At 55.4% G+C, this 68,434-nt stretch overlaps 3 protein-coding genes across 6 annotated transcripts in view; 1 reads left to right on the forward strand and 2 right to left on the reverse strand.

Moving 5' to 3' along the window:
• The first annotated feature begins 5,331 nt into the window (after window positions 1-5,331).
• Window positions 5,332-22,094, forward strand: CCDC61 (coiled-coil domain containing 61). 4 transcript variants are annotated; one of them, XM_044989120.1, is made up of 15 exons: window positions 5,342-5,418; window positions 7,994-8,343; window positions 9,320-9,508; window positions 9,860-9,942; window positions 10,295-10,458; window positions 11,298-11,450; window positions 12,192-12,408; window positions 13,410-13,492; window positions 15,559-15,806; window positions 16,511-16,589; window positions 17,119-17,243; window positions 17,536-17,614; window positions 18,435-18,501; window positions 19,575-19,647; window positions 20,247-22,094. In XM_044989120.1, the coding sequence occupies exons 3-15, from the start codon at window positions 9,361-9,363 to the stop codon at window positions 20,342-20,344; spliced, it is 1,617 nt and encodes a 538-aa protein (XP_044845055.1). In that variant the 5' UTR covers window positions 5,342-5,418; window positions 7,994-8,343; window positions 9,320-9,360; the 3' UTR covers window positions 20,345-22,094. The 4 variants fall into 4 exon arrangements, with proteins under 4 accessions (XP_044845056.1, XP_044845055.1, XP_044845054.1 ...); XM_044989121.1 differs by lacking the exon at window positions 7,994-8,343 and having other exon boundaries at window positions 5,332-5,418; XM_044989119.1 differs by lacking the exon at window positions 5,342-5,418 and having other exon boundaries at window positions 7,085-8,166.
• A 5,158-nt stretch (window positions 22,095-27,252) lies between these two features.
• On the reverse strand, window positions 27,253-46,211 carry LOC123350503 (peptidoglycan recognition protein 3-like). The gene is made up of 10 exons (XM_044989115.1): window positions 46,102-46,211; window positions 44,285-44,356; window positions 43,060-43,290; window positions 41,966-42,084; window positions 41,357-41,529; window positions 32,132-32,201; window positions 30,297-30,368; window positions 29,086-29,287; window positions 28,376-28,494; window positions 27,253-28,039 (listed from the first exon to the last, which is right to left on the reverse strand). The coding sequence occupies exons 1-10, from the start codon at window positions 46,209-46,211 to the stop codon at window positions 27,861-27,863; spliced, it is 1,347 nt and encodes a 448-aa protein (XP_044845050.1). The 3' UTR covers window positions 27,253-27,860.
• Window positions 46,212-67,123: 20,912 nt separating this feature from the next.
• Window positions 67,124-68,434, reverse strand: part of LOC123350440 (peptidoglycan-recognition protein SC2-like) — a 4,685-nt gene continuing 3,374 nt past the window's right edge. The window contains exon 4 of the mRNA XM_044989048.1: window positions 67,124-67,302. Coding sequence (XP_044844983.1) covers window positions 67,124-67,302 — 179 coding nt within the window. The remainder of the gene's footprint in view (window positions 67,303-68,434) is intronic.

Consider the following 68,434-nt stretch of genomic DNA (forward strand, 5'->3'; position numbering starts at 1 on the left):
CTTTTGGGCTGGCAACAGAGGTCGAGGAGCCCCCTGTCTGCCCGCTTTTATTCTGGGCGGCGGCTGGGAGGGACATACCCAGACAGACATGCCTGGCCTCCTGCGAAGCTTTCTCAGCCCTGCACTGCTGGGGACTCCCTTGGTGGGAAGGGATTTCTGTTTCCATGGCCCACTCCCTCTTGGCCATTCTGCTGAGCCTGCCTGTTTCTCTGCCACTGAGGCAGATTTGGGGGGATCTCAACACCCATCCTGCTAGAAACCAGCCTGACTCACTAACCTTCTCCCCCCAAGCAACTGAAGGGACTTGGGCCAGAGGCAGCGTCCCGGCATCCACACACCCAACGCTCTGGCCTGCTGTGGGCCCACTATCCTCTTCCTCATCAAGACCCTCGGCAGTCTTCATGACCGTCCCCCAGCTGTGAGGCTATAAAGCCCGATATGCCCAGAAGACCCCAACAGCAGCCCTGGCTCTGCCTCTCTGATCCCTACCTGTCCCGGCCCTGCCCCCTCTGCCCTGGTGTGACCCCACTGCCCCAAACTGGCTACTGTTTTCCAAGGGGGTCGGAGGAGCGGGGCTGCTCTGGGGCTGGGCAGAGGCGCAGAGGATGGCTGCTGAGGGCGGGCAGAAAGAGGAAGGCAGAGTGGGGAATCTGCTAGGGAACAGGGTCCCTGGATCCTGTGCACCTCCTGGTGTGATGCAGAGAACATGCCCCAGCAGAGGAGCTGACTGTGTCCTGCAGCAGAGAGCCAGATTTGGGGGGGCTGCATGCCTGGGAGGTAAAGATTAAGGGGCGCCGGGGGCTCAGCTGGCTCAATAGCAAGAGAGAGGTGTAAGGAGGGGTGAGTTCTGAGGCGAGGTCTCTCACCGGAGGCTCTTAAGCAAAGTCAGCTGTCATGGGATAAGAGGGAGGGTCCTCTCATGGATCAGTAACTGGTTAAAAGACAGGACCCAAAGGGTAGGAATAAACAGTCAGTTTTCAGACTGGAGAGAGGTAGCTAGTGGTGTCCCCCAGGGGTCTGGACTGGGCCCAGTCCTAGTCAACATATTCATAAATGACCTGGAAAAAGGGGTAAACTGTGAGGTGGCAAAATTTGCAGACAATACAAAACTACTCAAGCTAGCTAAGTCCAAAGCAGAGTGCGAAGAGCTCCAAAAGGATCTCTCAAAACTGGGTAACTGGCAACAAAAGGGCAGATGAAATTCAGTGTTGATCAATGAGAAGTGATGCACATTGGAAACCATAATCCCAACTCTACATACAAAACGATGGGGTCTGAATGAGCCATTCCCGCTCAAGAAAGATCTTGGCGTCATTGTGGGTAGTTCTCTGAAAACATCCGCCCAACGTGCAGCGGCCGCCAAAAAAGCGAACAGAATGTTGCGAATCATTAAAAAAGGGATAGAGACTGAGACGGAAAATATCGTATTGCCTCTATATACATCCAGGGTACGCCCGCATCTTGCATACTGCGTGCAGAGATGGTCGCCCCATCTCAAAGAAAGATCTATTGGAATTGGAAAAGGTTCAGAAAAGGGCAACAAAAATGATTAGGGGGATGGAACAGATACCGTATGAGGAGAGATTAATAAGACTGGGTCTTTTCAGCTGGGAAAAGAGATGACTAAGTGGGGGTAAGACAGAGGTCTATAAAATAATGACTGGGGTGGGAAAAGTAAATCAGGAAGTGTTATTTGCTCCTTCTTGTAACACAAGAACGAGGGGACACCCAATGAAATGAATAGGCAGCAGGTTAAAAACCAAACCCAAGGAAGTAATTCATCACACAACACCCAGTCAACCTGTGGAACTCCTCGCCAGAGGATGTTGTGAAGACCAAGACTATAACAGGGTTCAAAAAGGAACTAGAGAAGTTTATGGAGGACAGGTCCACCAATGGCTATTAGCCAGGATGGGGAGGGATGGTGTCCCTGGCCTCTGTTTGCCAGAAGCCAGGAATGGGTGACAGGGGATGGATCACTTGATGATTCCCTGTTCTGTTCATTACCTCTGGGGCACCTGGCACTGGCCACTGTTGGAAGAGAGGATACTGGGCTAGATGGACCTTTGGTCTGACCCAGTACGGCTGTTCTAATGTTCTTAAGAGGGTGGTGGGGGTTGAGGGGTGACAGGGGTCCCTGCAAAGATGATAGATCCGATCACAATGGGGACAAATCCGAAGCAGCATCTGCCAAGGGTATCACCCTCAAACCTGAGGTATTTCCCTCGCAAATTGCTTAGCTATTGTGCTGGCCACAGCGAAGCCAAGACATTCCTGTGTGTGTCAGAGATGCAGGGAATGGGATGGTGGGGGAGAAAAGTGCTGGCTCCCAAGCTCCGTCTACAAGCTTAAGTTCTGCCCAGTCACTCACACAGCGCTGATGTGCAGGTTTAATCGGCAGCAAAATAGTTAAGAACTGTGACCTTTTTACGTCTCAGTCATTAGGTTTCAGGGTCAACAAACCACACATGATTGCTGGGCTGTTCAGAGCTCTGCCAGAGCTCCTGTTTCAGGCTGGCTGCTGACTCAGGCAGAGGCCACTAGATCCATTACACATTCTGAAGTTGTCTTCTTGTGGCCAGGAAGGTGAGAGGCTTGTTACAGTACAGACCCGTTTACACACGAATCCGCTTAAAGCGCGGCTGCGCCATGCCTCCCAGTGCTACCTATTTAACATGCAAGACTCGTTAACATGAGGTACACGAACTTGCTATGTAGCGCTACAGATTTGCTCACTAACTCACTGACAGAAATCGACAGGAAGTGCAGAGCGGAAATGTGTCGTATGTCTTTACCGATATTGGCAAAGACGTATCACGCACACTTAGTCAATGTCACTCTAGAGAGATATATAATATATACAGTAGTTCTGTAGTTATATAGTAATACAGTATATATACTACATTAGAAAATTTTAACCGTAGGCCTAATATAATAGCAGAAGGCAAGCATCAGCGTTCCTACGCTGGAGAAGAAAAGCTAGCTGCAATAGATCGAGTAAATAGCAGAGAAACCCAGGCCAAAGTTTCAGAAGATATTGGGATTGCCAAATCTACTCTCCGAGGATGGCTAAAAACTAATCTCAACTGAATGGCTTTGTACAAAATATCAATTCTGCCGTGGGGCTTAAGCGAAAACGTGTGCGCTCTGCAGCAAAACCCACAACAGACAAAGCCATGCGCACGTGGTTTGCTCAGGAAAGGCTGAAAGGAATGCGGAATTCTTCAAGCCCAAGCGACAACATTTGGAAATTTAACGGGGGATGAATCATTCCAAGCCAGCAAGGGGTTTATAAGTTGTTTTTAAAAGCGTCATGGCACAGCGCAGGTATCGATTTCTGGAGAAAAGCCGATCAGCCGATGAATCGGCTGTGAAGGTGTTTCCCGCCGAGTTAACATCTATTTTACAAAATGAAGACTACCACAAAGAACAACTTTGTAATTGTGATGCAACAGCTTTATCTGCAAAACTGCTACCTGATAAGACTTTAGCCTTTAATTACGAGACACAGGAAACAGCTGGATTTAAGAAGACAAAAGATCGTGAGACTTTTCTTTTCTGTAGTAATAAGACGGGCAGTCATAAGCTTACCCCTCTCCTCATTGGCCGCTTTCATAACCCTCGCTGCTTTAATCACCTCAATAGAGCCAAACGGCCAGTAATACACGCTAACAGCAAAAATGACGAGACACATTTTCGACGACTGGCTCCACAACAGCTTTGTTCCAGCTGTTTGTAAGCATCTGCAGTCAAAGAAACTCGAAGCCAAAGCACTTTTGCTACTTGACAATTGTCCAGGCCATCCTCCAGCTGAATCACTGGTATCAAGAGATGGCAAAATTCGAGTGCTATACCCACCATTCAACAAAACATCAAAAATTCAACCTTTAGACCAGGGCATTATTCAGAATTTTAAAAACAATTATCGCCGGGAGCTGATTTCGGTGATTGTGTCGTGCACATTTTCAGGCATTTCTGAATTGCTGAAACAGTTAAACATGAAGGAAATTATGTATTTAGTTAAAAAAACTTGAGACAGAGTAAAACAAAAGTCCATTGAAAACTGATGGATGAAGGCTCTCGGTGATGCCTCGGCTCAGACCCAGAAAACTCCAGCAGTGGCGCTGATTCAGAGGCAGACTATGAAGGATTTTCGGAAGAAGACATCCTACAAACACGCATGCAGATAAAAGAGGATAAAGGTAAACTTCTCTTTCAAATGATAAAAATTTTTAGTTTGGATACACTGCCAGAAATCATTATCGAGTGGCTGGAGATGGATGAAGATTGCCCGAATTCAGGATTTCTATCCAAGGAAGAAATATTTACGGGCTGCGAGGCTACGTCAGACCGCGAAAGTGATGGTGAGAATTCTAATAACGCAGGCCTAAATGACAATGACGACGATGACGAGGATGTTGTTGAAAAGGTCAAAATGTCGCCCCCAGAAGCCCTTAGTACTGTAGAAACTGTTGTAAGATTTATGGAGGAGCAAAAAGTGGAAAATATTGAAATCATTCATCTGCGGCGAATGACAGACTTCATAAGAAAGAAAAAAAATGCGAGCATGAAAGAGCAGAAAATAATGGCGTTTTTTTCTAAGTGAATCATAGACACATTTTTCAGCATGGCCCTCTTAACCTGTGGTTGTGACTCCCGACATCTGTGTGTAAATGGGTCTGTACTGTACTAAAGAAAGCTCAGATCTCTGGGCCACGATGGGGTGACAGGGCTGCCTGGCTTAGTCAGCTCTGTGCTGCCCTAGCCATGGGAATTCCCACTGGGAAACCCCTTCCCCCTAGGGTTTGCTAGCTGGGGAGCAGCCTGGCGGGGCATCTCTTACCCTGTCGCGCCGCCGAGGCTGATGCCTTGATCCCGCTTTGCTGCCCAGCCCAGGGCAGGGATTTAGAGGAGAGGCCCTTCGTGGAGCTCGAACTCACGACTCCGCGAACCACAGCGGCCGCCCGCAGCTCCAAGAGCCACGCCGGGTGCAATGCGCCGAGCAGCCACTAGAGGGCCTCGCTCTGCGGCTTCAGGCTTCTTCTATCGAGAAGGCGGGGCTACATGGGGATCGACGGTGAAGAACAGCCAATGATCGAGCTAGGCTGGATGAAAGAGGCGGGTTCTGAGTGGGCGGGACTGTGGGGGATTGGCAGCCAGTGGGGACTCAATGGCAATTCTGAGTGCGGGACGGCGAGGGGCGGGACTAGAGCCCGGCGGTTGATGGACGGCCTCAGAAAACCAGTGGCCGCGCTGGCTTGGGCGGAGGAGGCGGGCCTTACTTGTGACAGACTAAGGCTTCGAGCCAATGGCCCGCCGGCGGCGGTTGGTCGGCAGCCAATGGGAGCGGAGCGCGGCGCTGGGGGGCCGGGCCCTGTCAGGGGAGGCGGCGGTTGGGCTGAGCCGGCGGCCGAGGCGGTGAGTGACCCGGGCCTGCATCGGTCCCTCCCCCATAGCGACCCCCCTGGAGCCCCTCCCCCCACGGGGAGTCCCCTGCCCGTGACCCCCCCGCGGGGCCCCCGGAGCCCCCCCAGCGAGCCCCTCCCCCCATGGGGATCCCCTGGCACGTGACTCTCTGGAGCCCCCTCCCCCCACGGGGACCCCCCTGGCACGTGACCCCCTCCCCGCGGGGCCCCGAGCCCCCCCATAGGGAGCCCCTGGCCCGTGACCTCCCTCCTGGTCTGTGACCCCCGCCCCTCCCCGGAGTTTCCTGCCCTGCCCGGGGGGGGCGTTGCTACTTCCTGACCCCCAGCTAAATCCCTCCCCATGGGGTCCCCCATTCCTGCTCTCTCCCTGTGCCCCCCCCGCCATGGGGGTCCCCTCCCTGTTACCCCCCATCCCACCCCAGAGTCCCTGTTCCCTACCCAGCACTGCTCCGCCCACCGTGGTACTGGGGCTTGGGGCAGCCAGGGGGGTGTTTTTTGGGGGCCTTGGGGACCACCTGCCCCCACATTTGCCATTGTTGGGGTTCCCCAAGAACTCGGTCGGACTCAGGTGCCTTTATTCGCTCTGCTGCAAAGCTCTGCTGAGTGGAGGGGGCGGGTAGCGGGTGCTCCAAAGTTACACCTGATACGACATCGTTACTAACTCTGATCACACCTGCGTTCAGAGCGCTACATGGCATCGCACGCTCCGGGATGAGCATGGTTACTTTTGGGGCGCCGGTCCCCGGACAGCCTGCTCTGTCCAGGTATAACGTTCCCGGTTCATCTCTTCCATGGGCCCTCGCAGCAGGGTGCTCCTGTGTATCTCAGCTAGCACAGACATCCCGACTCCAGCATACCGCTTGTTCAGCCCCTGTTTATACCGTGGCTTTCCATTCACCTTCCCTGTCATGCCTACTATGAGCCAGGCCTCCAGCCACGTGGGTCAGGATGGAGCTGTGTGGGTGTCTGACAGGTGGGGGACGGTGCTGCTGGGGGATCCCCCGTGTGGGCTGGTGGGAGCCAGGAGGCAGCCCCGGAGCAGCAACTCTGCCCTTTCCATGGTGGCATTTGCTTCCCTCTACACCCAGTGGTTTGGCGGCAGCAGCCCTGTTGGCCTCCTCTGCACAAGCACCTCCTGTACCTGGCCTTGAGAGTGGGTGCAGCCATCACGGCTCGACTGGCTTGGATGCAGCTGTGAGAAGCTGCAAACAGCTTCCTCCCTGTGTTGTCCTCCTGGGAGCAAAGGCGGCGTGGGGTTGGGAGCCCTGGCCCTTGCTGTACTGGGAGGGTGGATTCTGGTATGGAAAAAGTTGAGAACCTCTGGCTTAGTCCTGTCAGCGCTGCTGCTCCCCCAGGTGGACAGCGGCCCCAGCAAGCACCCAACCACTCCCTCTGCCCTACAGCAGTGGTTCTCGAACTTTTTTTTCAGGGACCACTTGCAAATTGCTGAGGGTCTCGGTGGAGCACTTAATGATCTTCCCAAATGTTGTTTGTCCCGTTAGCTAACTTTGTAAAGTGCTTTGGATAAAAGTGCTATATTAAAAAAAACTTCATTATTAACGTTTTTTTGTTCTACAAATAAAAGCACACAACTCATATTTTAATATCAGTAGTCTTACCTTTCTAGTGCGATGGATGTGCCCTTTCTCCCCTGCCACGGCAGCCCCCGAGCTGGGGCTGGGAACGAGAGGGGGTCTCTCCCTCTCCCCCACAACAGCAGCCCCCGAGCTAGGTCAGGGAAGGAGAGAGGTCTCTCCCTCACCCTTCATTTTGTTGTGGGCGGCCGCCCAGGCACACACCTTAGAGGGAACCACCTGAATGGAGCTTGCGGACCACAGTTTGATAACCTCTGCTGTAGAGCATTGTGTCAGTGCAATTGCACCAGGCTGTGTCGCAGGGTGGTTAAGCACTGGAATAAATTGCCTAGGGAGGTTGTGGAATCTCCATCATTGGGGATTTTTAAGAGCAGGTTGGACAAACACCTGTCAGGGATGGTTGAGATAATACTTAGTCCTGCCTTGTGTGCAGGGGCCTGGCCTAGATGACCTCTCGAGGTCCCTTCCAGTCCTGTGATTCTATACTGCCCTTAACGGGAGCTGCAATACCATTGGTGCCACTTCCCAGGCAGGACCAGTGGTGGGAGCTGTAGTACAGTCAGTCAGACAACACAGTTAGAAAAACACCTGAGCCCTGTCTGTGCTACGGCACCGTCAGGGAATTCTGCTCCCCAGTGCACGTGCACCTTGGTTCTAATATACGCCGTCTCTGCACCTGCTCATAGGCTTGGCCTGTGCATCCTCTAGTAAACAGAATTGTAGATTTTATGGCCAGAAAGGATCATTCTGTTCATCCAGTGTGACTTCCTCCCGAGCCCCGGCTGGAGCATCATTCCCCCAGGAATCTAAGTATCAAGCCCACCATTTCGGTGTGAGCTACAGCAGATCTTTTGAGAAGATACCCACGCTTGATTAAAAGACCCCAAGTGATGGAGTCTCTCCCCTGTCTCTGGGCCCATTGTCCCAGTAATTAGTTAATTTCCTTGTTAAAAAATTGTGCCTTATTTCTAGCCTGAAAACATCCAGCTTCAGCCATTGGATCTCATGCTGCCTTTGTCAACTGGATTAAAGAGCTGCCTATTCTCAGAGATCTTCTCCCCTTGGAGGTGCCGACTGCTGGGATCAAGTCACCACTTAATCTTGGATTAAATAGATTGAGCTTCCTTCGGGCTTGTCTGCACCTGGTAATTTACTGAAATACTGATTCTGGAGTAGTGACGTTGGTGTAAATCCCCATGTGGACACGCGTATTCTGGAATAAGAGTGGATTAAGCCATATTGGAATAAGGTGTTGTATTTTGGAATAAAAGTGTTGATGCGGAGACTTATATTCAAATAACGGCACCGGAATAGCTATTTCGGTGAGTGACCCTGCGTAGAGAAGCCCCTAATCTCTTGCTATGAGGCAGGTTCCCCAGATCTGGAAACAGTCCAGCCGCTCTCTTCTGAACCCTCTCCAATTTGTGAGCATCCCTTTGGTCTCACTAAAGCCAAAGACGTGACCTAGAGACTCTGCACCTTGCTATTCCCCTGCTTACACCTCCAAGGATCACGGTCACCTTGTTAGCGGAGTAGGCTGGACACACCCAGTGACAGGACAATCTGGGGTTCCGGTGTGTTGTCTGAACAGGCCGAGTCTCTGCGGAAACGCTCTGGATCTGAGGGATGGAATTCCCCAGCATGGGGTACTCTGCCGTGGGTGGCTGGAGCAAGTCCTGAACTAACAGGAGGGAGACAGGCACACGTGTTCAACAGGCCCTGCTAGGTCTGAAATCTGATCAGTTCCCACGGAATAGTGTAACTTGCAGTGTGGTGCTGAATGGCTGCTGCCTCTCAGTCCCGACCCTGTTCCCTGACACAGTCGCGGCTATCCCCGGCCCCCAGCTCTGCCAATGCCCCTCAGGCCCAACCTGCAGCCACCTGTGCCCCAAGCCCTGGGCTCCCTCCACACCCAGCTCTCCCGTGCCCTTCTATCCTGACCCACATTCCCCCCTACTGTCCCAGCCCTGGGCTCCCTATGTTCCCAATGCCCCTCAATCCTGACCCCCACTCTGCTCATGCTTCTCATTCCCACCCCACAGCCCCCTGCCATCCTAGTCCCCGGCTCCCCCTGGGAGGGATAGCTCAGTGGTTTGAGCATTGGCCTGCTAAACCCAGGGTTGTGAGTTCAATCCTTGAGGGGGCCATTTAGGGAACTGGGGTAAAAATCTGTCTGGGGATTGGCCCTGCTTTGAGCAGGGGGTTGGACTAGATACCTCCTGAGGTCCCTTCCAACCTTGATCTTCTATGATTCTGAGTGTCAATCCCAATTCCTGTGAGCTCCCTCTCCTGCTGCAGGGTTGCCTGGGAACGCAGGGCCAGAGCGCTGAGGGCTCACCATGGCCAAGCTGCAGGGGCTTCAGGCTGACTACATCTTCCGCGGCACGGAGCACGTTGTGAGGATGACCGTGAATGGGAGCGTCCTGGAGGTGGAAGTGGAGGACCGGCTCACCACCGATCAGTGGAGAGGAGAGTTTGACGCCGCCTGTGAGTGTCCTGCCAACCCCATTACGTGGGTCACCTCCCCTGTGAGGGCTGTATCAGCTGTGGGAAAGAGCAACGGGGTTCTATCCCCAGCTGTGGGAAGGGAGTGGTGGCTAGTGGTTAGAGTAGGGGGGCTGGGAATGCAGTGCTCCTGGGTTCTATCCCCAGCTCTGACAGAGAGTGGGGTCTAGTGGATAGAGCAGGGGAGTATCGAGGACTCTTGGGTTTCCTTCCAGTTCCCAGAAGAAGTGCAGTCCAGTGATACGCTCAGAGGGCTGGGAGTCCCAGACTCCTGCGGGGAGCTGAGCCTTATCCTGCCTGACAAGGGTCTCTCCCTCTTTCGTTTGCTCCCAGTCATTGAAGATTTAACTCACAAGACAGGGAACTTCAAGCAGTTTGGGATCTTCTGCAGCATGCTGGAGTCTGCCCTGAGCCAGGTGAGGCCTGCAGAGCTCACAGCTAACAGTGCAGCCAGGCAAATACACCTGGCAATGGCAGAAGGGGATCTGGGCTGCCATGGGTCTCACTGGACAGCTCGCTAGGAGCCCAAGGGTCCCCCCTGTTCTGTGGAAAAATGTAACCGCCAGCTGCCTCGCAGTTCCCTACATGTGGTGCTCCATCCTGCTGAACTGCTGTCACTCACTTTAGTGCAGAGTGGCATGCTGGGAGCTGTAGTCTTTAGGGGCAGCCCCATGGCCAGCCACACACTATCACCTCCTCCCTCACTGTGGAGTGCGGCGCAAAGGGCTGGGCTGGTGCGTCCCTCTGAGTCAGCGCGTCTCCCCGCAGAGCAGCGAGTCGGTCACCTTGGACCTCCTCACCTACACTGACCTGGAGGCACTGAGGAGCCGGAAGATTGGGGTGGGCCCAAGGCACGCGCCCTCCGCCTCCAAGTCCTCACTGCTGAGTTCCAAGCGCTACCTCATCCTCATCTACTCCGTCGAGTTTGACAGGTAAGGGCAGCTCGGCGCAGGGGGTGGACTAGGAAGACGACAGCAGCTCGGGGGGCGTGGTGGATAATCAGCTGAAGGCATCTCTCGGTGCAACACCATGGCCAAAAGGGGTAACGCAATCCTGGGCTGCATGAACAGGGGATCTTACGTAGTAGCAGAGAGGTTATTTTCCCTCTGGATTTAGCTCTGATGCGACCGCTGCTGGGATCCTGTGTCCCTCTCTGGTGTCCACAACTCGAGAAGGAGGTTGGTAGATCGAGAGAGGTCAGAGAAGAGACACAAGAATGAGTGAAGGCTTAGAAACCCTGCGTTATCATGAGAGAATCCAGGAGCTGCATCTGTTTAGCCTAACAAAGAGAAGGTTAATGGTGACTTGAACCCAGTCTTATAAGTACCTACCCGGGGAACAGGTGTTTGCTCAGGACGCTTCACGATAGCAGACAGAGGTCTTCCACGATCCAGTGGCTGGAAGCTGAAGCTAGACAAATTCAGGCTGGAAATAAGGCTCGAACCGTGAACAGTAATTAGCCATTGGAACAACTTGGCAAGGGTCATGGTGGATTCTTCATCCTTGACAATGTTCAATCGCGATTGGATGTTTGTCAGAGAGATCTGCTGTCGCTCAAAGCAGAATTAATTCAGGGCAGGTCTCTGGCTCGGTTATCCAGGGGGTCAGACTAGACGGTCACAATGGTCCCTTCTGCTATTAATCTAATTAATTCCAGCTATTAATCTAACTGGAGAGGAGGGGTGATATAGGGGGATGTGTAGACATATGACTGTAGCAACCTCAGGGCATGTGCTGATTCCAGCTGCCCCTGCCTCTTGCTTCTCCACAGGATCCACTACCCCCTCCCGCTGCCCTACGTGGGCAAGCCAGACCCGGTAGCGCTGCAGAAGGTCATCAGGGAGCTGAAGGAGGAGCTGGCCGTGCTGAAGGCCAAACCAGGCAGGGATTTCCGGGACGCGGAGATCCGCCGGCTGCGGGACGAGTGAGTGAGGGGAGGGGCTGGGTGACGGGCGCCTCGGCGTTGAGCTGATTCCTCCCCCCACGCTGTCTCAAGCACCTGCCCCTGTGGACTACATGGAGTGCAGTCAGCTGTCGCAGCCGATCCACTACTTAAAATAATAATAGTAAAAAAAAAGTATATGGAGATATACCTGTCTCATAGAGCTGGAAGGGACCTTGAAAGGTCAGGGAGTCCAGCCCCCCTGCCTTCACAGCAGGACCAGGGACTGATTTTTGCCCCAGATCCCTAAATGGCCCCTCAAGGATTGAAGTCACAATCCTGGGTTTAGCAGGCCAATGCTCAAACCACTGAGCTATTGCTCCCCCACAGATAAGAATACCCGCTCAATGCTTCAGACTGACCCCAAGGGAGGAGAGAGGTCTGGGTATTACTACAGAGGGCCTGGGAGCCAGGACTCCTGAGTTCTGTTCTGGGCTGTGCCACTGACTCACTGGGTGACCTGGAGTAAACCACGTCTCTCTGTGACTCAGTTTCCCCTCTGTAAAACGGGGCTTATCATCTCATCCCAGCGAGTCTAAGTGTGAATTAATGTTTGTCCAGTGCTCTGAGGTCTGCTGCCATAAGGGGATTCACTATATACAGTAAGCGTCGTGTCACAGCGCCTCCTACTGGCAGTGCTGATCCCTCGCAGCCTTCTCTGCCTCTGCGCTGTGAGCCACTGTGCCCCCTAAGCCCTGCGTGTGCGTCTCTCTGCCTCCCCAGGCTGGCCCGGGTGCTGGAGGAGAAGCAGGAGGTGGAGTCAGCCCTGCTTGGGCTGCAGGAGGAGCTGAAGCTGTGCAGCAAGAGCAGCGCCGGGAAGGAGGTGAAGATCCTGAAGAAGATTGTGCAGAGCCTGGAGGAGGAGCTGCTGAAGGAGCGAAGCAAGCACCAGCGAGCGGCCAGCAAGCGCCTGCAGGAGAACCGGCAGCTGGCTGACGAGGTGGGGTAGTGAACCCCCCGGGCTGGGCCCTGGCACCAGTGTAACCCCCCTCCCTCCCCGTCAGGTGATGGTGTAACAGCCTTCCCCAGGTAGGGCCCACACCCAGCCTGGCGCTGGTGTAACAGCCTCCTCACACGCCTCCTGGTGTGACAGTCCCTTTTCTCTTCCTCCGGCCCATCCCCCAGTGCTGGTGTGACATCACCCCCCATAGACCAGCAGTCAGGACTCCAGATTCCTCAGCTGTGGCGCTAGAGCTTCCTGAAGGCCAAGATCTGAAGGAGAGACGAACCTTAGTGGAAGCAGCATGGGAGGGGAGTGGGGTCTAGTGGTCAGAGCAGGGAGGCTGGGAATTAGGACTCCTGAGTCCAAGCTCCAGCTCCGGGAGGGAAATTGAGTTAGAGCAGGGGGGCTGGGAGCTAGGGCTCCTGGGTTCTAAACCTGACTCTGCCACTGACTCATCGTGTGATCTTAGGCAAGGTGCTACCACGCTCGGTGCCTCGGTTATTTTTTTTTACAGTGCAAATATTTGCAATAAAAAAATAATATCGAGTGAGCACTTTGTATTCTGTGTTGTAACTGAAATCTCTATATTTGAAAGTGTAGAAAACAGCCACGGATATTTAAATAAGTGGTACCCTATTATTGTTTCCCAGTGGGATTAAAACTGCGATTAATTTTTGTAATCGTTTGACAGCCCTAGTAATAATTATTACCCTGAGATCTTACACAGCACCATACACCCAAAGATCCCAAAGCCCTTGGCTGCCCACCACTGAAATGCAGCCACCTCTGGGGTGGAACATGGCAGCTGTTTAACACAACACCATGGCACCCCAGTTCAGGTCAGGAAGTGACGGGGAATGTTGCTGGCAGTTATGTAGCCCTGCCCAGATTCCATTGTCTGGCTGGGCTGCAAGACTGTCTGCTGGGTCGATTTCCTGGGCCCGTTCCAGAGCATGTCCAGCAGCTGAAGCAATGAGATTTCTCCCCCTTCCTTGCAGCTGGCGGAGGTGAAAGCATCGGAGAGGAGCCTCCGTGTCCGAGTGAAGAGTCTGACCAATGAGCTGGCCTTATACAAGAAAGGGTGAGTGACACCAGCTGATCTAGGCTGGATCAGTACTCTAGGCGCGGTTGAAGCAGATGCTTTTTGTTCACCTGTCTAAGGATCCCAGCCCCTCTGTTGACACTCGAGCCCAGGTTTTGCCAATTGGTCTTTAAATATTGGTCCCCTGGTATTAGCAGATCATTGATACTACAGAGGAAGGATCAACCCCCCCATAATGCATCTGGCTAATTGGGTGATGCTGGAAGATTCCTTCCCGCACTCTGCAGAGATTGTAATACGTCCTGACCCGTGAGATCTCCTGGTAGGGGACAGGGTAAGGAGGATGGTGGACATCAGTCCTTACCCCGGCCGTCTTGAAGGGTCACTGGGGCTTCTGCAGGGCAGAGCCAGCCCTGGTGGCTGCATCTTTTTGATGGCACCTAGGGACACAGAATGTCGGTCACGCTTGTGAGCTGGGGGATGGTGCCCTGGAAAGCATCAAGGGGCCATGGTGGGAGCTCCCAGGGTGATGCTGGGGCTAAGCGGGGAGCGTGACCCTTGGCGGTATAAGCGGGGGGATATTGAGGAGGAGTGGGTTGGCAGTGCTATGTCTGTATCCCGCATTAGCGAGCCCATCACTGGAGCACGGGTCCCGTTCTGGTGTCCGCACGTCCAAAAGGATACTGCAAAATTAGGATTCAGAAAGAGCCATGAGAACAAGCCGAGGGCTGGGAAACCTGCCTGTAACCATGAGACGGAAGGTGCTGGATCTGTTTAGTTTATCCCCGAGACGGGTCAGAGGTGACGCGACCCCGGTTTGTCAGCACCTCCCTGGGCAGGTGTGACAAGCCGCTGGGGTTCCCAGAGCTGAGAGTTACTGTGTTATCCCTCTCGGCCTCAGCAAGTGGGAGTTTTGCTGCTGCTAAACTGTGTTCGCCCCCTGGCACGTCTGCCCTGCCAGCAAACTCACCCGGGCTCTGCCAGTGAACCCCTATTCCCAGGTTCCTCAGAGCCGTCTCTCTGCAGCGCCCCCTTTCCTCCTTACTGGTTTGCTCACAAAACCTTACACAGCCGCTAGTTACCTTACTGGGGTTAGCAAACCCGCTGTTTCAATCCAAGCTCTGAGCTGGGTTATGGCAAAAGTAAAACAGGTGTATTAAGAAAGGGACACAGTGATACCAAGTATAAGGCAAAGACACAAATGGTTCCAAACAAACAGAAGTAAAAATACGCTTCTAAGGCGTCCGTCTAACTTAAGCAACTAGAGTCCTTTGTTCATGAAGTTTTCTCACCCGTCTTCCTTCAGCCTGGCTGCCCAGGTTCTCTCCCGCTCTTGCGAGAGCCCAGGAACCCTCGGGAACATGCTCTTTGCAGAGTAAGCCCAGACACGGTGTCTCTGCTGGGGCAGAGATGCCAGGCTGGCTTCTCCCTGCTCGTGAGCTTTGTTTACCTTACGTGTATATGAACGTGTGTTGCCTCTGCCGGGCCACCAGGCTGGTCAGACGAGCAAACGCACGTTCCTTTGACTAGGGCAGATGGGGCTTACGCGTTGCTCGCCAAACACATGTTCGGAACGTTGTGCTAATGCACCTTGAAAACCCTTCGTGCCCCCACCACACGCTGGTTTTTGGGACCAGCGTGTTACCAGTTTGGGCGCGATACCTCCCATGGCACCAGTTAGATACGGATCATCTGGTCTGGGCAGTGAGTTTGTCGGGGCTGGCGAGAGCTGCTGGCACAGAGCAGTGAACCTGTGGCACGGGGACGTTCGGAGAGCGGAGGCTCTTCAGTCCAGCAGACAAAGGCAGAACAAGCTCAGTGGCTGGCGCTGAAGCTGGACAGATTCAGGCTTGAAATAAGGCGCCAGGGTATTGACCATGGGAACGACTGAGCCAGTTTTGGGGACAGGGGGTCTCCAGGGCTTGGAGTCTTTCACTGACATTGGACATCTCTGCTGTAGCTCGACGCTCAGCTCTGGGCTGGGTGCAGGGACACCTGGGGGGATTCTGTGGCCAGTGTGATGCAGGAGGCCAGATTGGCTGCCCCGAACGGGCCCGTCTGTCCTTCACGTCTAGGGCTCTGACTGCTCCCTCCTGTTTTTCCAGCCGCTTGACCCCCACTGGCCCATCCCCTCAGAACCGAGCGGCATCCTCCCGCGGCTTCAGTCACGCTGCCCCGGGCCGGAGCAGCGCTGCGGCCATGGCCCGACAGGAGCGGCGCTCAACCTCCGGGGAGCGCTCCAACTCCCGGGAGCGTGGCGGGGCCTGGCCGGGGAACCGGCCACGCTCCACGTCCAGAGAAGGGCGCGGCGGGAGCCAGACCCGCCTCCCTCGCCAGTCACCGTCACCCACAGGTGAGGGGGTAGGAGAGGAGCCATTGGGCGGGTCCCCTGCCCAGCTCACAGGGCCTGGGGACCTTAGGTTGAGCACTGTGGGCGTGGCCTGTCTCCGACAGTGACGTCTCCAGGCGAGATGAGAACCTTGGTCACATGCAGTGATGTGGGGGAGGTAGCAATCCCCCCCCCCCCCCGCTCCAGTCCCTGCAGCTGGATCCTGAACAGTTTGTCAGGGCGGGGAAGGGTCTACCCAGCCCTTCTCCTCCAGGTGGCTGGTTCAGAGCCAGTTCTCGCTGCGATGACCAACGTGCTGGGCCTTGGTCCCCAGTGTGAGATGAGATTTGGGGGCCTGGGGCCTCAGTCCAGCTCCTAGCCAGCCGGGGTGGGGTCCACCTCAGGCAGCCCCCGGTCAGCAGCCTCGGCCGAGAGCTGAATAGACCAGGGGGACCAAACTCCCGTCTTGTCCCATCAAGGTGGGGAGGGGATGGTGTTGAGGAGGGATGGGAGGGGCTCGCCCCGCCATTGCCCGTGCTGTGCCCATTCTGGGAATGGAGACCATCCGTCCCCAGGGCTCTTGTTTCCTCATCCTGCACTGCGGGGTGATCAGATCCCAGGTGTGGCAGCAGCACCCCTGGCACCCCTACCCGCCCCCCATCTTGGATCCCAGGTGTGGCAGCAGCAACCCCCGCCCTTGACCCCGCTGCCGGTCTCCCCTTTCCCAGGCACCCGGCCGCCGCGCTTCGACCCCACGGCCTTTGTGAAGGCCAAAGAGCGGAAGCAGAAGGAGGCTGAACTGAAAAAGTAAGTCGCTCCCCCCAGCCCCCGAAGATCAGGGTGTCCCTGGGGGATGTACGGGGCCACGTGTTTCCACCTCTCGCTGCCGCGTTCAGTGGCCCCTGTGCTGCCTGGGAAGCGGACTCTTGCCAGCGCTCTGATAGGCACTGCCCCCCCGAATCTGAGGCCTTCCGCCATCCTTGGGGAGGGCAGGGTGTCGGAGCCACAAGGGTTAATCAGGAGGCATTGACACGGCTCCAGTGGCAGGAACGCCAGGTGGCATCTGAAACTCACCGAGATCTTGGAGCCCCAGGGCCCGTTTAAGGATTCCGGCTTGTTTAGCAAGGGCGGGGGCGTCAGCCTCGGGGTCCTAGTCCTCTGCTTCCCTCTGGTCCCCCTGTGGTGTCCCTTCCCTTCCTGCCACGAGCTGCGTGCCTGCTGCCGCGCTGCACCCAAGAGGTGGCTGCATTTCAGGGGCAGGCAGCCCATTTTGGCAAGGAAGCTTCAGGTCGCGAGATGCCTGCTTCTGTGCATAACCCTCTTCCCTTGGGCGCAGCCAGCGACGGGTCCGGCGGGGCGCGGGTGATGCACCGCCAGGCAGCTGGGGCTGCTCCAACTCCCGGGGCCTGGCAGCCTTCAGTGGAGACAGCCTGGGCAGGAGTCGCGGACGCAGCTCGTCGGGTACGTCCGGGGACCGGGACTGTCTCCAGGGTGGGGTACTGTGCTGGGCTTGCCACATCCCCCACCTCCTGGGCCATCCCTTCTCCGGGGCCCAGCTGATCAAGGCTGGAGCAGGTGTTGGGAGAGTCCGTGCCTAGACGGGGCCTGCCCCAGTGAGGTCGTTGGAGGAGTGCGGTGCTTTGTGTGTGGGAGGCTTTGGGGGGCAGGGACGCTGGCTTTGGGGGGCAGGGACGCTGGCTTTGGGGACCCCCCCAAGGACTGAGCTCCCCTTTACTGTCTCTCACTCCCACAGTGGAGAGCTTCCGCAGCCGGCGCTCTTCAGCAAGCTCGGGCAGCGAGGCGGATGATTACTCCGAGCCAGTACCCCTAAGGTAACGAAATCACAATCTGCTACTGGGACGGGAGAGCAGGGGAGTTGGGAGCCAGGATTCCTGGGTTCTCTCCCTGCCTCTGGGAGGGGAGTGGTATCTAGTGGTTAGAGCGGGGGGCTGGGAGCCAGGACGCCTGCGTTCTCTCCCTGCCTCTGGGAGGGGAGTGGTATCTAGTGGTTAGAGCGGGGGCTGGGAGCCAGGACGCCTGCGTTCTCTCCCTGCCTCTGGGAGGGGAGTGGTATCTAGTGGTTAGAGCAGGGGGGTTGGGAGCCAGGATTCCTGGGTTCTCTCCCAGGCTCTGGGAGGGGAGTGGGATCTAGTGGTTAGAGCCGGGGGGGCTGGATTCTCTCCCTTGCTTCGGCAAGTCATTTTGACCCAACTTTTGAGACATGATCTCTGATTTGGGGCTTGATTATTGGAGGGTTGAGCAACCCCAGCTCCCATTGCCTCCAGCTGGAGCGCCGGCCACTCAGCACTTGTGCACGCCACGCTCAGGGCGCCGAGGGTGGGCACCTGCAGTTGGAGGCCTCTCTCGGAAGCTGGGCCTGTCCTCTGTGCGCCAGGCCTTCCTGGGGGGTGGGAGCTGGTGGCTGCGGGGACTCCTGAGATGCCAGAGACTAGAGATTGACGCCTGGGGGCCCGGGAGCTGGCTTACCCCGGAGCTGCCACGGTGTCTGAGCGGCACAGCTCCCAGGACGAGTGCCTGGCCTCTCCAGCACAGTGCACCCCTGCTAGCCACGGGAGCAGGGCTCCGAGCCTGCAGGGCGCTACCTGGCGGAGCTCTGCCCCCTCACACTGCCTTGTTCCCTCTCTCCGGCAGGGGCAGGCGGCGGGCGCCCAGAGGCAGGAAGCCCTTGAGTTCCTCCTCCTGGAACGGCCCCAGCGGGGTAAGTGGTTCCTTGTCAGGGCGCCTCTCAACTAGCCTGGGTGGGAGGTTAGCTGGGGCCTGGGGGGGGGACACGGGCCCCGTTGTGCTGCCCTGAGTGCTGCAGCCGGGGATCAGGGAGGGGCCGTGCTGCAGCCAGGGTGGGGGTCCCCTCCGGGCAGCAGGCATCTTGCTCCAGATCCCTGTGTGCGTCAGGCGAAGGTGGCTGCCCCCGGGGCTGGCGTGGCCTGTTCTCTGTGGGGGCAAAGCCCATGCTGGAGCCCCTGGGTCTCTCCCTGCTGAGAGCCACTGGCTGAGGACACGATTCCTCACTGCTCCATGGTGTGCTCCAGCCAGAGGGGGGCCACGTGGAGGCAAAGGGTTCCCGTCCCTTCCTGCAGGGGGCCAGCTCCGTGCTCCAAGTCGCCGCTGGCTGGGGCCGTGGGGGGCGCCAGGGTCTCCCACCCCACCCAGCTGCCTCAAGGCAGCGCCTCTGCCTTCAGTGCTAAATGACCTGGAGTATGTCCGAGAGCACGGGGCAAATCAGGGAAATGGGGACCGAGGGGAAGGGGAGGGGCTGTGATGGGAGTGGGGTCTAGTGGTTAGAGCAGGGGTTGGGTGCCTGGACTCCTGGGTTCCCTCCCTAGCTCTGGGAGGGGAGTGGGGTCTAGTGGTTAGAGCAGGGGGGCTGGGAGCCAGGACACCTGAGTTCTATCTCCAGCTCTGGGAGGGAGTGGGGTCTAATTGTTAGAACAGGGGGCCAGGACTCCTGGGTTCTATCCCTAGCTCTGGGAGGGGAGTGGGGTCTAGTGGTTAGAGCAGGGGGGCTGGGAGCCAGGACAGCTAGAGACTGTTCCCACCTCTGCCGCTGACTTGGTGCGATCCGGAGCCCAGGTGTCCCGTTTTCCCTGCACCCTGGGGATAAATGTGTCAGCAGGGAACAGGACTCTGTCCCAGTCAGCTTGGTTTCGTCTCCGATGGCCCTGGTAATTGCTGGCTGAAGTGTGGCGCTGGCTGGGACGGGGACAGGCCGGGGAGGGACCCAGCTGGGCAGCCCAGAGGAGACGACCCTGCAGCTTTCTCCTCTCCCTGCAGGCTCCTCGAGGGGATGCCGGGCGCAGGAAACGCCTGGCCAGCACCCCCACCGCGACCAAGCGAGCGGACAAAGGTGAGCTGGTTAGGAAGAGGGCTGTGCTGCAGTGTGGGCCCAGCAGGGGGCGCTCTCCCCTTGCATCCAGTGCTGACCCCAGTGCCCTTCGTGGCACTAGCAGTTGCTGCTGTCATCTGGATGCCTCATTTCACTCCGTTTGTCCCCATCATGGTTACTGAAGCCTCCTGCCCTTTTCCCATGAGCCGGGCTCCTAACCCCCGTGTGCTGCCAAATTCCATTTGCCCTGGAGCTTCGCTGGACAAGCTACTTCCACTCCCACCCCTGATATAAACAGCTGCCACACTCCGCCCCAGAGGTGGCTGCATTTCAGCCCCCTGCAAATCCTCCTGGAGCAGCCCAAGGTTCTCTGCAAATTATGGTTTCTTCGATCCCTGCACATGTGCCCTGTCTCCTCCCTCAGAAGTTCCCTCTCCATACTCGGCTCCCCTCCGCCCGGCCTTGAGCCCTCTGATCCTGCTCACAGGGCTGGAGAGCGGTTCCCTGTTGAGCAGTTCCCCACTCCTGTGGCTGTGGCGCTCGTGGGACCGGGGACTAGAGTGCGGGGCTGGGCTGGCGATCGCAGGGCCCAGCCAACGAATGCTCGTCTCCTCCGACAGAGAACCTGTACGATGAGCCGTCGGCCGACCTGTCCGAGATCGACGCCCGGCTGCAGGCGCTGCAGGAATACATGAACAACCTGGACACCAGGACATAGCCAGTGGAGTCGGAGCGGGAGGGCGGGCACGTGGCCCAGGCTCGGAGCCCTCCCGGCTGCTCCCATGGGGCCGAGCCAGGACCTCTCTCTCCCACAGGGACCCTTTGCCCTGCTGTCTCTGGGCTCTACTCCAGGCTGGACAAGAGAAGATTAGCAAGGTGGATCTTCGGGAGAGGGGGCTCAGGATCTTAGTCTCCCCCCGCAGCTTGTTCCCATCAGAAATCCCCACCCCCACGGGCTGGACAGAAGGCAGGTGGCTTTGTAGTTGTACCCAAGTAGCCCAGGAGCAAAGGATCATGGGACATTTCCTCCTGGGAGCGACTCCCTTCACATTGGTGGCAGCTAGGGGGCGCCTGCCCCACTCTGGCTTGTGGATTTCTGACCCCGCGGGGAATGGGGGGAGGCCACTGTGGGGTGGAGACCTCTGAGCTCAACAGGCTGATGGGACCATCTTCTGCCCCCCCCCGCCCCCCCCCCCAGTTTAGCTCCGTTTTAGCAGCCTGCTGCTGCTGCCTTAGCAGGAGCCGTGGGATTGAAGGAGACAGGAGGTGTTTTACCCCCTGGGCCGGCCTTGGCCTCTCGATGCCGACAGCGCCGAGCTGGGACGGGAGGATCCTCCGGGCCCCCTCGACCCGCCCTTGGGCTGCTGAAACCCCTGGGTGGATCCCAGCCCTTCACAGCTGCAGCCTTGGAGCCTGACCATCCCCCACGGGCAGCTTCCCGGCTGTTCCAGCCTCAGCAGAGCCCCCGAGAGGCTGGAATCCTGCGATCGGTGGGGGGGCGGGGAAGGCGGCAGCCTCTTAACACGGAGGCCAAGCCAGCTTGAGACAGGGGCAGCACTTACCTGCTTCTGGGCTACCCCAGAAGCTGGGGCCCGGTCTGATCTTGCCAAGCCCTCGCCCTGCACCAGCTGCTCCCAGCTAACCACGTCCCACCGGGGCAGCCGAGAGGGCAGGACGCCTTGCACCGGTTTGCCTGCCTGGGCGGGCAGGCTGCCCTGCGCTCCGTCCCCTGGTCAGAGCACCCGGGAGAGACACAGCAGGGAAAGGCACCAGCTCCGGCTCTTCGAGCTGGTCGTCCCTGGAGGCAGTGAAACGAGCCAGCTGTTCGGTCTCTGGCCGTTCCAGTGGCTTGAACTGCTTTTAATGCTGGTGCGTGAAATCTCCCGCGTCTCAGCGGCTGGGGGAGCGTCCCCTGTGCTCCCCCTCATCCGCTTTCATGGCAGCACACGGGGCTTCGGGAGACCTTTGGCCATTGGTCCCTCAGCTGCTCTAAGCCCCCTGCCTGTTGGTGGGCCTGGAGGAGCCTCAGACCGGCTCAGCACCGGGCATTCAGCTGTTAGAGCTGAAAGGCCCATGGCCAGAGTCTGCCTCAGCAGCCCTGTCTGCTATGGGATCTGGTCCCTTCACTCCAAGGTCAAGCCATGCTGGTTCCTCTCAGTGCCCCGGTGGGCGGCAGGTGTTTGTGCTGTGATCCTGTGTGCGCCCCATCCCCCCCCCCACGTGCTGTTGCTCTGCTGTGTTGTGTGATGATCCCTGTTGTAAATAAACCTTTCTAACTTCCTGCCGGCTGCCGATCCCCTCCCGTGCCTCTGCTCCACCCTGCGCCAGCGATGATGGGGATGGAACTTGGCTCGTGCCACCAAAGCCCCGTCCCTTGAGCCAAAGGAGAATCGCCATCAGCTGGGAACAGTAGAGGGGATGTGACACACAGCAGGCTAGTTCGTGTTCCGCTGACGCGTCTGCAGAGAATGTGAGGGCTAGTGAAAGTTAAAGGCCTGGAGCCCAAAGCACAGTGAGCCTTCAGCCTGTCCTGTGGGGGTGTGAGTCAGCCCCCAGGGCTGTGGTTTTGTAACAGGGATGCAGGCTTTGAACAACCATTCTCTCGCGTGGCTCCATGTTACTGAGAAACCTGCCGCCTAGCGAGACACCAGAGAAGCTCGATCTATTTAGTTTAGCCAGGGGAAGGGTTGGAGGTGACTTGGTTTCCCAGTTTGTCTGCACTCCATGGGGAGGAGATTTCTGAGAGTAGACGGCTCCACAACCCGGCGGACAAAGGCAAAATGGGATCCAATGATGGGAGCTGACAAAAGACAAATTCAGAGGGGAAATTTTTAATAATGAGGGTGATTAACCATTGGAGCAATTCCTCCGAGGGGAGGGGGATTCTCTCCATCATGACTGAACATGTCTCAAGTTCTGCCCTAGCTCGACCACCAGCTATGGGCTGGCTGCTGGAATGGCTGAGTTGAGGTTCTCCAGCCTGGGGTCTGCAGGAGCTCAGACTGGGTGATCACCGGGTTTCTTTCTGGCTGGGGTCTGTGTCCTCCTATATTTCAGATACCGCAAAGCAGCAGCGGCTAGAGATGGCCAGGCTGAGCTGGGCTGGGACTGAGAAGGCAGCGGGGTGTGGATAACGAGCATGGGGGGCTGCAGCCTCGCTGGTGAATGCAGGGTAGCCTTGTCCTTCCCTGGGTGCATTAACACCACAGTCCCGGCTGTACACACGCAGCCTGACCCATCCCAGAGACCTCTCCTGGGTGCCAGCGGAGTGGGGGTGATCTGCTCCTGAGGCACTTGCAGTGGCTGGCTTTAGTACTCTGCTCTCTGGGCTCTTCCCTCAGGGTGGGCTTCACCCTCTGCCCAGGGCATCCCTGGGACGGCCACTTCTCTAGCATCTGCATGGCTTCCCTCCTGTATTAGCTGCCGCCAGTGGGCAGCAGCTGCTAACAGCCTGACTTTGTTGCTGGAGAGCAGGAAGAGACGTGGTTAGAATCAGGAGAGAACAGTCCCACGGACCATGCTTTCAGCGCTGGGCAGGAAATAGGTCTGTGCTGGGGAAACGTGCGAGGTTTCCCTGTCCCAAATCAGGAAGAGAAGTTGACGTTTTGGAAAATGTTGCCAAACAAAAATCGGGGGGGAAAATTCTGTTCAGGTTAAGCAACATGTTGATCATTTAATTACTTTGAAGATGATTTGTACTTACCCAGGCTACAGGACTCTACGTTTGCAAAATGCTTCCCAGACACCGGTTAATCCCCACGACCGCTGTGTTGGGGTGGCGCTTTACAGACGGAGAGGCAAGGATGGCCCTGGTTTAGATTTTTTCTGATAAATTAACTTAAATGCAGAGTCAATTTGAACCAAAAAAAGGAACTTTTCGCCAGGAGAACGCTGCTGTGGGATGCTCTGAGAATTGTGAAGTATTTGTCCAAAAAAGTTTGGAGACAAAATTAGTCATAACTGGAGACACTGAGATTGGGGGCGTACAGAGCCGTTTAAAGGTAAAGATCTCTCTCTCCTTGCACAATGCAGGGCGTCAGCCCCTGTCACTGGACCAAGTACTAACCAGGATGATTCCATCCTACCTCTTTAAACTCCCCTTGCAGCTTCAGATCTGGTATTCTTCACTTCCTGTCCTAAGCTGCTGTGTCATGTGCTTGTTACATACCTGCCTTGTCCCCCTGTAGAGTTGGCTGTATTTTGGTGTTAAGGTCGCAGTGACTCCTGATTACTGAAGGCCGCACAGGCAGGAGATTTTGCAAAGCCTTTTCTAATACAAGGTACTAAGTGAAGGGGCTGTGGGAGCAGATCTGATGGGTTTTAAAGTCTGAATCTGGCTTACGGCTGGGCTTGGAAGGGTTCGATTTTTCTCAGGAATGTCAGGAAGCGTCAATTTCCGCATATACACGCAAACCCACGAAAAACCATTTGCACGGATGAAAACTGAAGTTTAAAGCAACTCAAGAAAAATTCTGCTTGAGAACTTGAAGTCCCACCTTCACGTGCTAAAACACACTAATGCCCGTGTTAGCGGAGCTGGCCCAAGGATGCCATTTAGGTCCATTTAACGTCTTGAATCTCAGCATCTACCATCCTTCAATAATTACGGTCTGACAGTCCCCCTGTAACGTCCTGCAACTGGACATTTCAATTGAGCCAAATCTTTAAAAATGCTTAAAATTAAACATCTGTCTGATGCGTTCAAGTTACTTAGAAAAGGGAATTTTGACAAGCCCTGTTTCTAACAGATTTAGAGCCACCAGGCTTCACTGCAGTAATAAATACTGCACCTCTCCGTGGTGCTGCTGAGAATACACGCAGAGAAACCGACGGGGCCTTCAAGTCCCAGGCAGCATCTGCACTGACAATTTTAGGATGATCTTCCAGCATCCCTCTGGTACAGAGGTGTCCATATGGTGTTCAGTCTGGATCCGGCCCCGGGGATCCCTGTCTGTGGCTGGTGTGACAGAATCTCGGCTTGTGCTGCAAAGAGGAAGTTTCCTACCTTCAGAGTCGCAAAGAAAACCTTCCAACCCTGGCCTGGTCTGAGCGACACAGCAACGCTGCCTGAGTCTGCAGCCAGCCTGCGCCCATCGCTCTGAGAAGGGGAAGCTGCCTTGGGTGTGACCAACACAGCAACACTGACTGAGTCTGCAGAGGGCCTGAGGTCTGCGCTACACTAGAAAGGTGGATCGACCCAGCTGCGTCGGTCAGGGAGATGAAAAATTCATACCCTTGAGTGCTGTAGTTAAACTGCCTAAGCCCAGCGTAGACAGCGCTAGGTTGATGAAAGAATTCTTCTGTTAACCCAGCTAGTGCCTCTGGGAGAGGTGGATTTAGTCCAGCGATGGAAGAACACCTGGCATGGTCAGAAATGAGCCTTGGGCCAGAGGGCCAGACAGCACTGATGCCAAAACAACTGGCCCTGCTGAAGATCTCCTAGCACTTCTCAGTGACGGCCAATGTCACTATGCACTTAGTGGGGCTCTGGTTGCTCTGCAGGGCTGGCAGATTTCTACTGCATTAGTAGCCCAAAGCCACTGATAAATTAGCCCCACACTAGTCCAATCTATTTATTGAAACAAAGGTTTTTTTAACAACACATTGATTGTACATCAGAGAGCAAATGGGAGTGTCCACGGATCCCTGGTACAGATCTGATTTTTAAAAATACGAACAGGCCCAGCAGGAGTTTGTCCACATTAGCACCAAAGCTATGAGATGACACTCCAGTTCAAAACCAACCCCAGTACGTGGGGGTGTGTGTGTCCTGGGACAGGAGGGGGTATTTGGGGATACCTGCAGCCTCATTCTCGAGGTGGGGGGCCGTGTCATACTCCCTGTCATGGTGGCAGGGTGGCTGGCGCAGGCCAGGGACATGGCGCCTACCCGACAGTCAGCACCTTGCTCCCGGCCTCTCCTCCCTCAGGGTGGGGAGCCGGGGCCTGGCCTGTCACCGCTCCAGGCTGGACCCTGGGGTCCCATAGTGGGACTGGGGGCCCAGCCAAGAGGCATTTGGCGGCTCCGTTTACCTGGCGGGCCGGGCCAGGGCAGGCGGGATCCGGCAGCTGCGGGTGCAGAGGAGGGACCCATCGGGGCGTGGCGAGAGTCTAGCAGCCAGAACGCGTAGAAAGAGCCGGGCTGTCCCGACGGGGCATGTTTGTCGGGTACGGGGGTACTGGTGAGTGCCAGCTGCGGGATTTAATGAGCCGTCACAGGGTGCGGTGCTTTGGGCTAGTTGCCAGCCATGACCACTGGCAGCCACCAGTAGCTCAAAACTGCGGTTCAGCAGCACGGCTGCCCTGTCCCAAGGCCAGGAGAAAGGGGAAGGGCCGAAGAGAAATCAGGATCCTCAGACTGACAGTGCCCAGGGCCAATGGGGAGCTGCCAATGCTCTATGTTAGCCCGATTGACAGGGAAGCAGAGCAATGAGAGAGTCAGGAGCCCGGGGGCTGCCTGAGGCAGAGCAGGGCAGAGCTAAGGGGAATGCAGTGGCTGAGCTGGGCAGAGCAGAGCCAGGGGGCCGAGCTGGGCTGGAGCAGCCAGGAGCAGGGGCAGTGAATTCCAGACGCACTGATGGGGAGCCAGGGCCAAGCTGCAGGGGGAGCTGTGGGTGCAGAGCAGCGACAGAAGGCACCGGCCGTGCCACACGTAACCCTGCAGCCGAGCGGCTGGGGTGAGCCTGGGGGACCTGGGTAGGGAGATGTGGCCAGACAAGAGGCTTTGCAGGCCAGCTCAGAGGGGGGCGTGATCGCAATGGGGCGGGGGCAGGGGGGCTGATGCTGGGGAGAAGGGTCCTGTCACCTAAGCCTGAGGGTCCATGGCTGCCACCAGGGCAGGTATCTGACCCACAGTGTCACCGCAGTGAAGCCAGGGCCTGGCAGGGAGGCCTGGGCTGGGTGAGGAGCAGACTGGGAACTTGTCTTTCGTCCCAGAGACAGCTGGTTGGAGTGTCCCTGTGCCCACCGGGGAGGCTGTTGTGTCCCATAACCCTTTCCATTTTTTCCTTATTTCCCTGGCCGTTGGATTGAGAGGCAGCCCAGCCTAATAGGCAGAGCACTGGACTGCAGCCATGGGGTCTATTGCCCGCTCTGCCACTGCCTGGCCAGTGAGCTTGAAAAAGTCCATTTTCCTGTTCCCATGCCTCAGTTTCCCCTCCCGCCCTGTGTCTAATTAGACTGTGAGCTCTTTAGGGCAGGGACTGTCTGTCTCATGCTCTGTGTGTAAAGTACCTGGCGCAAGGGAGCACCTTAGCGCCAGTCTGACAGACCATAATCTCATCCTCTGAGCTCGCCCAGCCCAGCTCAGCAGCGGGGGGTGGTTATGGTTTAACAGGAGATGAAATGATTCACGGCGCTTCACCTTTTCATGTGCTAGAAGCTGGTTTATTCTCACTGCTCAGTAGCCCCCAAGCAAAGCAAGCGCTAAGCCGCAGGGGCGCTGGGTTAGAGGCAAATTGCACTTGAATTAAAAACCCCTTTGTGGGACTCTGCGAACCACCCGACGGGTCCCTCCCAGGCACCAGCCGTGTGAAGATCCAAACACTTCACCCCCCCCCTCGGTGAGAGAGGCTGGCGGGAGCGGATTGTCGGGGCGAAAGGTGCTAGGGCTGAAAGCTTTGAGAGCCAGACCCTGCGGGGCCAGGCAGAGCTGAGGGTCAGGGCTCGGGGACACTTGGGTTCCCTTTGTAGGGGTGGGTAAATAGCGACCAATTTCTGGGGGATTCCAGAGGGAAGTTTCGCTGCAGATTTCAGCGGGGCTGGGGGCAGAGGAGGATTTGACTCTGGAACTGAGAATTGCTCAGAGGTTTAACACGGGAATGGAGGCGACATTCCCTGAGCTGCCCAGGGATTGGCAGGGCCATCGCTGCGGAGCTCGGCTCTGGATTGGCCCCATCCCCTGGGTGCTGTAAGACCCTGGGCCTGGCTGTGTGTGGAACCGGGCTGAGCCGACGTGCCAGGGCCGGGCAGGAGCCAGGGGCTAGGCCTGGCGTCTGCCGAAGGAAGCAGCCTGGGGGAGGCAGGTGGCTCCCAGGCGCCATTAGAAATCTGAGCCCCCTGGGCAAGAGGGCAGCCGAGCCCACGGGGAGACGACAGCGTAACCCCAACTCTCAGATCCCTGCTCTCTGGGCCCCAGGAGGCAGCAGGTGGGCGAGAAGCGCGAGGCTGCCCCCTGCTGGGGGGCGGAGGTGCAGCTCGAGCAGGGTCAGCGGTGGGTGCAGGGGCTGCAGGGACTCAGGCTTGGAACCTGGGCCACCGGGTGATGACATTGTAGAGGGCCTCCCCGGGGGATTCGGTTGCCTTCACATTGCGATGCCCCTTCAGGATGTAGCTGCTGCTTAGGGAGCCCCTGTTGACGGCGCATTGGATCAGGTCCTGGGCGGCGTTCAGGGCGGCAGTGTTGGGGACTCTGCCCGCAGGACACAGCAGCCCCCTGTTAATCTCACCCTGGCCCCTGTCTGCTGCTCAGGGGATGTGACTGTGGCCTGAGTAAATAACCCCCCTCTGCCCACGCATTCAGTATTGCATCCACCTGCCCACATTTGCTTAGCCGAGATCCCTCCCCTTCCCTTTCCTGGCCCCATGCTCCAGCCCTGTGCCCCATGGAGGGGAAGCTTGACAGCGGTGGAGCCCAGTGGGATGGTGGTGAGGCCCAGCTGGGTTAGCCCCCTGCCCTGGGTGTCAGGTCGGCAGGGGAGAGCAGGTGTGGGCGGGAGCCCTGCAGGAGGGATTCCCAGCCCCCCTCGTACTGGAGAAGGTGCCCAGGAAGCTGAATCCCAGCGATATATCGTTCCAGCCGGAGGTGTGGGTCCCCCTCGTTCTCCAGCCTCTGCCCTCGTAGACTCTGCCGTCCTCGCCGATCAGGAAGCTGCAGGCAGAGTGCAGTGTGAGACCCGTACAGGCACGTCGGCCGCAGCCTCCCCGCCCCATCGCTCCCGGCAGCTCCCCCAGGGTTGTCGCTGGCCCTGCCCGGCTTTGAACCTGGGACCCTCGGAGCTAGAAGCTCATGAAGGTAAAAACCCACTGAGAAAAGGGACTGAAATGGGGGGCTAACCTGTAATGCTCTGCTTGGCCATTAGGTGGCGCTGTGTGTAACACCGCTTATGGAAACAGCCCTGGGCCCCACCAGGACACAGCTGGGGGGCGAGCGAGGGCTGTAGCCGGCCCAGATGTGGGGCAGGAGAACAGCCCTGGGACCCACTGCCCCGCGGGAAATTCCCAGCTGGGTTTCCATCCCCCGACGTCACCATCACCGTCTCTGAGCGCACCCTCCCCGAGTCCCTCTTTTCAGCCCAAACCATTAAATATAAAAATAAAATCTCTTCTGTGGAGAATCCCCCCTGCCCCCAGCTCTCCCCCGAGTGTGGTCTCTGCTGCCCTCTGTGGTTGCCCGGGGGCAGTGGCCCCAAGTCTCCCCCATAGCTGTGGGGAGGCTCCCACCCCACCTCGCCCCACTCACTTGTAGCCGATGTCGGCCCAGCCGTTTGAGTCCATGTGGTAGCTCTGGATGCCCCTGACCAGCTGGCTGCAGGAGGCCTGTGAGGTGCAGGAGCTCCCTGCCGTGTGGTAGATGATGACGTAGGGCACTGGGATGCTCAGTGGGACCGTGCTTGTCGGGGGCCGGGCCCCCCACTGGGAGCGGGAGACGATGGTGGGACAGCCTGTGCCATGCGGGGGAGGGGAGAAAGGGCCGGGTTAATGTGGGTGCCCCCCACCTGCCCCAGCCCACGCAGCAGGATCGGGCCCAGGGCTGGTGCTCTGAGTGAGGCCGGGGCCGCGGCAATGGGGTGAGGGTGGGGGCCAGCAAAGGCCGTGCACGGCGCAGGGGGGACGGGCAGCCCCTGCGTTAAATGTGACGGGGCTGGAGAGAGGCCTGGCCGGGAGCCTGCTCACCGAGCAGCACCCGCCGCCGGCAGCAATGGGGCGAACAGGGAGCCAGTGGAGGAGGCTGGGCTGGAGATGGTGGGGGGGCTGGTGCTCCAAACTCACCCCAGGCTATAGAAGCTCCCACTCAGGGTGTGCGGCTCAGATCCCACCGCTCAGATCCCACCTGTCCCCTCTGCCCCCTCCGGTCATTTGCATCCCTCCAGCCCGTCCCCTCCACTCCACTGCATCCCTTTCTCTCTCTCTCTCCATCTGGGAGGCTCTCCAGGCCCCTGGTGCTTGTTGTCTCCCACTGCTGAGCCCCTTGTCCCTCCTGCCAGGTCCCTTCAGAGACGGGGTGTGAAGGATCGAGCCCGATGTCCCAGAAACTGGACCTGACCCTGAGAAAAGGCTCATTGTGCAAAATCAGCCAGTGGAACTCGCTGCCACTGGATGTCACTGAGGCCAAGAGCAGGATCCAGCAAAGGGGTGTGACACTCTAGGGTCAGCTCCCTGTGGGCAGGGTGAGGGGCCTCGTCCCTTGGGCCGATGAACTCTAGGGCTCTGGGAACGGGCAGCAGGGGACGATCCAGCCCTGCCTCATGGAGGGATTGGCTGGACGGGAGACAATGGGCATCTTCAGCTCTGCAGGGGCAGGACCAGCCCCGGGTGCCAGGGCAGGAGACAGGTTAGTCGGGCTCCTCCATCATTAATTTCCCACTTGTGGGTTTCTGCTTCCTCGGTTCTCAGCTGCGTCAGGGATTCCCAGCCCTTCCCCTTTCCCCGGCCCGGGGGATCCGAACTCACCGAGCGCCGCGGCGCAGAGCGCTGAGAACCACATAACCTGTGTCAGCAGCATCCTCCTCCTCTCGCTCAGCCCTGTGGGGAAATGCGCCATCACAGCCGGCCTGACACCCCCAGGAGGGGGCGCTGCTGGGCCAGAGCCAAACACCCCCAGAGCCCCTGGGTAGCAGATCCCCCAGTGCTCAGGCTGCCCTGGGCTCCAAGCCCAGCTTGTCACCTTGCCCTTCCCAGATCCCCCTTCCCCCCGGGTCCCCATGGCAGCCCCTTGAGCAGCAGGCTCGGCATTGGCCCCAGCTGTACTAACAACCCCTGCCCAGCTGGGACTGCGGGTAGAAGAGCCGTGCTGGGGGCAGAGTTGGTCCATGGATACCAGTGCCCTATGGGGTGCAGAGGGGGGCTGGCATGTGCCCACCTGGATTCCTGCAGAGCCGGGAGCAGAGTGAGCTCTGGGCACCGGCACCTGCTCCTCTCTATAAGTGCCTGGGAGGGTGACGGAGTGAGGCCAGGTAGTTGGTCAATAAACCATCCTGCTGATGCTGGCGGGAGCCCAGCCACGGAGGAGGAAGGCGTGTGTGGGGGGGGATTTCACCCGGGGCTGCGGTTGCTTAAGACCAAGCCGAGCTCTTGCAGCCGGGCTCAGGGGTCTGTAGCAGCACCAGGCCTGACAGACTGCGTCCGAGTGGGTATCACCCGGCCAAAGCCCCCGAGTTGGGAATCTGGGATGTGGGTCTGCCTAGTCCTGAGTGGCTAGTGTCAGGGACAGGCCGTGTGCCTCTGGCCCCGGCCGGGGAGCCCTGGCCCAACCTCCACCTCGGGCTCCAGCAGGGCCCCAAGGCGGCTTTCTGAGCAGTGCCGGGCTAACCATGGTGCCATGTCGCTGGGCCCAGAGTCAGAATGGGCCCCGGCCAGCCCGATCCCCCGGCCTGCTCCTGCCCTTGCTCCACCCCCATACGCATCCCGGGGGACTGCAGCATGGGTCTGGCCTGCCCTGCACTCACCGGGCGGTGGAAGTGGAGCGACCCGGCCCCAGCCCGTTCTGCTCTGCCAGCTCATGCTGGGGGGCGGTTTCTGCCTGGCCCCCAAGCCTGGGGAGATGGAGCAGTGAGGAAGGGTCATGGGATGGGGAAAAGAAGGGGATGGGGGATGGGGGGAAGCAGGGGCAGGGGAAAGAGGCAGTGGGGAAGGAAGGGGGTGGGGTGGGAGGGGGAGGAGATGGGGCAGTGGGGAAGGGGCATGGGATGGGGAAGAGAAGGGGGTGGGGGGAAGTGGGGGCTAGGGGAAGAGATAGTGGGGAAGGAAGGAGGTGGGGTGGGGAGGAGATGGGACAGTGGGGAGGGAGCGTGGGATGGGGACAAGAAAGTGATGGGTGAAGTGGGGGCAGAGGGGAAAGAGGCAGTGGGGAAGGGGTGGGGTGGGGAAGAGAAGGGGGTGGGGGAAGTGGGGATTGGGAAGAAGCTGGAGCCCAGCATGCAGATTTGTGAACAGTGCCCTCCTGCCGGGCTGCTCCCACCGCGCTGTGCCTCATTGCCCCCAGCCCGCCCTTCACGCTGGAGACTGACCATCCTGCCCCCCGTACCTTGCCCCACGAGGGCCCACAAAAAGTTAATCTGGCCCTGCATCTGAGTCCTGCCCCTGGAGAGCTCTGCGTCACCCTCCCCCCGGTCACTTCCCGCCAGCCTCCCCAAGCCAGAGGGAAAAGTGAAAATGGAACAAACCTTAGGAGACGTCTCCGACCCTGCAAATGCTCAGAGTCCTTCCCCTCAGCAGCTCAGGTAGCGCATCAGCGGGGCCTGCCGCCGAGCTCCTTCTGCAGAGCTGTCGATCCCAGCTGGGCTCACCTCCGCTGGCACCTTTCAAGGGAGCTGCTCTCTGCTCCCTGCCAAGCTCGTCCTCCGGCCGGGCAGAGCCCTGCACGTGGGGCAGGGGACTGTTTTCTTAGCACACCCACCCCACCCTGCCTCCTGCTAGTAATATCATCATCATTAAGGCTAAGGGGTAGCCGTGTTAGTCTGGATCTGTAAAAGCAGCAAAGAGTCCTGTGGCACCTTATAGACTAACAGACGTATTGGAGCATGCATCCGACGAAGTGGGTATTCACCCACGAAAGCTCATGCTCCAATACGTCTGTTAGTCTATAAGGTGCCACAGGGCTGCCCTCAGGACCGCTGCTCGGGTGCTTCCCGGGGCCAGCTGCCTCGGGTCTGCCTAAGCCTCTGCCCCGAGCTGTGAAAGTCATGGAGGTCACGGAGAGTCAGAGCATCCGTGACTTCCGCGACCTCTGTGACAGAACTGCAGCCTTCGTCATCATCACTGTGATGTTTTATGGCATTTGTGAAACACGTAATGATATCAGTGGCTTCTTTTTCCTTCCAGTGTTCCCATGTGTGTGGGCTCTTAATTTAATCATGTTTCTGGGATTTTGGTACCTCAGGGTCTGGCAAAGAGAGGGGTCCAGGGGGTCCGGCATATCGAGTGGCCCTTTGGGGGCCGTCTCCCAACTCCAGGACTGTACGTACGCAAAAAATCCAGCTCCCTTTTTGGGGTTACATGGTGTTTCCCCCTCCCAGCACTGAGTCCTTCCCTACCCCCTTTTCCTAGAGCAGGGATTCTCAAACTGGGGATTGGGACCCCTGAGGGGGTCGCGAGGTTATTACATGGGGGGTCGTGAGCTGTCAGCCTTTACCTCAAACCCTGCTTTGCCTCCAGGATTTATAATAGTGTTCAATATATAAAAAAGCATTTTTAATTTATAAGGGAGGGGGGGCTGTCGCACTCAGTGGCTTGCTATGTGAAAGGGGTCACCAGTACAAAAGTTTGAGAACTACTTCCTAGAGGGCTGTGATCGGTGCTCTCTGGGCTATGTCCATTTATCCTTTGATCAGATGTACCTTTTCCCAGCAGTTTTTCCACAGCTGATTTCTGTGTCTCACCAGCCTCAGGGAAGACACTCCCCCGCCCCCTTCCGTCATTCGGGTCATTTGCATTCTCACAAACCACCACCTGGCAATTTTCTGGTCTTGACTCTTCTGCTGTCACCGACATTGGAGCTGCATCTTGGTTTAAAAATACACCGTTACATTCCAAAAAGTTCTCAGAAACAGCATCCTGAAAAACTGGGACCTGGATTGGGGTACCGTCTGGCACCCCTTTCACTGTCCCTGAGAAGTCAGCTGTGTGACTGCTCCTCTCCAGGAGGTCGGTTATACAATTCCTTCTTAAAACCTGGGTCCCAGGCCTTGACGTTAGGAGTGTAATATACCATCACATTGAAAGGAGATTACTCTCAGACTGACCTGACCCATGGCCAAACTTCAAAGACTGGTTAGGAAGATACGTAAGTGACTAGAGCTTTGAAATGCAGCCTGCATTGTTAGGGATAGAAGGGGAGGTGTTTGCTCAGGTGTTGTGATGTAAGCAAACAAGTCTTGTCTATTGCTATAGCTTTGATTCAAAGATCAAAAAAGGAATATTGACATTTATGATGACACTTGCGTGAAATAGTATTATTGGCTCTATGTCTCTTTGAAGGTTGTGATACCTGTATATGAACTGTTTAATGGATAAATTACACTATGCTAATTGCCAGGATGGTTGGGAGACAGAAGATTAAACTTATTCTCTCAGGCCAAGAGGCTGCTGGAAAATGTATAAAAACCTTGGGACACGATCCTTCTTCATCTCCGATCTGCTTTGGGTTTCAAGAGGGGGAAACCTTAAGCCATAAGAATTGTGGAGTCACCCTGAATACAGACATTGGACTATAATCTGTGGACTATTTCCAAAAGGACTTTTGGCAACTACAAACTCATCTCTGCTGTGTACCTGAACCTCAGGAACTGAATTCAAGTCTGTCTGTATATTGATCTTTTAACCAACACTCTCTCTCTTTTCTTTTTAAATAAATTTTAGTGAACAAGAATTGACTATAAGCGTGTATTTTGGGTAAGATCTAAGTTCTAATTGGACCTGGGCGTGTGGCTGATCCTTTGGGGTTGGAAGAACCTTTTCTTGTATATGATGAGATGAGATTTTCAGGAATCATCATCCTATCTGACACGTGTGTCTGGATGGAGGCCTGAGGCTGGGCACTTTAAGGGAACTGCATTATTGGGACTTCTGCGTAACCAGTGAGATAATACAGAAGCTGTTTTGTGCTGGCTTGGGAAATCTAAATCCTGGAATAGCCACCAGCGTTTGGGGTTTGTCTGCCCCGTTCTGTTTGCACTTCACCCTAATTGAGTGACCTCAGCTGGCTCCCACGGGCAGCATCTTTACAGAGGCTGAGTGCCTGGGTGCACAGATGCTGACTCACCCGTTTGGTCCTGCGCCTCCTCTCCCAAGTGATTAAGGAGGAGACTGTCCTGTACTCCCACTATCCTTCCCCAGTTTCCTCCTCAGGGCCCCCCTCTCAGACACATCTCTCTGTGCTCCCTAGGAAGGGGACCGTCCTTTCTTCAGCTGCAAAACCCTGCCAGCTAAGAACTGGGACAGTTTCCTTAATCACTGACAATACCTCTCCTTCCTCTGATTCTGAAGGCATGTTGCCTTTTTGGGGGAAAGGAGCTAGTCACAGCCCCTCCCGTACTTGGAAGCACACGGCTTCCCTGTGTTACATCCTCTATGGCCATTTCATTGAACACATTCAGACTTTACCAGTTAATTTTGCAACCAGGGTAGGAACTCTCATGGCATCAGGCATTTCATGCACTAGACACAGCCTTTCAAATGTAGTCAGATATTCAGCAATATCGTCTGCCTCATTGTACGCAGGACATAAATGGTCCCAATTGTGGATTCTTGGAGTGATGGGAATCGCTGGGGTCAGTGGGTTCCGATTCTACTTCTCTAGCAGGTTCAGTTGGTGTTTTCACTCTTTTTCCGTCAAAGCCTTCCAGGCCCTGTTATCATTCAGCACAACCGCATGTGGGGCCCACGCCCAGCTGGATTGCGTGAATGCTCCCGGAGCCACTCATGAATCAGGGAGAGAAAGGCACCAGCCCAATCCCCCCAGTTCCCAGCACGGTGCCTCAGGAAAATACCATCTTGCGCTGCTCAAGATGAGCCATGCAGATTTATTAATTGGTTCACCAATTCATCAATGGAAAGTGGATATATACCAGGCTTGGTAACCTGAGCAATTTACCAGAAACTTCAGGCAAACTCACTGGTACGATAAATGGTCAAAGAAATTTATTGACTACAAAAGATAGATTTTAAGTGATAGGCAAAAAGTTAGAGTTAGTTACCAAAGGAAATTAAATATAAGCAGGCAGTCCAAACTCTCAACCCTATTAGCCTGGGCAACATCTAGATTGCTCCCCTCCAGGAGGTCGGTTACACAATTCCCTCTCAAAACCTGGGTCACAGGCTGAGTGCCTGGGTGCACAGATGCTGACTCAGCCATTTGGCCCTGGGCATCCTCTCCCAAGTGACCAATGAGGAGACATTCCTGTCCTCCCACTATTCCTTCCCCAGTTTCCTCCTCTTGGCTTCGCTCTAAGACACATCTCTGTGCTCCCTAGAAAGGGGTCCGTCTCTTTTTCAGCTGCAAAACTCTGCCAGCTAAGAACTAGGACAGTTTCCTTAATCACTGACAACACCTCTCCTGCCTCCGATCCTCAGGGCATGTTGCCTTTTTTTTGGAAAGGAGCTAATCTCAGCCCCTTCCATACTTGGAATCACCCTGCTTCCCTGTATTACAGTATCACAGGAATCCTCACCCACCTCAGTGGTTTCTGAGATCCAATCACCGTTCCCTGGGCTCTTCTCTGGGACACATCTCCCTATGGTCCCTAGAGTGGTGTCTGTCCCTAGTTCACCAGCATCCTGCTATCAGCTAACAACCTGGTGTGACGTTATTGATATAATCTGGGACCATATAGAGCATGGTTGCAACCAAGGTCCTGTAGTGGCACCAAATCTTATGTAAAGGGGGTCATATAAGGTGTCTAAGACCAGGTTCTGGGTTGCTGGTTATGATTATGGTGTCTATATGTATGTATGATTTTGTAGTTGAAGTTATGAGTATTGGCTCTATACTGTCTGTATTTTAAATTTGTGCTATGCTTCTGGGTGACACCCCTGCAAGTTGGTGTTAGCCCTGCCTAGCCTGCTTGATGGCCCATTAAGGACCATCAGCTACACAACTGACCCACTGAGAGAAGGCAGATATGCCTTGTAATTCAGCAAAGTATGCAGGGACTTGCCCGTGTGACTCCAGACTCCATTTTGCTGTAATTTTCCACAGTAAGGACAAAGAGGTTCTTACACCTGGAAAAAAAACATAAAAGCAGTGGTGAGCTCCAGCCGGTTCGCACCGGTTCGCAAGAACCGGTTGTTAAATTTAGAAGCCGTTTTAGAACCGGTTGTTCCAGGACAACCGGTTCTAAAAAGCTTTTAAATTTAACAAAGGCTCGGGCAGCTGTCCACCCGGCCCCCGGCCCCAGCTCACTTCCCCCTCTCCCCTGAACGCTCCACCCTCCTTCTCCTCCCTCTCCTCTGCTTCCCGCGAATCAAATGTTCGCGGGAAGCCTGAAAAAAGCAGCAGGCAGGTAAGCCAGGTGCAGGGAAGGGGGCGGGACGGCTCCCCCTGGCCCCGGCCGAGCGCCCCAGCCCGGTCCCAGCCAAGCACCCCCGGCTCGGGCTAGTCCCGGCTGCGCGGCTCAGACTTGGCCCAGCTCGGGCCCCGCGGCTCCGGCCCCGGTGCCGGCCCGGCCCGGGGAGTCGGGCCCCACAGCTGCGGCTCCGGCCCCGGCGCCGGCCCGGCCCAGGGAGTCGGGCCCCACGGCTGCGGCTCCGGCCCCGGCGCCGGCCCGGCCCGGGGAGTCGTGCCCCGCGGCTGCGACTCCGGCCCCGGTGCCGGCGCCGGCTCGGCCTGGCCCGGGGAGTCAGGCCCCGCGGCTCCAGCCCCAGTGCCAGCCCTGCCCAGGGAGTCGGGCCCCACGGCTCCAGTGCCAGCCCGGCCCGGCGGAGTGGACCCGGTCCCGGCCCCAGGCAGTGTGGTAAGGGGGCAGGGAGCAGGGAGGGGGTGTTCGGTGGGTTGTGGAGGGGTGGATAGGGGTCAGGGCGGTCAGAGGGCAGGGAACAGGGGGATTGAATGGGGGCAAGGATCCCAGGGGGCAATCAGGAAGGAGCAGGGGTTGGATGAGGTGGTGGGGGCACTCAGAGACAGAGAGAAGGGGTGGTTGGATGTGGTAGGGGTCCCGGGGGGGCATCAAGAATGAGAGGAGGGGTTGGATGGGTCTGCAAAGGGCAGTCAGGGGACAGGGAAGGGGGGGAAGATGGGTCAGGGGTCCCGGGGGGGTGTCAAAAACATGGGGGGTTGGATGGGGCACGACCCCCCGGGGGGGCACGTCCCCGTCGTGAGGTGAGGAGGAGGGAACCGGTTGTTAATATTTTGGCAGCTCATCACTGCATAAAAGGCTGATGCCTCATCTCCATAGGGTCTTCAATCCTGCTTCTTACCTCTGGAGGAACTTTGCTACAAAGAGAAGCTCTGGACAAAGGACTGATGACCCATCCCAGCTGGGGATGTACTCCAGAGACTTGATTTGAACCTGCAGTTTACTCCATCACTGCTACAAGCCCGAACTAAGAACTTTGCCATTACTGTATGTAATTGATTCCATTTAACCAATTCTAGCTCTCATCTATATCTTTTTCCTTTTATGAAAAACCTATAGGTTTTAGATTCTAAAGGATTGGCAACAGCGTGATTTGTGGGTAAGATCTGATTTGTATATTGACCTGGGTCTGGGGCTTGATTCTTTGGGATCGAGAGAACCGTTTTCTTTTATTGGGGTGTTGGTTTTCATAACCATTCATCCCCAGGACGAGTGGCACTGGTGGTGATACTGGGAGACTGGAGTGTCTTAGGAAATTGCTTGTGTGACTTGTGGTTAGCCAGTGGGGTGAAACCGAAGTCCTCTTGGTCTGGCCGGTTTGGTTTGCCTTAGAGGTGGAAAAAACACAGCCTAGGGCTGTAACTGTCCTGTTTAAGCAATTAGTCCTGAATTGGCACTCTCAGTTGGGTCCCGCCAGAATCGCATCGTCACACCTGGACAGTTCTCTCCCTGGCCAGCATTACACCCCCATCCCTTCCTGATGTGGTGTTACCTCCAGCTACATTGCAGGACCTGGCCTCAACCAATCTCCCACCTAGAAACATGTGGCTTCCCCATGCTGCAGAAGAATCAAGGAGATTCTCTTCCATTCTCTTAGCAGTTCCGGTGACCGTACCCTTTTCCTCAGGGGTCCCAGCATAAAACTCCTTCTTGCTGCAGGCAAATACCTTAATCTAAAGCTACACGGAAAAAATTATTACCAAGACGCAGGTTGTCATAGGTCTCACCCCCACTTAGAGCTTTTGGGTTCCAATGTGGGGACCTGCACTGGTTTCCCTCTAAACTAAAATCCTAGTTTAGATCTAGTAAAGCTGCCACCACTTAATCAGATATGTGGATTGAGACACAGTCCTTCCCCAAAATCCTAGGGGATTCCAAGAGCCCCAAATCCATGGAGTTCTTACACCCAGGAGAAATAAACCATTCCCCCCTGCTTCCTCCCCCCTCCCTTTTCCTAGGAGAGACACCGGGATTCACTACAGAGGGATGCTTCCCTCCTCTTCTTTCCCTAAGAATCCACCCAAGGAAAGATCCACCAAGTCCTTAATAGAAAAGAATTTATTAAAGAATAAAAAGAAAAGTCACTCTCTCTGCAATCAAGATAAAACAATACAGGGTCTAAACTTATCAATCTCTGGAGAGAATTCCCCCTCCCTTCTTTCTCAGTAAAAGCAATCACAGTACAGACTTAAAGAAATTCTATAGCAAAACACAGAATTGCAAATACAGAAATAAAAGTATAAGAATACTAGTTCCTTGCTAATACTCACTAGCTTGAATAGAAGAATTTATTGCAGAAACCTGGGAGGACTTGATTAAGATGTCTGGACTCTCTTAATTTCCAAGAGAGACTCTCTAAGAAAACAAAGAACAGGGGAAAAAAAAACCTCCACAGGGATTTGAAAATATCTTGTCCCTGATTGGTCCTCTGGTCAGGTGTCCACAGGTACTGCTTGTTAACCCTTTACAGATAGACAAAAACCTTAACCCTTAACTAACTGTTTATGACACAGGTAAACTAGGGGGTGCTCCATTACTCGCCCCACCCCCAGTCAAAACACTTGCAAAATCTTCCCACATCACACGGATTTTAGCTAGTGGTAGCAGGAATCTGGTTTTGCCCACTCCCACAATCTCTGCCCCAATCTCTGCCCTGTCCCAACGCCAGGAGAAAGGGGAAGGGCCGAAGAGAAATCAGGATCCTCAGACTGACAGTACCCAGGGCCAATGGGGAGCTGCCAATGCTCTATGTTAGTTCAAATGACAGGGCAGAAGACCAATGAGAGAGTCAGGAGCCTGGGGTCCATCCTCTGTGTGAGCTGGGGCTGCCTGAGGCAGAGCAGGGCAGAGCTAAGGGGAGCACAGCTGGGCTGGGGGCAGAGCAGAGCCAAGGGGCCGAGCTGGGCTGGAGCAGGCCAGAGCTGGGCGCTGGAGCAACAGAGACCCGCCGCGCCAATGGGAAGCCAGGGCCGAGCTGCAAGGGGAGCCGTGGACCCAGAGCCGGGAGAGTGGGCGCCGGCCGTATCACACGGTACCCTGCAGCCAAGCGCGGCAAGCGGCTGGGGACAGCCAGGGGGACCTGGGCAGAGGGCCCAGCACAGAGAGACATGGCCAGACAAGAAGTCTTGCGGGCTGTCTCGGAGAGGGGTGTGTGACCCCGATGGGGGGTGGCTGATGCTAGGGAGAAGGGTCCCGCCACCTGAGCCTGAGGGTCCGTGGCCACCACCAGGGCAGGTGTCTGACCCGTGATGTCACCGCAGTGGAGCCAGGACCTGGCGGGGAGGCCTGGGATGGGTGAGGAGCAGACTCGGAACTTCACTTACATCCCAAAGACGGCTTGTTTTGGTGTCCCTGTGCCCACTGGGCGGGGCCCTTGTGTCCCATAATCCTTTCCATTTTTTCCTTATTTTCCTGATCGTTGGATTGAGAGGCAGCATAGCCTAGTGGGCCGAGCACTGGACTGCAGCCATGGGGTGTGTTCCCTGCTCTGCCACTGACTGGCCCGTGAGTTTGGAAAAGTCCCTCTTCCCGTCCCTGTGCCTCAGTTTCCCCTCCCACCCTGTGTCTAGTTAGACTGGGAGCTCTTTAGGGCAGGGACTGTCTGTCTCACGCTTTGTGTGTAGAGCTCCTGGCATAAGGGGGCATTTTAGTGCCACTCTGACAGACCATAATCTCGCCCTCTGAGTTCTCCCAGCCCAGCCCAGCGGCGGGGGGTGGTTATGGTTTAACAGGAGATGAAATGATTCACGGCGCTTCAACTTTTCATGTGCTAGAAGCTGGTTTATTGTCACTGCTCAGAAGCTCCCAAGCAAAGCAAGCGCTAAGCCGCAGGGGCGCTGAGTTAAAGGCAAATTGCACTTGAATTAAAAACCCCTTGGTGGGACTCTGCGAATCACCCGACGGGTCCTTCCCAGGCACCTGCTGCATGAAGATCCAAACACTTTGCCCCTCTCGGTATGAGAGGCTGGTGGGAGCGGATTGTCGGGGCGAAAGGTGCTAGGGCTGAAAGCTTTGAGAGCCAGACCCTGCGGGGCCAGGCAGAGCTGAGGGTCAGGGTTCGGGGACACTTGGGTTCCCTTTGTGGGGTGGGTAAATAGTGACCAATTTCTGGGGGATTCCAGGGCCTGGGCTGAGCCAACGTGCCAGTCCCGGGTGGCAGCGAGGGGTAGGCCTGGCGTCTGCTGAAGGAAGCAGCCTGGGGGCGGCAGGTGGCTCCCAGGCGCCATTAGAAATCTGAGCCCTGGGGGGAAGGTCAGCAGAGCCCAGGGGGAGACGGGAGCGTAACCCCAACTCTCAGATCCCTGCTCTCCGGGCCCCAGGAGGCAGCAGGTGGGCGAGAAGCGCAAGGCTGCCCCATGTTGGGGGGCGGAGGTGCAGCTCGAGCAGGCAGAAGCCACGGGCAGGGTCAGCGATGGGTGCAGGGGCTGCAGGGACTCAGGCTTTGAACCTGGGCCACCGGGTGATTTCCTTGTAGAGGGCGTTCCCGGGGCAGTCGGTCTGGCCCACGTTGCGATGCCCCTTCAGGATGTAGCTGCTGCTTAGGGAGCCCCTGTTGACGGCGCATTGGATCAGGCTCTTGGCGGCGTTCAGGGCGGCAGCGTTGGGGACTCTGCCTGCAGGACACAGCAGCCCCCTGTTAATCTCACCCTGGCCCCTGTCTGCTGCTCAGGGGATGTGACTGTGGCCCGAATAAATAACCCCCCTCTGCCCAGGCTCTCGATTGGCCACGTCGAGGTCACTCTCACTCCCCCCCACATTATGTTAGGTATTGCATTCCCCTCCCCCATTGCATTTGCTTAGCCAAGGTCCCTCTCGTTCTCCCTTCCCCCACCCTTTCCTGGCCCCATGCCGCAGCCCTGTGCCCCACGGAGGGGAAGCTCGACAGTGGTGGAACCCAGTGGGATGGTGGTGAGGCCCAGCTGGGTTAGCCCCCTGCCCTGTTGTCAGGTCGGCAGGGGAGAGCAGCTGTGGGCGGGAGCCCTGTAGGAGGGATTCCCAGCCCCGCTCGGGGCCTAGCTGGAGAGATCCATACAGACGGGACCCACGTACTGGAGAAGGTGCCCAGGAAGCTGAATCCCAGCGACTTATGGTTCCAGCTTGTGGCGTGGGCCCCCACGGTGCTCCAGCCTCTGCCCTCGTAGACTCTGCCGTCCTCGCCGATCAGGAAGCTGCAGGCAGAGCGCAGTGTGAGACCCGCACAGGCACGTCGGCCGCACCCTCCCCTCCCCATCGCTCCCGGCAGCTCCCCCAGGGTCGTTGCTGGCCCTGCCCGGGTTAAACCTGGGACCCTCAGAGCTAGAAGCTCAATCCTCTGCCATGCAGATAAAGACCCACTGAGGAAAGGGCATGAATGGGGCGGCGGGGGGGGGCTAACCTGTATTACACCGTTTGGCCGTTAGGTGGCGCTGTGTGCAACACCTCTTATGGAAGCAGCCCTGGGCCCCACGTAGACACAGCTTGGGGGGCGAGCGAGGGCTGTAGCCGGCCCAGATGTGGGGCAGGAGAACAGCGCTGGGACCCGCTGCCCCGCGGGAAATTCCCAGCTGGGTTTCCATCCCCCGACGTCACCATCTCAAAATATTTCAGGGAGCAAAATCTCGAGCCAGGTTTTCGTTCCGGGGCGTCAGGCCGGCCCCGGGGAAAGGCGTCGATAACGCCGGCATGGGGCCGTGTCACAGACGAGCTGGGCACAGGCCGCATGGCATCTATGAGCCAAGCTCGTGGCACAGCCCAGGGGCTCCCTGCGGCCCTCCATCCCCCCACCAGCTCCGTGATTTCCCCGTCCCATCGCCCGCTCTTCAGGGACTCCCTCAGCCCCTCCCCAAACTGCCCCTGCCAGGGACTCTGTGCCCCCCTGCCCCTCCCCTTATGCCAGAGTCCCATTCTCACCCCATGCCAGGGTGCTCTGTGGACCCCCACTTCCCCCCACTGTAGCTGGGTCTCTGAGCGCACCCTCCCCAATTCCCTCTTTTCAGCCAAAAGTATTAGCTATAAAAATAAAATCTCTTCTATGGAGACACCTCCCCTCCCCCAGCTCTCCCCCGAGTGTGGTCTCTGCTGCCCCCTGTGTCTGCCTGGAGGCAGTGGCCCTGAGTCTCCCCCATAGCTGTGGGGAAGCCTCCACCCCACCTCGCCCCACTCACTTGTAGCCGATGTCGGCCCAGCCATTTGAGTTCATGTGGTAGTTCTGGATGCCCCTGACCACCTGGCTGCAGGAGGCCTGTGAGGTGCAGGAGCTCCCTTCCGTGTGGTGGATGACGACGTAGGACACCGGGGTCTTCAATGAGGCCCTGTTTGTTGGGGCCCGGGCCCCCCACTGGGAGCGGGAGACGATGGAGGGGCAGCCTGTGCCATGCGGGGGAGGGGAGAAAGGGCTGGGTTAATGTGGGTGCCCCCCACCTGCCCCAGCCCACGCTGCAGGATCGGGCCCAGGGCTGGTGCTCTGAGTGGGTTGGGGCTGCGGCAATGGGGTGGGGGTGGGGGCCAGCAAAGGCCGTGCATGGCGCAGGGGGGACGCGCAGCCCCTGCGTTAAATGTGACGGGGCTGGAGAGAGGCCTGGCCGGGAGCCTGCTCACCGAGCAGCAGCACCCGCCGCCGGCAGCAAAGGGGCGAACGGGGAGCCAGGCCGGGCTGGAGGGAGGCCAAGCAAGGGCTGGGCTGGAGATGGTGGGTGAGGCTGGTGCTCTGAACTCAGCCCAGGCTGGGGAAGCTCCCGCCCAGGATGTGCGGCTCAGATCCCACCCCTCAGATCCCACCTGTCCCCTCTGCCCCCTCCGGTCATTTGCATCCCTCCGGCCTGTCCCCTGCTCTCTGCAGCCTTTCCGCCCTCTCTCCATCTGGGAGGCTCTCCAGGCCCCTGGTGCTTGTCTCCCACTGCTGAGCCCCTTGTCCCTCCTGCCAGGTCCCTTCAGAGACGGGGTGTGAAGGATCGAGCCCGATGTCCCAGAAACTGGACCTGACCCTGAGAAAAGGCTCATTGTGCAAAATCAGCCAGTGGAACTCGCTGCCACTGGATGTCACTGAGGCCAAGAGCAGGATCCAGCAAAGGGGTGTGACACTCTAGGGTCAGCTCCCTGTGGGCAGGGTGAGGGGCCTCGTCCCTTGGGCCGATGAACTCTAGGGCTCTGGGAACGGGCAGCAGGAGACGATCCAGCCCTGCCTCATGCAGGGATTGGCTGGACGGGAGACAATGGGCATCTTCGGCTCTGCAGGGGCAGGACCAGCCCCAGGTGCCAGGGCAGGAGACAGGTTAGTCGGGCTCCTCCATCATTAATTTCCCACTTGTGGGTTTCTGCTCCCTCGGTTCTCAGCTGTGTCAGGGATTCCCAGCCCTTCCCCCTTCCCCGGCCCGGGGGATCCGAACTCACCAAGCGCCGCGGCGCAGAGCGCTGAGAACCACATAACCTGTGTCAGCAGCATCCTCCTCCTCTCGCTCAGCCCTGTGGGGAAATGCGCCATCACAGCCGGCCTGACACCCCCAGGAGGGGGCGCTGCTGGGCCAGAGCCAAACACCCCCAGAGCCAATGGGTAGCAGATCCCCCTGCGTTCAGGCTGCACCGGGCTCCAAGCCCAGCCTGTCGCCTGAGGGCAGCATCTCAGCCCTGCCCAGACCCCCCTCCTCCCTGAGCTCCCCGGGTCCTCATGGCAGCCCCTTGAGCAGCAGCCTCGGCGCTGGCCCCGGCTGTAATAACACCTGCCCAGCTGGGGCTGCGGGTAGAAGCTGGGGGCAGAGCTGGTCCATGGAGACTGGCATCCTGTGGGGGGGGGGCTGGCATGTGCCCACCTAGATTCCTGCAGAGCCGGCAGCAGAGTGAGCTCCGAGCACCGGCACCTGCTGCTCTGTATAAGCGCCTGGGAGGGCTACGGGGTGTGTGTGTGTGTGTGTGTGTGAGGCCAGGAAGTTGGTCAATAAACCGTCACGCTGATGCTGTTTGGGAGTCCCAGCCACCGAGGAGGAAGGACTGGGGGGGGGGATTCTACCAGGGGCTGCAGTTGCTGAAGACCAAGCCGGGCTCATGCAGCCGGGCTCAGGGGTCTGTAGCAGCACCAGGCCCGACAGACTGTGTCCGAGTGGAAGGGAGCGATTGTGGCCTGGCAGCGCGATCCCGGGGGCAGAACCTTCATCCCATCCTGGGCAAGGCTGGGCACAGAGCACAACCCGGCCTGGCGAGCTGGGGAACGCAGCACCGGGGGGACAGCATGTCAGCCACCGTCCGTGCCACCATTTCCTGCTCCGACCAGTCCAGACATGTTGTGTGCCCCAGCTTCCCTGAACTCCAGCTGCAGGGCATTGGAGGTCCCAACCTAGATCAGGGCTGTATTGGGCCGGGCGCTGCCCAGACACACAGTAACCGAGATCAAGGCCCTGTCATGCTGGGTTCTGCCCAGACACAGTGACTGAGATCTGGGCTCCATCTTACCAGGTGTTGTTAAGTGCTGAAGGTTGGAATGTTGTTTCCTCACTAACGCAGTTTAGGCTGCCCGGTGCGTCTGTTCTTGGAGCTCCAATGTTACCAACACTAATAACAGACAAGGCGGCATGTGAATTCAGCAGACGTCAATGGTACTTATAAAGAAAGACCACAGCACAGTCTGGTGACAAAGGCCCTCAGCCAGGTTCATTGCCCTGAAGGCGCAGTCCCATCGCCCTGGATCCGTTGTTACAGGTTCACTAATACGAGTGCGCGGTGGCAAGGAGCAGCTCGGGCAGCAGTGAGAGTCACCGCTGTCCCCTGGGCCACGCAAAGCGTGACGGCGAGATACCCCGAGGGTAACAGACTGACACAAACATCTTATGTCCCTGCTTACGTGTGTCACAAGATTAATTTGTTACCTCCTCTTGGTCCTTTTGTCCTGGTTGGACAAAACCTCCCTCTTCATTATTTTGTCGAACCATCTTATTTTGCACTAAAGTACAATGTATTTGTATCAGCTAATCTAGATTTATGTAAATCTCTAGTGCCTAGGACACTTGCGAGAACTTTGCCAAGTACCTGAACTGCACAGCGAAATGTCAGCATTTGCTCTAACCCATGGCCTGACTTTGGTTCACAGCCTCTGGTTCAGGCCTCAAATCTTGCCCCAGGCCCAGTGCTCCAGGCTCTCTGTACTACCCCGGTCGCTGCACAGACACACAGTGACCGAGATCGGGGCCAGGGAAGGGATCTGCGCCCACAGCTCCCACCTAGTGATCGGGTGAGGGTATGACAGGTGCTCTCTGTCCTGGTACCCGTTGGTAGCTGCTCCCACCCTGTGCTGTCTGTCCCCTCCTGTCTCGTCCTCTGACTGGGTCATGGGCCGTGTCCAGTAATGAGTCCAACAAATGCTAGTTCCACTGCTCAGCAATGGGCTTTAGGCATCGCCCGGCCAAAGCCCCAGAGTCGGGACTCTCTGAGACGTGGGTCTCCCTAGTCCTGAGTTGCTAGTGTCAGGGACAGGCCGTGTGCCTCCAGCCCCAGCCGAGGAGCCCTGGCTCATCCTTTACCTTGGGCTTCAGCCGGGCCCCAAGGCTGGCAGCTGAGACCTGTCCCTGGAGTGCTCTGCGTCACCTCCCAACCCTCCCTGGTCAGTTCCCGGCCACCTCCCCAAGCCAGAGGGAAAAGCAAAAATCAAACAAACCCAAGGAGACGTCTCCAACCCTGCAAATGCCCAGAGTCCTTCCCCTCAGCAGCTCAGGTAGCGCATCAGCTGGGCTTGCCACCGGGCTCCTTCTGCAGAGCTGCCGATCTCAGCCCTGCTCACCTCCGTGGGCACCTTTCAAGGGAGCTGCTCTCTGCTCCCTGCCAAGCTCCTCCTCCGGCCGGGCAGAGCCCTGCACGTGGGGCAGGGGACGGTTTTCTTAGCACGCCCACCCCACCCCGCCTCCTGCTATTAATATCATCATCATTAAGGCTAAGATTTAGTCACGGGTACTTTTAGTAAAAGTCATGGACGGGTCACAGGCCATATATAAAAATTCACAGCCCGTGACCTGTCCGTGACTTTTACTATATATGTAACCCCGACTAAAACTTAGCAACTCCTGGAGCCCGGGATCTGCTGCGCTAGGGGGCCCTGTGACGGTTAGCCCCTGCCCTGGCCGCGGGGACTGACTGCCCCCAGCCACCCCTGCTCCGAGGCCCTGCGGACGGCTGCTTGGGCACTCCCCAGAACAAGCCGCCCTGGGACCGCTGCTCGGGCGCTTCCCGGGGCCAGATGCCTCGGGGCTGCCTGAGCTGCTGCCCCGAGCTGTGAAAGTCATGGAGGTCACGGAAAGTCAGAGAATCCGTGACTTCCGCGACCTCTGTGACAGAACTGCAGCCTTCATCATCATCACTATGATGTTGGATGGCATTTGTGAAACACTTAATGATATCAGTGGCTTCTTTTTCCTTCCAGTGTTCCCATCTGTGTGGGCTCTTAATTTAATCATGTTTCTGGGATTTTGGTACCTCAGGGTCTGGCAAGAGAGGGGTCCAGGGGGTCTGGCATATCGAGTGGCCCTTTGGGGGGCTGTCTCCCAACTCCAGGACTGTACGTATGCAAAAAATACAGCTCCCTTTTTGGGGTTACACGATGTTTCCCCCTCCCAGCACTGAGTCCTTCCCTACCCCCTTTTCCTAGAGCAGGGATTCTCAAACTGGGGATTGGGAGCCCTGAGGGGGGTCGTGAGGTTATTACATGGAGGGTTGTGAGCTGTCAGCCTTCACCTCAAACCCTGCTTTGCCTCCAGGATTTATAATAGTGTTAAATATATAAAAAAGTGGCTGCTATGTGAAAGGGGTCACCAGTACGAAAGTTTGAGAACCACCATCCTAGAGGGCTGTGATCGGTGCTCTCTGGGCCACGTGCGTTTACCCTTTGATCAGATGTACCTTTTCCCAGCAGTTTTTCCAAAGCTGATTTCTGTGTCTCACCAGCCTCGGGGAAGACACGCCCCCTCCGTCATTCGGGTCATTTGAATTCTCACAAACCACCTGGCAATTTTCTGGTCTCAACTCCTCTGCTGTCACCAGCATTGGAGCTGCATCTTGGTTACATTCCAAAAATTTCTCAGAAACAGCATCCTGAAAAACTGGGACCTGGATTGGGGTACCCTCTGCCACCCCTTTCACTGTCTCTGAGAAGTCAGCTGAGTGACTGCTCCCCTCCCAGGAGGTCGGTTACACAATTCCTTCTTAAAACCTGGGTCACAGGCTGATCAGATGCTGACTCATCTCTTCAGTCCTGGGCATCCTCTCCCAAGTGACCAAAGAGAAGATATTCCTGTACTTCCACTATTCCTTCCCCAGTTTCCTCCTCTGCCCCCCCTCTAAGACACATTTCTCTGCGCTCCCTAGGAAGGGGCCCGTCCCTTCATCAGCTGCAAAATCCTGCCAGCTAACAACTGGGACAGTTTCCTTAATCACTGACAACGCCTCTCCTGCCCCCGATCCTGAGGGCATGTTGCCTTCTGCTGGAAAGGAGCTAGTCTCAGCCCCTCCCCTACTTGGAAGGACCCTGCTTCTTTGTGTTACAGTGTCACAGGAATCCTCACCCACCCAGTGGTGAGCTGGAGCCAGTTCCCACCAATTCACGGGAACCGGTTGTTAAATTTAGAAGCCCTTTTTGAACTGATTGTCCCGGGAGGGACAACTGGCTCGGAAAGGGCTTTTAAATTTAACAAAAGTCCCAGCAGCTTCCAGCCCCAGATCACCTCACTCCACCTCTGCCTCCTCTCCTGAACGCTCCCCCGGCTTCTTCTCCCTCTCCCCGGCTTCCTGCGAATCAGCTGTTCATGCAAGAAGCCTGGGAGGGCTGAGAAGGAAGCAGCGGCTTCCCGAAGGTGAGCTGGGGCAGGGAGGCGGGAGCGCGAGGAGGATCCAGGCGCCGCACGGCTCCGGCCTGGCCCCCGACCCTGTCCCCGGGTGGCGTGGCTCCGGCCCGGTCTTGACCTCGGCTGGCCAGGAGGCATGGCTCTGGCATGGCCCCGGTCCCGGTCAGCTGGGCGCCCTGACTCTGGCCCCGGCCGAGCACCCCGGCTCCGGTCCCAACCCTGGCCCCGGCCCGGCCCCCACCTCCAGACAGTGCGGTAAGGGGGCAGGAAGCAGGGAGGGGGTGTTGGATAGAGGGCAGGGGAGTTGGAGGGGTGGATTAGTGTCAGGGAGGTCAGAGGACAGGGAACAGGGGGATTGAATGGGGGCAAGGGTCCCGGGGGGGCAGTCAGGAAGGAGCAGGGGTTGGATGGGGCAGTGGGGGGCAGGCAGGGGCAGGGGTTCCAGGGGCAGTCGGGACAGAGAGAAGCGGTGGTTGGATGGGGCAGGGGTCCCGGGGGGGCATCAGGAATGAGAGGAGGGGTTGGATGGGGCGGCAGGGGGCAGGGAAGGGGGGTGGATGGGGTAGGGGTCCCGGTGGGGGGGCATGACCCCCTCGTGAGGTGAGGAGAAGGGAACCGGTTGTTAATATTTTGGCAGCTCATCACTGCACCCACCCCTGTGGTTTCTGAGATCCCACCCCCCCTTCTCTGGGACACATCTCGCTATGTTCCCTAGAGTGGGGTCTGTCCCTGGTTCTTCTGCAACCTGGACAATTCTCTCTCTGGCAGGCACTACACCCCCATCCCTTCCTGAGGTGGTGCTGCCTCCAGCTGCAGTGCAGGAGTCGGTCTCAACCACCCCACACCTGGAAGCATGTGGCTCCCCCGGCTGCTGAAGAATCAAGGAGACTCTCTCCCATTCTCTCAGCGGTTCCTGAGACCTTCTTACCTTTTCCCTCGGGGGGTCCCAGCATAAAACTCCTTCTTGCTGTGGGCAAATACCTTAACCTGAGCTACACGGGAAAAGCCATTACCAAGAAGCAGATCAACTAGGAGGTGTTCTATTACCCCCGCAGTCAAAACACTTTCCAAATCTTCCCAGCCCACATGGATTTTAGCTAGTGGTAGGAGGGATCTGCCATTTGGCCAGGTAATATACTAGCTTTTGGGACCACACTCTGCTTAACCAGAGAGATCTGGGCCCCTGTATTCTTCTGCCCTCAGTATAACCTGCCGTTAATTCGGACAGTCTTAACGTGCGCCATATCTGGTTCTGAAGGGCTAATCTCACAAAACCAATATGACGGGTTTCAATTGCCTAGGGGGATGGGGTGGGTTCTGTGTTGAGGAGAGCAGAACTAACATGAGCTATTGGTTGCCTGCTTCCTCCTAGCACAGGGCATTTATTCATCAGGTGATCAGTGGAATTACACTGATAGCACCTTTTGGACTCTTCTGTTTTTACAGGAGATTGGGATGAGGAATGGCTTTGGGGAGATGAGTACCCAGCCTCCGCGCTAGAGATTAAATGGGATCCTCCCTTCCCACCGGGTTTAAACCCCTGTTTTGCTGCTTTGCTTTCAATAGATGCCTGGGTCTGTTCGAAGGCATCAGCTAGAGACGCCATCTCATCCACGGACGTCACATCTTTGTCCCAGAGACACTGCTTCACATCCACCTTACATAGACCTAGGAAATGCTCTTGAGCCACAAGATCAAACATTCCCTCAACGCTTGTAACACCTTTTCCCCTCAGCCAGTGTCCCATCAAATCTTTCATGTCGTTCACGTGTTCCCCATTACTCATACCAGCATCCCTTTTAAGATTCTGAAATTTAACTCTATACATTTCAGGGGTGATCTAAAGCCTTTGAATTTACAATAGTCTAAAGCATCCATTTCAATGAGCACATTCAGAGCTTTACCAGTTCATTTTGCATTCAGGGTAGGGACTCTCTTGGCATCAGGGATTTCATGCACTGCACCCAGCCTTCCAAAGGTGATCAGATATCCAGTAATATCATCTGCCTCATTGTATGCAAGACATAAATGGTCCCAACTGTGGATTTTTGGTGTGATGGGAATCCCTGGGGTCGGGGAGTTCTGGTTCTGCTTCTCTAGCAAGTCCAGTTGGTGTTTTCGCTCCCTTTCTCTTTCCTCCTGTCTCTTTCTCCCCACTCTCTTTCCTTCTCCTTTATCTCCAGGTCCTTCGTTTCCAATAGTCTCTGGTGCTCTCTCTCTTTTTCTGCAACCTGCACTGAAAGCTCCAACTTGGCAACGGCTTCACTGTTTTCATTCATTTTCCGGCTTTTCTGTCCCTGCTTCCCTTTCCCGAAATAAGCAAACAGAAAATAACAAACCAGTAGCCACCACACTTAAAATCTTCACACCAATGTATGAAGTGCAAATCTTGCTCGGTACAACTGCGCCACTGTGACTGGATCCCTGGGGTGCAGTCTGGGATTGTGCGGCTCCTGTGCCCCCTTAACTGTCTCCAGCCTGGGCTGTCTCTCACAATGCTTTGCTAGTGACAAGCAGCAAACCCCTCCAGGCGCTGTGATCACTCAGCACAACTGCATGTGGAGCCTCACACCCGGCTAGATTGCATGAATGCTCCCAGAGCCCCTCATGAATCACACAGAGACAGGCACCAGCCAAATCCCCCCAGCCTTGTACCTCAGGAATATACTGTCTTGCACTGCTCCATGACGAGCAGTGCAAATTTATTAATTGGTTCACCACGTCACCCATGGAAAATGGATATACACCAGCCTTTCTAAACCTGAGCAGATTTACCAAACACTTCAGGCAAACTCACTGGTAAAGAGAAACAGTAAAAGAAATTTAATGACTGCAAAAGATAGATTTTAAGTGATTCTAAGTGATAGGCAAAAAGTCAGAGTTAGTTACCAAAGGAAAATAAAAAATAAGCATGCAATCTAAACTCTCAACCATATTAGACTGCGTAACATCTAGAGTAAGCAGGTTTTCTTACCCTACTGGATATTTTAGTTCACAGTACACAGATTTTACCCTTGAAACCTGGGCCAGTCCCCTCTGTTGGAGTCTTCAGTTTTCTGAGTGTCCTTCTTGCTTGCCACGTAGGTTGGGGAAGGAGAAAGGCCAAGTATAGGGCCACTGTTCTGTTTTATACCCTTAGTCCATGTGCTTGCAGCACTAAAGTCCAGGCCTGTCTGGTGGGCGTTGCTGAGTCACAAGGTGAAGCAAGACCCCGGTGTGTCTCCTGTGAGTGAGTCGTTGAATTGTAACTCCTCTGCTGGACAATGGCTGGTGATGTCTGCTCAGCACCCACCCGGGCGCTGGTTACCTCTTCTCTTCTCCTAGTATCTGGGCACTTCTCAACCCCAGAGCATATTTTAGTGACAACCATATAACACAATTCTCATAACTTCATATGCATTCATGATGTGTATATATATTTAGATGGAACAGTGGGTTGCAGCAGATCCCAACCGTTCACATACAAAGCATGCTTTGTTTGCAATATCACAACCATAGAGAATGAAGAATATGAGGGTCACAGGGCGCTTCCCCTGGGGTGTAGAGTGACACACCTCCCCGCCTTAGTTTACTGCAAGAGGTTAGCCAGTGACTAACTCGGAGGCAGTTTGTTTTATAGTTCCTTTGGCATCAGGCCATGAGGTGGTCTGCCTGAGTTTCCCCCTAACACAGCAAACCAGGTTTGTTATGGCTTCTCTGCTGCGGAGAGCTTTCAGCCTGTTGACAGGTGTTAACTGAGAAGCAGCATTATCATAAGGTTTCTTAGGATTACAGGTGCTCCCCGTTACCGTTTCTAGCATGTCCCAAGGCTCTTCCCAAAAATTGCGTATAACGTATCTTAGCACAAGATTTAACATCAGTATCAGCATTATGCTCCAAAGACTTAACGTTAATACCCAATTTGTGTCACAGATGGGCATTTACAAGTATCTTTATGATATCGCACCCTCTGTTCAGACAGTCTGGTTTGAGGTAGGTTTGTCCATCATCCACTGTGTCATTTGACTCCCTCCCATGTAATCAGTCACTGGCTTCTCTTTCCCTCCAGCATTCCCTTCCGTGTGGGCTCTTAGTTTACTCCTGTTACTGGGATTTTGTACCTCAGGTTCTGGCAAGACAGGGGTCAAGGGGGATCCTGCATATTGGCTGGGCCTTTGGGGAGCTGTCTCCCACCTCCAGAACTGTACATATGCAAAAAGTCCAGCTTCCTTTTTGGGGTTACCCTGTGTTTCCACCTCCCAGCACTGAGTCCTTCCCTGTCCCCTTGAGGGCTGTGATCTGTGCTCCCTGGGCTATATGTGTTTACACTTTGATCAGATGTACCTTTTCCCAGCAGTTTTTCCACAGCTGATATCTGTGTCTCACCAGCCTCGGGGACACCCCCCCCCCCCCCGTCAGTCAGGTCATTTGCATTCTCACAAACCACCACCTGGCAATTTTCTGGTCTCAACTCCTCTGCTATCATAGAATCATGGAACTGGAGGTCATCTAGTTCAGTCCCCTGCACTCAAGGCAGGACTAAGTATTATCTAGACCAGTGTTACCCAAACTTGGGACGCCGCTTGTGTAGGGAAAACCCCTGGCAGGCCAGGCCGGTTTGTTTACCTGCCGCGTCCGCAAGTCCAGCCAATTGCGGCTCCCACCGGCCGCGGTTCGCTGCTCCAGGCCAATGGGAGCTGCTGGAAGCGGTGGCCAGTATGTCCCTCAGCCTGCGCTGCTTCCAGCAGCTCCCATTGGCCTGGAGCAGCGAACCGCGGCCGGTGGGAGCCGCAATTGACTGGACTTGCGGACGCGGCAGGTAAACAAACCGGCCTGGCCCGCCAGGGGTTTTCCCTACACAAGCGGCATCCCAAGTTTGGGTAACACTGGTCTAGATAATACTTAGTCCTGCCTTGAGTGCAGGGGACTGAACTAGATGACCTCCATTTCCATGATTCTATGATAGCAGAGGAGTTGAGACCAGAAAATTGCCAGGTGGTGGTTTGTGAGAATGCAAATGACCCGACTGACGGAGGGGTGGGGGGGTTGTCCCCCAGGCTGGTGAGACACAGATATCAGCTGTGGAAAAACTGCTGGGAAAAGGTACATCTGATCAAAGTGTAAACACACGTAGCCCAGGGAGCACAGATCACAGCCCTCAAGGGGGCAGGGAAGGACTCAGTGCTGGGAGGTGGAAACACAGGGTAACCCCAAAAAGGAAGCTGGACTTTTTGCATATGTACAGTTCTGGAGTTGGGAGACAGCTCCCCAAAGACCCAGCCAATATGCAGGACCCCCCTTGACCCCTATCTTGCCAGAACCTGAGGTACAAAATCCCAGTAACAGGATTAAACTAAGAGCCCACATGGAAGGGAATGCTGGAGGGAAAGAGAAGCCAGTGACTGATTACATGGGAGGGAGTCAAATGACACAGTGGATGATGGACAAACCTACCTCAAACCAGACTGTCTGAACAGAGGGTGCGATATCATAAAGATACTTGTAAATGCCCATCTGTGACACAAATTGGGTATTAACTGGAAGTGGTGGCCAGTATGTCCCTCAGCCTGCGCTGCTTCCAGCAGCTCCCATTGGCCTGGAGCAGCGAACCGCGGCCAGTGGGAGTCGCGATTGGCCGGACCTGTGGACACAGCAGGTAAACAAACCGGCTCGGCCCGCCAGGGGCTTTCCCTACACAAGCGGCGTCCCAAGTTTGGGAAACATTGATCTAAACCATCCCTGACAGGTATTTGTCCAACCTGCTCTTAAAAATCCCTAACGATGGAGATTCCACAACCTCCCTCGGCAATTTATTCCAGTGCTCAATCACCCCAACAGTTAAGACGTTTTTCCTAATGTCCAACCTAAACCGCCCTTGCGGCAATTTAAGCCCGTTGCTTCTTGTCCTACCCTCAGAGGTTCAGAAGAACAATTTTTTCCCTCCTCCTTGTAACAACCTTTTATGTACTTGAAAACTATCATGTCCCCTCTCAGACTTCTCTTCTACAGACTAAACACGCCCATTTTTTTCAATCTTCCCTCATAGGTCATATTTTCTAGACCTTTAATCATTTTTGTTGCTCTTCTCTGGACTTTCTCCATTATGTCCTCATCTTTCCTGAAATGTGGTGCCCAGAACTGGACACAATACTCCAGTTGAGGCCTAATCAGCATGGAGTAGTGCAGAAGAATTACTTCTCGTGTCTTGCTTACAACACTCCTGCTAATACAGCCCAGAATGATGTTTGCTTTTTTTGCAACAGAATTACACTGTTGACTCATATTTAGCTTGTGATCCACTATGACCCCACAGTACTCCTTCCTAGGCAGTCATTTCCCATTTTGTATGTGTGCAACTGATTGTTCCTTCTTAAGTGGAGCACTTTGCATTTGTCCTCAATGAATTTCATCCTATTTACTTCAGACCATTTCTCCAGTTTGTCCAGATCATTTTGAATTTTAATCATATCCACCAAAGCACTTGCAACCCCTCCCAGCTTGGTATCATCCACAAACTTTATAAGTGTACTCTCTATACCATTATCTAAATCATTTATGAAGATATTGAATAGAACCAGACCCAGAACCGATCCCTGTGGGACCCCACTCGTTATGCCCTTCCAGCATGACTGTGAACCACTGATAACTACTCTCTGGGAATGATTTTCCAACCAGTTATGCACCCACCTTATAGTAGCTCCATCTAGGTTGCATTTCCCTAGTTTGTTTATGAGACGGCCATGTGAGACAGTATCAAAATTAAAGTCAAGGTATACCACATCTACCACTTCCCCCCTATCCACAAGGCTTGTTACCCTGTCAAAGTAAGCTATCAGGTTACCCTGTCAAAGTAAGCTGTCCTTTGACAAATCCATGCTGTCTGTTATTTATCACCTTATTATCTTCAAGGTGTTTGAAAATTGATTGCTTAATTATTTGTTCCATTATCTTTCCAGGTACAGAAGTTAAGCTGACTGGTCAGTAATTCCCCGGGTTGTCCTTATTTCCCTTTTTATAGATGGGCACTAGATTTGCCTTTTCCAGTCTTCTGGAATCTCTCCCGTCTTCCGTGACTTTTCAAAGATAATCGCGAATGGCTCAGATATCTCCTCAGTCAGCTCCTTGAGTATTCTGGGATGCATTTCATCAGGCCCTGGTGATTTGAAGACATCTAACTTGTCTAAGTAATTTTTTACTTGTTCTTTCCCTATTTTAGCCTCTGATCCTACCTCATTTTCACCAGCATTCACTATGTTAGACGTCCAATCGCCACCGACCTTCTTGGTGAAAACCGAAACAAATAAGTCATTAAGCATCTCTGCCATTTCCACATTTTCTGCTATTGTCTTCCCCCCTCATTGAGTAACGGGCCTACCCTGTCCTTGGTCTTCCTCTTGCTTCTAATGTATTTGTAGAGTGTTTTCTTGTTTCCTTGTATGTCTCTAGCTAGTTTGATCTCGTTTTGTGCCTTCGCTTTTCTAATTTTGTCCCTACATACTCGTGTTATTTGTTTATATTCATCCTTTGTAATTTGATCAAGTTTCCACTTTTTGTGGGACTCTTTTTTGAGTTTCAGATCATTGAAGATCTCCTGGTTAAGCCAATGTGGTCTCTTGCCAGACTTCCCGTCTTTCCTACGCTGTGGGATAGTTTGCTCTTGTGCCCTTAATAATGTCTCCTTGAAAAACTGCCAACTGTCTTCAGTTGTTTTTCCCCTTAGATTTGATTCCCAGGGGATTTTACCTATAGACTCTCTGAGTTTACTGAAGTCGGCCTTCTTGAAATCCATTGTCTTTATTGTGCTGTTCTCCCTCCTACCATTCCTTAGAATCATGAACTCCACCATTTCATGATCACTTTCACCTAAACTTGCCTTCCACTTTCAAATTCTCAACTAGTTCCTCCCTATTTGTCAAAATCAAGTCTAGAGCAGCCTCTCCCCTAGTAGCTTTCTCCACCTTCTGAAATAAAAAGTTGTCTCCAATACATTCCATGAACTTGTGGGATAATCTGTGCCCTGCTGTGTTATTTTCCCAACTGATATCTGAGTAGGAGGTTGGTTACACAATTCCCTCTCAAAACCTTGGTCACAGGCTGAGTGCCTGGGTGCACAGATGCTGACTGACCCGTTTGGTCCTGGGTCTCTTCTCCCAAGTGACCAATGAGACGACATTCCTGTTCTCCCACTATTCCTTCCCCAGTTTCCTCCTGAGGGCTCCCCTCTAAAACACATCTCTGTGCTCCGTAGGAGGGGTGTCTGTCTGTCCCTTCTTCATCTCCAGAATTCTGCCAGCTAACAACTGGGACAGTTTCCTTAATCACCGACAACACCTCTCCTGCCCCTGATCCTGAGGGTGTGTTGCCTTTTTTTGGAAAGGAGCTAATCTCAGCCCCTCCCATACTTGGAAGCACCCTGCCCACGAAAGCTTATGCTGAAATAAATTTGTTAGTCTCTAAGGTGCCACAAATACTCCTGTTCTTTTTGCTTCCCTGTGTTATAGTATCCCAGGAATCCTCACCCACCCCTGTGGTTTCTGAGATTCCATCACCGTTCCCTGGGCTCTCCTCTGGGACCAGGGCCGGCTCCAGACCCCAGCGCGCCAAGCGCGCGCTTGGGGCAGCATCCCATGGGAGGGCAGCAGGCGGCTCCGGTGGACCGCCCGCAGGAGTTCCTGCGGAAGGTCCGCTGGTCCCGCGGCTCCGGTGGACCTCCCGCAGATGTGCCTGTGGAGGGTCCGCTGGTCCCACGGCTCCGGTGGATCATCCGCAGGCACGCCTGCGGGAGGTCCACCGGAGCCGCGGGACCGGCGACCGCCAGAGCGCCCCCCCGCGGAGTGCTGCCCTACTTGGGGCAGCGCAAATCCTAGAGCCGCCCCTGTCTGGGACACATCTCCCTATGGTCCCTAGAGTGGGGTCTGTCTCTAGTTCATCTGCAAATTGCTGGCAGCTAACAACTGGAGAATTCTCTCCTTGGCAGGCACTACACCCGCATCCCTTTCTGAGATGGTGTTGCCTCCAACTGCAGTGCAGGAGTTGGTCTCAACCACCCTCCCACCTGGAAGCATGTGGCTTCACCCAGAGGTAGAAGAATCAAGGAGACTCTCTCCCATTCTCTCTCATCAGTTCCCGAGACCTCACCCTTTTCCTCAGGGGTCCCAGCATAAAACTCCTTCTTGTTGGGGGCAAATACCTTAACCTGAGCTACACGGAAAAAATCATTATCGTGAAGCAGATCAACTAGAAGGTGTTCTATTACCCCCGCAGTCAAAACACTTTCCAAATCTTCCCACCCCACATGGATTTTAGCTAGTGATAGGAGGAATCTGGTTTCCCCCACCCAAATGATCTCTGCCATTTGGCCAGGTAAATAGTAGACTTTGGGACCACACTCTGCTTAACCATAGACTCATAGACTTTAAGGTCAGAAGGGACCATTATGATCATCTAGTCTGACCTCCTGCACAACGCAGGCCACAGAATCTCACCCACCCACTTCTATAACAAACCCCTAGCCTATGTCTGAGTTATTGAAGTCCTCAAATTGTGGTTTGAAGACCTCAAGCCGCAGCAAATGACCCAGGCCCCACGCTGCAGAGGAAGGCGAAAAACCTCCAGGGCCTCTGCCAATCTGTCCTGGAGGAAAATTCCTTCCCGACCCCAAATCTGGCCATCAGCTAAACCCTGAGCATGTGGGCAAGACTCACCAGCCAGCATCCAGGAAGGAATTAACCAGAGAGATCTGGGCCCCTGTATCCATCTGCCCCGAGTATTCCCTGCGATTAATTCGGACAACCGTAACATGCTCCATGTCTGGTTCTGAAGTGGCTAATCTCACAAAACCAATCTGATAGGTTTTGGTCATCTGGGAGGTTTCTGTGTTGAGGACAGCAGAACTAACATGAGCTCTTGGTTGCCTGTTTCCTCCCAGATTTTACAGGTTTCCATCAGCTTTACATCCGCCTTACATATGCCTAGGAAACGCTCTTGAGCAACAAGATCAAACATTCCCTCAAAGCTTGTAACACCTTTTCCCCTCAGCCACTTTCCCATCAAATCTTTCATTTTGTTCACACGTTCCCCGTTACTCATGCCAGTATTCCTCTTAAGATTCCTAAGTGTAACTCTAGACGGTTGAGGGGTAATCGGAAACCTTTGTAAAACAGGGGTTTTGCACTTATAATAGTCTGAAACAGGGGTTCTCAAACTCCATTGCACCGGGACCCCCCTCTGATAACAAAAATTACTTCACGACCCCACTGCCCTGGGTGCAGGGGGGGAAAGCCCGAGCCGCACCGCTCTGGGAAGGATGGGGCTCCGGTCTGGTGCCCAGCTAGCAAGTGTGAAAATTTGGGACAGGGGTAGGGCGTAATAGGCACCTACATAAGAAAAGGCCCCCAGTATTGGGACCGTCCCTAGAAAATCAGGACATCTGGTCACCCTAGGCTCAGGCCTGGGCAGGGGATGTGGGTGGGGATGTGGGGTCTTGGAGGGAGTTAGTGTGTGGAAGGGGATTCTGACCAGGGCAGAGGGTTCAGGGTGCAGGTGGCTCTTACGTCAGGCGGTTCCTGATTGGCAGCACAGTGGGGCTAAGGAAGGCTCCCTGCCTGCTTTGGCTCCACGCTGCTCCCGGAAGCGGACAGCACGTCCGGCTCCTAGATGGCAGCACAGTCAGGTGGCTCTGCGCAGTGCACACCGCCCACACCCCACCCACGCAGCTTCCATTGGCCGCGGTTCCTGGCCAATGGGAGCTGCGGAGGTGATGCGGAACTTCCCTGGCCACCCCTCTGCTTAGGAGCTGCAGAAAAATGCCAGCAGCTTTTGGGAGCTGCATGGAGCCAGGGCAGGCAGGGAGCCTGTCTTAGCCCCACTTCACCACCAACAGGACTTTTAATGGCCTGATCAACGGTGCTGACAGGAGCCTCCAAGGTCCCTTTTCGACCAGTAGGGTTGAAAACCGGACGCTGGCCTGGCAACCCTACTCGTTCCCCTGTTCGGTCCTGCTGCGTTTGGCGGCAAACAGAAGTCCTGTTTAATGGTTAACCCTGGAGGCACAGCATGGACAGATGTGGGCCAAGGACATGGAGAGATAAGGGAGCAGACGGTGGCAGCGGTGGGATCACTGTGGGGAGCCGCCCCTGCGATAACATGTCGCTGCCCCGGTTAACTCTTCACTTCCCTGCGCTGAAAGGGCTGAGAGCGGGGAGAAACGGGCGCCTGGCTGGATTGGGGCCTAGCAGTCAGGGGGGATCCAGCTCTAGCCAGACGGGCACTAGAGCCAGGCTGGGCTGTTAAATGCATCAGGCGGGTTAGCAGATGGCCGCCACATGCACCAGCTTAGCGGCTGTCACCAAAGGCTCCTGCCCTGCAATGGGCTATCGCCCCCTGGTGGAGCCAGGGGGGAACTGCATCCCCATGCTCATTCCCTCCTGGGGAGAGGCCGGCCCAGATCCCAGTGCGCTCAGCTCACCGGGGTAAAACTCGCCCCGCCGTACCATGGCAAAAGCCAGCACAAGAGCCTCACGCTGCTTAGATCCCATTTAAACCAGACATGCCAGAAAGTCCCATTCGAGCCGTCTGGTGCCGGGCTGCATTTCCCCCCAGAGGCTGGTTATCCCAGCAAAGGTCTGAGCCCCCCAGCACACAGCCCTGTGCCCAGCGACCGGGGACTCAGCCAACCATTCTGCCGGGGGCCGTGTCACCAATTCTTATGGGTCTCCTGGCGCTGTTATTGGGGGCAGGGGTGTTGAAAAGCCCCAGTTCCCGGATTCCTGGGAGGGCCTGAGTCGCCCCTTTTTTAAAGAAGGAAGTTGAGCAGCTCGTCAAAGTCCGGGGCCCTGGAGACCTTCCAGTTGGAAGTAGAGATTGATGGAGTCCGGGATTTTCTTTGATGCAGCCTTGTTTTCTGACCAAGAATGTACACAGGCCTCTTTAGCCAACACCAGACCCAACATTGCTCTCTTCAGCTTTCTACACACACACACACACACACACTCTCTCTCTCTCACCCCCACCGACCTCAATGGGGGTTTAACCCAGCCCATAACAAGGAAGCACCCAGCTCATAAGAGAAGATTCTAGCCTTGGGGGGTGCAGAGGAAACGGGAGGTCCCCGAAAGCTCAGACAACTTGGCAAATTTTGTTGTTGCTTTTCTGAGGATTTTGGGGTGCAGCTCCAGAGTGGGGATGCCTGTGCCAGGCTGTGCTCTGCCTCGCCCTGCCGGAGCTGGATTCGCCGTGTGGCGCTGACGGGTGGAAATGATCGTGGGTGGAGCTGGCGGCTCTGGCTCTGGCTCTGGCTCTGGCTCTGGCTCTGGCTCTGGCTCTGGCTCTGGCTCTGGCTCTGGCGGGCACACAGGGAGCAGAGCTTCTGGGCAGGGGTTGCCTCAGTTTCATGGCTGCGTGCCCGCCACTGTGGCAGTCGGCTGCAGCAGAGACGGACTCAGGGCCTGTCTAGCCCAGCCATGGGAACTCTGCTGGCCCATCCAGCAGCCAGACCTCTGCCGGCGAGCCGGGGGAGCAGGAAACTGCGGGGATTCTAAAAACAGCCCAAAAGGGGCAGATCAGGGGATGGAGCAGAAAAATTTCCCCCGGAGCTCCCTCCATTCCCTGGGTGGGGGCTGGTATCCCACAATGCCCTGCTTAAATCTCCCACAAGGCAGTGCACTGGACGGCAATGGGGTGGCGACCCACAGTGCAGAGTGGCTTTGGCCAGCGAGGACACTCGGGCTCAGCAAAGACGGTCGAGTGCCCTGCGTGCCAGAGACATGGCAGTGCCAGTGCAGGGCAGCGATAGTCATTTCTCCGAGCCTTCCCTGCCCTGACTGTGTGACCCAGGGGTTCAGGCAACGGCAGGGGAGCCAGGACTCTTGGGTTATACTCCCAGCTCTGCCACTGATTTTTTTTAACTCCAATGTGCCTCAGTTTCCCCTCTGCCCAATGGACGCTAACGCTCCTGGCCTGGGCACAACGCTGTGGGCTCTGCGTGGCTGAGCCGAGCAATGCCTTAGGGCTGGTCTATGCAAGGGGTTACGCCAGCCTCGCTACAGCTGTATAATGACTGGGCTGGGGCGGTTTCCCCCTGTGGACCAGCCTTTCCCAGCACCCCGCAGGGACTAGGAGCACTCAATCGGCTTCTAAATCTGTTTCCAGGCGATGCTTGTGCAAAAGATCAGAGGTGCTGATCCCCATGTGGGTCTCCGTGCCATGAATTCAGGGGAGGGCCTTAGCTAACCTTTGACCTTGTCACCTCCAGCGGAGGTCAAAGGACAGCTTGGTCCCTGGCTCTCCTGCCTTGGTAGATCCCTCCCCTTCCCCCTGCAGCCAGAGCCGCTCAGGGGCTCTGCAGCCCTGGGGTCGTGCTGGCCTGTGGGGGCCACGGGGCCAGCCAGACACAGATCAAGACCCCCCTTCCCTTGGTCAGGCTAAGCCAAACGGATGGGTTGGGGGGGGGTGCTGGGTTACTTGCCTCCAGCCCCGGACACCCCTCCCTTCTCCCAGGGAGTGACCCCAGACTCCTTCTCTCCAGCCCCTTCTGGTGCCAGCCTCCTGCTTACATAGGCCCTCTAGCTGAGCCTGTTTCTAATCACTTCCCTGCCTCCTTCTCCAGGTGCTGCCTGTGCAGTAAATTGGGTCTAATTTAACCTCTCAGGGGCAGTGTGGGGAGCACACCCCATCACCCCTCCCAATCGCTAGATTCTGCAACAGAGCTGGGAATAGAACCCAGGAATCCTGGCTCCCAGAGCCTCCTGACCTAAGTAGTGAACCCCACTCCCCTCTCAGACCTGACGATAGAATCCAGGAGTCCCAGCTCCCTGTTCTCACCACTAGACCAACTCATTTCACAATGGCCATGGAACAGCTCTCACCAGGTGCTGACACTGGCCAACCTGCCCTTGGCTGGATCCTCCCAGCGACCTGGAGTTGACAGTCCAAGCTCCAGATCTGCCTCTGGGGGAATCTCCTGCCATGGAGTTAATGGAGCGATGCTGATTTCCACCAGCTCAGGAGATGGGCCTGACAAACCCTGTCGTGTTCCTGCCCCGGCTTCTTTTCTCTCTCCCTCCTACTTGTAACAACCTTTTATGTACTTGAAAACTGTTATCATGTCCCCTCTCAGTCTTCTCTTCTCCAGACTAAACAAACCCATTTTTTTCCAATCTTCTTTCATAGGTCACGTTTTCTAGACCTTTCATCATTTTTGTTGCTTTTCTCTGGATTTTCTCCAATTTGTCCACATCTTTCCTGAAATGTGGCAACCAGAACTGTACACAATACTCCAGATGAGGCTTTATCAGCACAGCGTAGAGCAGAAGAATGACTTCTCGTGACTTGCTTACGACACTCCTGTTAATACACCCCAGAATGATGTTTGCTATTTTTGCAATAGCGTTACGGTCTTGACTCATATTTAGCTTGTGATTCACTATGACCCCCAGATCCTTTTCCGTAGTGCTCCTTCCTAGGCATTTCCCATTTTGTACGTGTGCAACTGATTGTCCCTTCCTAAGTGGAGCACTTTGCATTTGTCCTTATTGAGACCATTTCTCCAGTTTGTCCAGATCATTTTGAATTATAATCCTAACCTCCAAAGCACTTGCAACTCCTCCCAGCTTGGTATCGTCCGCAAACTTTATAAGTGTACTCTCTGTCTAAATCTTTGATGAAGTTATTGAACAGAACTGGACCCAGAACTGATCCATGTGGGACTCTACTTGATATGCCCTTCCACCTTGACTGTGAACCACTGATAACTACTCTCTGGGAATGGTTTTCCAACCAATTCTGCACCCACCTTATAATAGCTCCATCTAGGTTCCATTTCCCTAGTTTGTTTATGAGACGGTCATGTGAGACAGTATCAAAATTAAAGTCAAGATATACCACATCTACCACTTCCCCCCTATCCACAAGGCTTGTTACCTTGTCAAAGAAAGCTATTAGGTTGGTTTGACACGATTTGTTCTTGACAAATCCATACTGACTGTTACTTTATTGTCTTCTAGGTGTTTGCAAATTGATTGATGGATTATTTGCTCCATTATCTTTCCGGGTACAGAAGTTAAGCTGACTGGTCAGTAATTCCCCGGGTTGTCCTTATTTCCCTTTTTATAGATGGGCACTAGATTTGCCCTTTTCCAGTCCTCTGGAATCTTTCCCGTCTTCCATGACTTTTCAAAGATAATCACTAATGGCTCAGATAGCAATTCAGTCAGCTCCTTGAGTATTCTGGGATGCATTTCATCAGGTCCTGGTGACTTGAAAACATCTAACTTGTCTAAGTAATTTTTGACTTGTTCTTTCCCTATTTTAGCCTCTGATCCTATCTCATTTTCACTGGCATTCACTGGGTTGGACGTCCAGTCACTGCTAACCTTTTTGGTGAAAACTGAAACAAAAAAAGTCATTAAGCACCTCTGCCATTTCCACATTTTCTGTTATTATTACCCCACCACCAACACCTCCCCATTGAGTAATGGGCCTACCCTGTCCTTGGTCTTCATCTTGCTTCTAATGTATCTGTAGAATATTTTCTTGTCACCCTTTATGTCTCTAGCTAGTTTAATCTTGTTTTGTGCCTTGGCTTTTCTAATCTTGTCCCTACGTGCTTCTGTTATTTGTTCATATTCTTCCTTTATAATTTGACCGAGTTTCCACTTTTTGTAGGTCTCTTTTTTGAGTTTTAGATCATTGAGGATCTCCTGGTTAAGCCAGGGTGGTCTCTTGCCATACAGTCTATCTTTCCTGTGCAGTGGGATAGTTTGCTCTTGTGCCCTTAATAATGTCTCCTTGAAAAACTGCCAACTGTCTTCAATTGTTGTTCCCCTTAGACTTGCTTCCCATGGGATCTTACCTACCCAACTCACTGAGTTTGCTAAATTCTGCCTTCTTGAAATTTGTTGTCTTTATTTTGCTGTTCTCCGTCCTACCATTCGTTAGAATCACGAACGCTACCATTTCACGATCACTTTCACCTAAACTTGCCTTCCACTTTCAAATTCTCAACCTGTTCCTATTTGTCAAACTCAAATCTAGAACCGCCTCTAGAACCTCTAGAATCAAATCTAGAACCGCCTCTCCCCTAGTAGCTTTCTCCACCTTCTGAAATAAAAAATTGTCTCCAAAACATTCCAAGCACTTGTTGGATAATCTGAGCCCTGCTGTGCTATTTTCCCAGCAGATGTCTGGGTAGTTGAAGTCCCCGATCACGACCAAGTCCTGGGCTTTGGACGATTTTGTTAGTTGTTTTAAAAAGAAAGAAAAGTTTCTCTTGGAAGTGCAGTGGTGCGAAGAGGGTGGCCTTCGCTGTTCCCACCTCTGTCCCCCTGCATCCCTGGGTGTGCTCATGCCAGGGGAGTTAGTTGCCTTTGAGAATTGGGCCCCAAAACTTGATCCTGTTGCAGGTGCAGGGGATGCTGCCTGGGCAAATAGGGACCAATGAAACGTAACCCTGCAGCCGAGCATGGCGAGTGGCTGAGGAGATCTAGGGGAGCTTGGGCAGAGGGCCCAGCACAGGGCAGTGTCACCAGACAAGGGGCCTTGCAGGCCAGGCTCGGAGGCGGGCACGAGTCCATCGGGGGACACTGCTCGGGTGTTCATCGAAGAAAGGTTTGGACACATGAAGCACCATGAAAAGGGGGGGTTGTGTGACCTTAGTAAGCAGCCGGTGGACAGGAAAACACTTTTGAACAATTCACCGGACACTGACACACGGGGAATGTTCAGACGTCAGTGATAAAGACCCTATGTCGAATTGGCCAACACCCATAACATTCAAAAACCAGTCTGAGAACACTTCAACCTCCCTGGTCACTCTATTACAGACCTAAAAGTTGAAATTCTTCAACAAAAAAACTTCAAAAACAGACTCCAACAAGAAACTGCAGAACTGGAATTAATTTGCAAAATGGACACCATTAAATTAGGCTTGAATAAAGACTGGGAGTGGCTGGGTCATTACACAAACTAAACTATTTCCTCATGCTAATTTCCCCTCTACTGTTACTCACACCTTCTTGTCAACTGTTTGAAATGGGCCTTCCTGATTATCACTACAAAAGGGTTTTTTTTCTTCTGCTAATAGCCCCACTTATTTGATTAGTCTCATTAGAGTTGGTATGGCAACACTCATTTTTTCATGTTCTATCTATCTGCCTACTGTAATTTCCACCGAATGCATCCGATGAAGTGGGCTGTAGCCCACGAAAGCTTATGCTCAAATAAATTTGTTAGTCTCTAAGGTGCCACAAGTACTCCTGTTCTTTTTGCTGATACCGACTAACATGGCTACCCCTCTGAAACCTCTCCCCTCCCAGTTCTCCAATTCATGCATGATGCAGAGCCGAAGGACGCTGATCCTGGCGTGTGGGGAGCTCTCAGGATTCTGCTCACACGGCTGGTCACAGTTGCGTGTGGTGGGCGCAGCTTTTCGAAACTCAGGCTCATTACGACATGTCTTGGATGGATGATGGCTGAAAAGAGACTGGCATCACGGGCTATTTTATTGCTGGAAAATGCCTTTGGCCAGTCTTTGGATCTCTCGGCTGCTGAGTGTCTGTTTGCGAGGGCAGAGGCGAGAAAAGCGCCCTTGGGAACTGAACGACGAGGGTTTCCCTTCTAACGCTCCCACCTGCAGTAACACTATTTAATACTGGCCCGCCCAAGGCTGCGGCACAAATCAATTTCTTCATGTTAGTACATTTCAGTTATTCTTAATATAAAAACAGTTTCTATCAGCTTAGATAAAAATGAAGCCAAAGACACTGCTCACCTGGGGCACCGTTTAGTCTAGGGCCGGCCTTGCCCATAGAGTGAGGCCCTTGTTTCCCTTAAACTTTTCTATTTTTTCCCTTATTTGTCTTACAGTTGGACTGAGAGGCAGCACAGTCTAGTGGGCAGAGCACTGGACTGCAGCCATGGGGTGTGTTCCCTGCTCTGCCACTGACTGGCCTGGGAGCTTGGAAAAGTCCCTTTTCCCCACCCATTCCCCTCCCACTCTTGGTCTAGTTAGACCATGAGCTCTTTAGGGCAGGGACTGTCTGTCTCTGTGTGTACAGCACCTAGCGTAGTGGGGCCTCTTAGTGCCACTCTGACAGACCATACTCTCACCCTCTGAGCTTTCCCAGCCCAGCCCAGCTCAGCAGCGGGGGGTGGTTATGGTTTAACAGGCGATGAAATAATTCACGGTGCTTCAACTTTTCATGTGCTAGAAGCTGGTTTATTGTCACTGCTCAGAAGCTCCCAAGCAAAGCAAGCACTAAGCCGCAGGGGCGCTGGGTTAGAGGCAAATTGCACTTGAATTAAAAACTCCTTTGTGGGACTCTGCGAACCACCCGACGGGTCCTTCCAGGTGGGGGGTGGAGGTGCTGCATGAGGAGGCAGAAGCCGCAGGTGGGGTCAGCGATAGGCACAGGGGCTGCCCCGAGGCTGCAGGGACTCAGGCTTGGAACCTGGCCCACCGGCTGATGACCCCGTAGAGGGCGTTCCCGGGGCAGCTGGTCGGGCCCACGTTGCGATGCCCCTTCAGGGTGTAGCTGCTGCTTAGGGAGCCCCTGTTGATGGCGCATCGGATCAGGCTCTGGGCGGCGAACCGGGCAGCAGCGCTGGGGACTCCATCTGCAGGACACAGCAGCCTCCTGTTAATCTCACCCTGCACCTGGCCCCTCTCTGCAGCTCAGGGGACACGACTGTGGTCTGAATAAATACCCCCCCTCTGCCCACGCTCTCGATTGGCCACGTCAGTGTCACTCCCTCCCTCCCCATTTTATTGGGTAACGCAACCTCCCGCCTGCTGCATTTCCTGGCCCCGTGACCCAGCCTGGTGCCCCTCGCACGGGGAGCTCGACCATGGCAGAGCCCAGCGGGATGGCGCTGAAGCCAGCTGGGTTATCCCAGGGGCAGATCTCTCGCTGAATCCCAACCCCCGCCCCCAAGCTCTCAGCTGGGAGGGGGCGCCCCTGTGAGTGCCCAGCTCAGGTGCTCTCTGCCCGGTGAGGCCAGGGCCGTGCTACAGCGCGAGCTGGGCCCAGGCAAACCAAATGCATTTTATCCAGCCCCACAGACAGTTACAGCTCGAGGGCCCCAGGCCCCACCTCCAGCCGCTGGGCTGCACCCTGGAGAACCAGGCTCTGGGCAGGATTTAGGGGTCACAAGCCACACCCAAGCCCCCAGGGCAGCGCCGGGACATGCAGGGCTCATGGGATCCTGGGCGGGACAAATAGGGGAGTGTGTGGGGGCAGGGGCAGGGAGGGGATTTTCCCCCTGTGTCTGGCTGTGGGGAGATGGATGCTCGATCCTTTCCCCGGCTCTGGGGCCCATGCAAAAAGAGGGATGTGGAAAAATAGTCCAGGGCCAGAAAAGAGTCCCCAAAATGATCCCTGGGCTGGAGAAATTACTGACAGGGTGGGACAGGTGGAGCTCAGCCCATCCAGCTGATCACCCAGGGTGGGTGACTAGGGTGTTAGCCATGCAGAGAAAGGCAGAAGAGGAGCCAGGGGCAGGGAGCTGAAGCTGGGCACATTCCCATGGGAAATAAGGCCCAAATTTCGAACAGGGAGGGCGATTAGCCAGTGGAGCAAACACCCCTGGGCCACCAGCACCAGCCAGGGGATACAGTGATGGGCCCAGTGATGCCGTATACTAATGATGCCCCCGCCACTCGCTCTCCCCTCCCCAGGGCCGCCCAGAGGATTCAGGGGGCCTGCGGCAAAGCAATTTCGGGGGGCCCGTCCATAAAAAAAGTTGCAAA

The sequence above is a fragment of the Mauremys mutica genome, chromosome 15, assembly GCF_020497125.1.
Source record: "Mauremys mutica isolate MM-2020 ecotype Southern chromosome 15, ASM2049712v1, whole genome shotgun sequence".
NCBI classification, from domain to species: Eukaryota; Metazoa; Chordata; order Testudines; family Geoemydidae; genus Mauremys; species Mauremys mutica.

Coding starts and splice junctions, on each gene's coding strand:
- LOC123350503 (XM_044989115.1), bottom strand. CDS start 46,211: ATGACCCAGTCAGAGGACGAGACAGGAGGGGACAGACAGCACAGGGTG. Junction 32,202..41,356: donor CCCGGTGGCCCAGGTTCAAA/GCCTGAGTCCCT, acceptor CCCCACGTGCAG/GGCTCTGCCCGGCCGGAGGA. Junction 30,369..32,131: donor CTTGAAAGGTGCCAGCGGAG/GTGAGCCCAGCT, acceptor ATTTCCCCACAG/GGCTGAGCGAGAGGAGGAGG.
- CCDC61 (XM_044989121.1), top strand. CDS start 9,361: ATGGCCAAGCTGCAGGGGCTTCAGGCTGACTACATCTTCCGCGGCACG. Junction 13,493..15,558: donor CTGGCCTTATACAAGAAAGG/GTGAGTGACACC, acceptor CTGTTTTTCCAG/CCGCTTGACCCCCACTGGCC. Junction 19,648..20,246: donor GACCAAGCGAGCGGACAAAG/GTGAGCTGGTTA, acceptor CTCCTCCGACAG/AGAACCTGTACGATGAGCCG.